Genomic DNA, 70,479 nt, shown 5'->3' with positions numbered 1-70,479 from the left:
GGCGTCCAGACAGAGCCCTGGTGAGGCTATTTCAGCAGGGAGAAAAAGATTCATGTTGATACGCTGTGTTGGAACGTGAATGTCTGAAGCTATAACCACGAAGAACAAAAGCCAACAAATTGATCTGAAACATCTCCAAATGCCATCAGCTGGAGATGGCTCATGCAGAAAGAATCTTCGATCCCTGACTCATGGTTTGCATGTGGGAGGTCATAAGAAACCAAATGTTCAGTCTTTATTTGCCTGTGTCATAATGTCTTACAAAGCTTGACAAATATGCATCTGTTTACATTTATCCTTCCCCCAAGCATACCCCAGGAATGGGTCTGAAAAGGGGATTAGCTTCCTTATTTCATCGTCAGGCAAGTGCTTAAAACCAGATTAATCACAAGGCAAACTTTTTAAACAAGGCATTGTTAATGCCCATGGCAGTCAGACAATTAAATAGAGGGGCAGTGCCTTGTTCGTCATTGCAGGGAAAGGGTGCGTTCAGCATGAGCTTAGCTGATACGCTGTATTGTTCCATGAAATGTTGAGGTCAGGAAAAAAGCATCCGACGTTTTTAGGCCATGCTACTGGATTACCATCCAAAGCACTCTGCTTCAGCAGTGACCTACCACCAACTGAGCGCTGTGCAGACTCCAACTCCCAGCCCGCAACTGGAGGAAGAGCAGGCTTCAGTGCGCAGACCTGGATGGGGCTGGCGTGTCTAGAAGCCAGAGGTTTATCATTAAGCTATGAGGAGCCTGCAGGGCCAGAGATAAAAGTTTAAAGGGCCAGTATGGTGTCATTGGAAACGTGTATAACATGGGATGCAACTTGATTGGAATCAGGGGTAGGGAACATGCAGCTGAGAGGCCAGATGTGGCCTCTGGTTTAACTTGATCTGGTCCCAGAGGCTCCTGCACCCTCCCTCCCACCCATCCAGACCCCACACCCAAGCTCGCTTCTTGGCAGCCCCTCCCACACACTGACCCTCTCATTTAGACCCCACACCAGAGCCTCGGCGAGGAGAACGTGGGAAGTATCTTTTTGTTTCTCAGTCGGGGGCCATATCAATGACTTTTTTTTTCCTTCTCACTTTTGTGTGGCCCCCGACTGATTTTTCTGTGGGTCAGCTGGCCCCTGGCCCAAAAAAGTCCCCCCCCCCGGTATAAACCCTGAGAGTAGCAGCTCCAGTTGTTTGCAGTTTCTCAGGACTCTATTCTCTCTCAGAGTCATACGCCGAAAAGAAAAAACCCAAACCCCACACGCTACAGACATCGACATTTTAAAGACAAGCCCGAATTCTAAAAGTAGCTGGAAGTTGAGTGCACGCCGCGCGTTGGAGCCAATTAGCAATGCTGGCAAAGCAGCAGGAGCGCCTCGTATTTTGACAGTGTGAAAAAAGGCATCGGAATGAAAGAGTCAGCACGGAACGCTGCCAGCTATCACTCAGAGACGGATTGTCGATCCGATGTGGGCTCCTTTGCACTTTGACAGCTCAACGGAATACAGCACCGAGTCTGGATAAGAGCTGAGCAAATGCAAAAATCCAACATCCCTTAAAAAAAAAGGCATCGTTTCCCAGGACCAGTTGTGGCTGTCGATTCCTGTGATGTCGATTCCTTTGTGCCTACTGGAATGGGGGGGGGGGGGAAAGAGGGTCACGGACCCACAGAAAAAACAGTCGGGGGCCGCACACAAGTGAGAAGAAAAAGCCCCTCACAACCTCAAACCCTCACTGATGTGGCCTCCGATTGCAACTGAGAAGTAGAAAGACACTCCCCACACACCAGAGCCATGGGGGGCCCAGGTCTGCGGGGGAGTGGCAGGAGGGCTTGAGCGCCAGCGCAGGCTTCCCAATGCTTATCAGGGAGCCCCAAACCTTGGGGGTGGGATCCAGGCCCTACCCCTGTACTAGAAACATGTCTGGCAATTTTGTGAGCAGTGTTTTGTGATTATTTTGTTTTAAGCCTTGGGCCAACCTTTGTCTCCCTGGAAAGGCCAGGCCAGGTGGAACTTGGGCTATGTCTATATTGCACCCTTCTTCCGCAAAAGCTTATGCAAATGAAGCGCAGGGTAGAATATCTTCCTCTTTTTTCAAGAACGGCTCTTGCACAAGAGGGGTTTTTGCACAAAAAGGAGCCATCTACATAGCTCCTGTTTGCACAAAAGCCTTTTGTGCAAAAACGGCCCCTAATTAATTATGCAAATGAAGTGTGGCGATATTCTACTCCGCGCTTCATTTGCATAAGCTTTTGCAGAAGAAGGGTGCAATATAGACGTAGCCTTAGAGAGGAAAAAATGGGTTTGCCTTGTTTGTGAAATTGGGGACTGAGAACTGAGTTTAAGGCTGAGGTCAAGTTCAGAGAGGATGGTGCTGACACGTTTCATGCTGTTCTCCTCTCCTTTTGGCCTCCACTGGAGGATTTGAGTTGTACCTACACTAGAACTGGAAGACAGAACCAAAACCACGGCGGGGTGCAGGTTACATTTCAGGGATGTGAATGTGAAACCCCCTGAAGTTCAAAGAGATTCTGAGCTGAGGCTCTGGTTTGAGCCCATCTCAGTTCGACCCCCAAGACCTTCTTGGCCTGCAGATTCTGGCTGCTTTGTGGTGCGCTGGCTACCCAAAGCAGCCACGAAACAGCAAGTTGCGTTAGGTATAAGCTGGCTGGCTTTTCCCAAGGTCAGCACCCTGGCATACTGGCCTCGTTTCACTTAAAGAACCTGTTCATTTCCAGGTGCCACCTTCGGCTGCCCAGGCAGGCAAGGCACATAGCGTTGCTCCACAAGGGCTCCAGCCAAAGACAGGCCTGCCTGGTCATGCTGGGGGGATGGCTGAGGCGAGGGAATCCCACCATGAGGAGATGTAAAGTGGGGTCAAACCGGGAGAGTCCTTTAGGAGACAGCAGAACAAAAGTGCTCTCATTGCCGACACCCAGCCCAGGAGAGAGGGTTCCCCATTTCACCGTTTGATAACTTCTCAGAGGACACCGACAAACAGACCATTAGAACCCTGGACTATACTAGCAGAGCCCTTCTCTAGGGAAAGCGGAGGGTCTCCAGTGAGACGCATTTTGTCCTTTCTCCCTTGCTGAGCTGTGGCGAAGGCAAGACGTGGGGGCTGACCTCAGTGACGAAAACGGGCTGGGCGACCGGACTTTCAGGCCAGAGGAGTCTCTGAGGATTCCTTCCAAAGCCAGTGGGACATGCCTCGGAGGTGCTGGCGACAGGTCCCAGGTTGACCCAGCCAATAATGGAAGCCTGCGCCGTTCACGCAGCTCACACCCGGCAGCCCTGCAGGCGGCTGTGTGCCAGCATGGAGGGGCGCTTTGTAAGGGGCAGGTGGCGTGCTGATTTCCATGATTGCTGGTTCTCTGGCCTTTTGGTGCCTGTCGCCCTGCTGCATTTCATTATCTGGATTCTTGTCCACAATCACCTGCCCTGGAGCCACCAATTCACTTCCCTGTGTGGCCTAAATTCAGAACCAAATGCTCCTTCGGGCCAGGGTAGAAGCATGGACAGGGCCCAGCCAAGTGCGCACCAGCAATGGGAGAGCAGTGTTTGGAGTCTACTGACTGTGCTTGCAACCACACATGGCCCTGTGCTCACACCAATGCAGGTGGTGGTGCCTGCCATGCCTTCTCCAAAGACTGCTGCTGGGGGGAGCGGGCGTGTGGCAGTGGGGCGCTGGGATTGGGTGACGGGTGAAGGAGGGGGAAGAGAATCTATCTGACCAGGCTCCAGAGTGGGGGAAGTGCAGATGGGTGGGAGGTGGGACCAGAACAAGGAGCCGAAGGAGAGGTGCAGAGAGAATACAAACGACGGAGCAGGAGGGCAGGGTAGCTGCAGTCGGGTGAGGGGGAGGCTTGTCCGGAGCAGGGAAGAGGAGAACCAGGAGTAGGAGGGCTGCCAGGCATTGACTCCAGGTTCCACACATGAAAGAGCGATCGTCTCACGGCCCCGTCCTTTTCCCTAGCTGCGACCCTCACGTCCGCCACAGCGAACAGCAAGGCCTGGTCTGCAGAGGGGGAGCATTGTGGGGCTGGGAGAAGCTGCAGCACATGGCCCCCCTTCAGTGTTTTTCAGCTGGTTAGCCCCCGGCCACACAGCAGAGGGGTCAGGAGTTTTGTGGTCTGTCGCCTCTGCAGGCCCGGGGGCTGAGACGGATGATCTCCTTTTCCAATCGCTGATGCAAGCCACTCTCAGCCTTTTCCACCCTGGAACCTGGCCAGGAGCCCAACACCCCTTTGCAACCCCCGGACTGAGACCCCATCCCTGACGCTGGCAGCTTCGCTTTTCCCATTCTCAGGAGGATGAGGTTTCCCCTAACGCTGCCAGTGAGTGCTTTGGGACAGGCAAAGGGCTTCAGCGTGGCCAAGATGCTAGATGAAAGTAGCTTAGGAAATGGACTAAAAATGCAATCGGGGCTCCTTGAACGTGAACGCCGCAGCAGGACGCTGTTCCGAGCCAGGCAGGACCCTGTCTTCACAGATGCACGTGGACGCCTGCGTGTACTCAGGGCTGATGCCTTCAGAACCACGAGCGAACGCTTACAAAAGGAAACCGCGAGCAGAATGGCTCCTCAGATCATTTCAGTCCCTCGAATCCCATCTCTGATCCAGGCTGTGATCAACGGAAGGAGAAGAAGCATGCAGACAAAGCCCCTCTGTGCTGCCAAAAGAGCTCTCAGACCCAACAAAAGCAGCAAGGGGAAAAAAGCAATAAGTGCGCACAGCTCCCCAATGATTCACTGTCTGTGTTGCCTGTGCGAGAGTTCTTCCTTTGATGGAGGAATGCTGGGGGGCGGGGAAAAACAACCCCCCCCCCAGTGAGTTGACTTAGCGCCTTATAATGAGCTGGTTGTGGGGAGGATGTGTACCGTGGGAGGCTGCGCCCAGCACGTTGTTTGGTTTAATTGATCAAATATTATTATTCCTTGTTTATTCTTTTAAGGCCGTGGTGTCCAACCAGTTCTGAAGCAGTAGCCACTCTAGTGGCTACCGCGATAGCGAACTAGCCATGTTCTTCTGAAAATGTGAATAATATAGTGGTAACTGCTATATCTGACTAGCCACACCCAACGGCCAAATAGCCACATGTGGCTAGTGGCTAGCATGTTGGACGCCACGAGTACGGCTAGACTACAGGCTTTTGTCAACAGAGGCTTTGTCGACAGATCCTGTCGACAAAGCCTCTGTCGAAAAAGAGTGTCTAGACTACAGCCAGTTCTGTCGACAAAGCAAGCTGTTTTTTCGACAGAAAGTCTAGACGCTCTCTTTTGAAAAAGCAGTGTGGATGCAGTAGAGCCTTTTTTCAACATATCTCTGTCCTTGTAGAATGAGTTTACCGCCCTAGACAAAACTGCCATGTTCTGTTGACTACTGGCGGTAATGTAGACGCAGGTATAGTTTTGTTGACAAAAGTCCACTTTTGTCGACAAAACCCTGTAATCTAGACACACCCCTAGGCTTTAAGGTGATCGTAAGCTTAGGCCATGCTGCCTCTGCTACCATGACAAACTCTAACAGGGTCCAAAAAAGAGCTAGATAGATTCATGGAGGTTCAGTCCATCAATGGCTATTAGCTAGGCTGGGTAGGAATGGTGTCCCCAGCCTCTGCTTGTCTGGAGATGGATGACAGGATAGGGATCACATGAGGATTACCTGTTGTGTTCTCTTTCTCTGGGGCATCTGGCATTGGTCACTGTCCAGACAGGACACTGGGCTGGATGGACCTTTGGTCCGACCCACTATGGTCGTTCTGATGTTCTTATGACACCGATATGGTTTAACCTCCTTGCTGAGGAGCTAGGTCAACAGAAGTATCCATCCTTCCGCTGACCTAGCCGTGTCCATGCCTGAGCACAGTAGCTAGGTGTAGTCCAGGCCTTACTCTTCATCAGTGGCAAAAAGAGAAGAGCAGAACTGGAATTCACCCAGGCTGAGACCTGGTGCTGTCAATGAGGGAAAGTCCGGCTAAATGAAACCGCCTCGTCAGCTTAAGAAGTAGCCACAGAGCAGGGAGGAAAGGAGCAAAAGAAGGAGGACTTGGGTAGCTGCCCCCCAGGTCCTTCGTCAAGAGGAGCTTTGGAAGCAGATGGTCCAGCCTCCAGTCCCCTAAGCCCCAGCCGGGGTTGGCTGGCAGCTGTGGTGTCTCAGGCCCGAATAAAAGGAGAACGGCAGCCCGTGGCACCTGAATTAGACACATCATCACAAGGAAGTGTTTGCCCCGGCCATCAAGTTACTCTCCTCACCAATCTCCTCAGGCAAAGTCACATCCGTTCATCTGCAGAAAGAGAATGGCAACTAGAACCTTCTCTTACTTGCTGCCCCCCCTTGCAGGAACCTCTATTGTGATGACTAGGCTCTTTGGAGCCAGTTGGCACAGAGATCTGGCCACACCGCTCTGTGGTTTGGGGAGGACAGGCTTCAAGCAGGCGGGGGAGCTGGATGGTTGGCGGGGGGTGCGTGTGTGTGCATGAGTGCGTGCGCCATTACATTAACCGCGGCTCCAGTTTCAGTACAAATGCCCCGAGGAGAAAGCAGCCGCAGAGTTAATTTCATGCTCTGAGGCCATCAGTCCTTGTCCACTCAGCGATGACGCCGCTTCGCTCGGAGCGGTCCCGTGCATGCCGAACGGGGTGAGCCAGGAGCAGCTGGAGCTGTTTGGAAAGATCCCATGAGGGATGGGGTGGGAGGTTTGCAATATTTAGCAAGAAAATAATGCATTGACTGTTGAGCAGCTCTCTGGGTAGTGTCCTGGGTGGCTTCCCCTGCGTGAGCCCTGACTCAGCCCCCCTGGGTGTGATGCTGAGGGATACCAGGTGGGAAGGAGGGGGAACCCAATGGACGTCGGTGGCCTGCTGGGACAGAGAGAAAGCAGGTGGCATTAGAGGAAAGTGCTGTCCCCCTCCCCGCCCCTTCCTTTTGCATCAGCCAGCATTGCAAATGCAAGGAATGGAGAACAGCCTGCGTCACCTCCTTGGGACAGGGCTGCTCGTACAGACAGTCTGCGTAAACATGCTCAACTCCCACTTGGGGCTCCTGGGACTGCTTGGGAGCCGGTTTCTGTTCAGGCCCATCTGTAAGGTATGGAAAAGGCAAAGCATTGCTCGCGTTGTATGGTCACACGTGGCTAGCTCGGGAAGCCAGAGTGCCTGGCAGCATGCACACACTCAATCCAGGGCCCCACACGGAATCCGCTGCTCAGCCTTGCCTCCACTTGCAAACGGCACGGCTGAAACTTGCGTGCGTGCGACCGAACCGTCGGAAGTTGCAAGGCTGCCGGGTGTTCACACTAGCCCTCCGGCCGCCTTCCATGTCCAGCCCCGCCTGCAAACCTTTCCACGACCCCACGCGGTGGGCACTGGGTACCCTGCTTCCTGGAGCGGAGGAGCCACTGGCTGCACAGTAACGAATCCCTTCAGACACTGCAATAAGTGCAGTGATAACACACACTGGAGAGGATCCTGTTTCGTCCTGGGAACTGGGATGCACTGCCAGGGGATGCACTGGGATGGGGATGCACTGCACTGGGATGCACTGCCAGGCTTGCAGGCAGGCAGGGGTGGCAGGATCAACATGCGCTGCCTCTCCCCTCTCACCACCAGGAACAGTTAGCTCCTGGGAGGCATGCCCAGAATCCCAGCCAGCATGGGTGTCCAGAAGATGCTTCTCCAACCGCTGCCCGGAGAGGCCCCAGCAAGGTAAGGGCACTCTTACTGCAGAGGTTGGTTAAGCTGGGGCTTCCAACACCAAGTGCAGAAGAGTTTCTACTGATCCCAGCCTTCCTCCTAGCCAGGGCCGCTGGGAAGAGAGGTTCAACTCCACTTAGTTTGGGCCTGGAGCAGCAACTCTCCTGCCCCTGGATTTTCAGTGCTCCAGGTCGGGACCTATCATTTCCCCACTCTTTCCTTCCTCAGCGAATTGCTGAGCAGCCAGCTGCCTGGACTGTGCGCTGAAAAGGCCCCCTGGCATGAAAGCAATTCCCCCTTAGGAATGAGCCCCCGCCAGAATGCCAGAAAAACACTTTCTGGGCCCAGGGGGATGTTGTGGTGTTTGCTCTTCCTCTCAGTCCACTCCCAAAACAGCAGACTTAATCTCTCCCCGGGTATGTTTATTTTTTTCCAGAAAAACAGACTTTTTTTTGGAAAAAACTACACATACATCCACACTGCAATTGTGTTATTTCGAGAGAAAGTAGAAAGAACAGAGGGGGTTTTCCAATAGCGATAAACCTCTTTCTACGAGGAAGAAGCCTTTTTCCGAAAGAGCTCGTTTGGAAAAAGGAGTGTGTGGATGGGGTAGAGGGGGTTTTCCTGAAAGAAGAGGCCTCCAGGAAAAAGCACGGGTGCCCTGCTGGCCACTCCGTCCACAGCAATCAGAATTTAAATGTGAGAGAGAGACCAATGAACGTGGATGCTATCTTTTGAAAAAGCACATCACTTTTGCCTTGAGCTTTTGCTGTGTAGACACTCTCTTTCAAAAGAAGTTTTACCGGAAGATCTTTTCCAGAAAAGCTTCTTCTGAAAGAAGCCTGCAGTCTAGACATAGCCAGAGAAAGCTCACACCTTAATGGGAGCACTGGGGTTCTGGCTCATCTCTGTGCTCTCTTCTGTTCTGCATTTTCTCTTTTGCCTCTTCTTCTTGTTATACAGTCTGGATTCCCGGGTTTCTCCACTCCAGCTCATCTGAAGAAGCAGGGTTTGCCCACAAGAGCTCATATTATATATATTTTTGTTAGTCTCTAAGGTGCCACAGGACTGATCGTTGCTTTCTGCATTTAATGTAAAACTCATGGAAGGTTGGCTGCAGCTGCTTCCTTGAGCCAGTCCAGTTTTGTTTCGGGACGCGCCTGTGCTACCTTCTCCCCAAGGAGCCCTTCCCACTTCTCTGCTGGTATAGCCCACAGAGATTATGACACCAGCAGTTCCTTCGCTGAGCCCTGAAATGATCAGCCTGCACTAACTCTTCGCTGTGAATTGCAATTCCCTTTGTGTCTCTTCCTTGCTCAAAGCAAGAGCTGCCTCTAGCGTCCACTGGACAGAACAACAGGTTCAAATCTCGGCACTTACACGGGGGCTCAGGAAATTGCTTCCAAGGTGCGTTGGTTGGTCTGGGTAACATCGATACAGACACATTAGACTGCAGCCTCTTTACTACACCTGCCTGGAGGAAGGTGCACTTAGGAGACGGCTTGGCTTCCATCGGCTCATACAGCCCCATAGGCTACTGTGCTGTCCATGTAGGCAAGCATCTCCCTCACCCTTCCCCTAATAGCTCTTGGCTGACTGCAGTACCTTTGCAGGTTTACTCACTGGTTTGCCAACGTTAAGCACAGCTTGAGCCTGGCTAAAACCTGCGCTCCAACCCACTCGGCACCTCAGTGACGTTTGGATCCAGGTTTTAGCATTTAAATCCCAGCTTGGGGTCGTAGACTAGAAAACAGACACCAGGCCAGCTCCGTGCTTGCCCAGTTCCAGGGTGTTTGGATTGGACGCAAAGCTCTGGGGCGGCAATGCGGTAACTCAGGTGAGATCAGCCGGGGTTCACGGGCAATGAACTGGCTACTGCAGAAGCACGGTGCCTCTCTCTGGGTCTGCACTGTCTGTCCATCATCTGTAGGGACGTAACACACTAACCATCTAAACGGTTAACCAATAAGCATGAGCTTATCGGTTCCCATAACAGTTACATGCCAGCTCCTGGCCCCACTCCTGGGGAGCCGGCTGCCACCCTGCGCTGCTGGCTCTATAGCAGAACCCGCAGGGTGGGGCAGCAGCCAGCTCCATGGGAGGAGGCCTAAGATCTGGTTTTCAGGCAGTAGTGCGGGGCGGCAGCTAGTTCCCCCGGGAATGGAGCTACAGGCAGGACCTGGTACATGCTGGGGAGCCGGCTGCTGCCCCGTACTGAAGGCTCTACAGCCGTGGTGTCCAACACACTAGCCTCTAGCCTCATGTGGCTATTTGGCCGGTTGAGCGTGGCTATTTGGCCAGCTGAGTGTGGCTTGTTCGCTCTAGCAGTATTCCCCATAGTGGCTACTGCTTCAGAACCAGACAGACACCATGGCTGTGTCTAGACTGGCCAGTTTTTCCGGAAAATCAGCCGCTTTTCCGGAAAAACTTGCCAGCTGTCTACACTGGCCTCTTGAATTTCCACAAAAGCACTGATGATCTCATGTAAGATTGTCAGTGTTCTTGCGGAAATACTACGCTGCTCCCATTTGGGCAAAAGTCCTTTTGCACAAAAGGGCCAGTGTAGACAGCTCAGATTTGTTTTCCGCAAAAAAGCCCCGATCGCAAAAATGGCGATCGGGGCTTTTTTGTGCAAAAGCGCATCTAGATTGGCATGGATGCTTTTCCGCAAAAAGTGCTTTTGCGGAAAAGCGTCCGTGCCAATCTAGACGCTCTGTTCCGAAAATGCTTTTAACGGAAAACTTTTCCGTTAAAAGCATTTCCGGAAAATCATGCCAGTCTAGACGTAGCCCATGGCTCTACAATATAAGCTTTATACTGCAGAGCCTGCAGCAGGTAACCATTAAGATTTGCAGTGGCTACAGGGTTATTTAATTAACCACTTTTTAACATCCCTAGTCCCCTTTATATCAGCGTCTGAGGATAAAGACAATCCTCTAATGATCGCGAGTCTCTAAAGGCCTGCTGAAAGCAGGGAAAGCGATTGTTCACCTCCGTTCTGGAGCACAATATAATGCCAGCTGTAGCATAGCCACAGAACCCTGCCTGCAGTTAGGATCCAAGCTTCACTGAAAATGTGACGGTGTCATATTCCCTCCCGCTGAGCTCAGGGCATGGTTTGTGCCAGACTCCTGCAAACCGCGAGGCACTTGCTTAACTTGAAGCTAGTGAGTAGATCCATCAACTGCAATGGGACTAACTGATGTGCTTGAAGCGAGGCAGACATGCACCTGTCTGAGGGATGGCTACGGGGGGGGGAGCCCCCTTTCAAGAGACAGAAAGGCTTCTGAAAAGGGCAACAGACAGGGAGGTCTAGCGAGCGCCAGCGACAAAACGCTGTGACAATCCAGTCTGGAAATGAGATTTGATTGAAGCCCAGTGAAAACATTTACCGCGGCTCAAGTACAAGCGCACAATGGAATGAAAAGGCAGAGAAGAAACTCGATTTATCGCTAACCTCTCATTTGAGATTACAGCCAGATTGTTGGGGCCTTTTTTTTCCTAGAAGGAATTGATCTTTTTATGCTCACTAACGACATTTGCAGCTCTGCACTTTAGGGCAGGGATAAGGGTAATCAAGCTGTCATACCTTAACACAGACGAGAAGCCTGCAGGAGGCAGGCAGTAATCCCTCTTTCCCTTGTGCTGCATGTTACTAATATTTCTTTTAGTGCCGCAACACCTAAGCCCCACAATCAGGAAGAGGGGCTGTACAGAGAAGGAACACACGGGACAGTCCTTGCCCAAGGGAATGGATTCCCAGGGTTGTATAACTGGCTGGGTGCATCCCATTGACTAGTTTGATTTGCCTACCTTCCTCTCCCGCGCCAGGTTTTGGACACTGCAGAAGACAGGATCCTGGGCAAGCTGGAGCCAGCGTGGCAACCCCTGTGCTATATCCCCCTAAGCCTAAGGCCGCTTCGTTAGTCATGAAGAGACAACAAAATAGGGATGCTAGATATGGTGCGTGTTAGTAATCGTGAAGCTGCAACAATTGTTAGCAGTTACACGGTTTCTACAATGCACTCCAGTGTGCTCCTGGCTCCGGCCTCACTCCCAAGCAGCCCCCTGCCAGCCTGTGCTGCTGCCTATCACAAGGGCGCCAGCATCCTACTCTTCCCCCCACTTGTGCTGCTGCCTCTGATACAGAGGCAGCAGCATGGGGAGGAGGGGGAAATGGCTCTGCGGGAACCTGTATGTGCAGCATGGCAGTTTAAAAGCCACCTCCCCCTGCTGCCTCTGATACAGAGGAAGAAGGGGAGGGGGGGTGTTGCAGGCAGTTGTTTGGATTAACCGATAAATCCAGGTTTATCGGTTAATTGTTTAAATGACTATACGGTATCATCCCTACTACAAAATATGAAAGATTTAAAAACCAGCCCACCAAAGGGGACAGACTGCAGCTGGCACAGGAGGAGGGAGGGAGGTTTAGGGAGATTTCTTAACAGGGCAGGGGGATGGTGAAATCTAGCCCTCTTCCTTGCTACACCAAGCCAAGCTGTCAGGCTCTGTGCAGAGAGCTGAGCGGAAGCATTGTACAAGTCATTGCATAGCTCGATGGGGGGTGGGAGGGGCTACAGCTCAGCCCCTTTCTGGCTGCCCACCCCAGAGCTGGTATGGCGGGTGCTGTCTAAATATAGGCTGGATCCAGTTCATAGGGTTCCAGATCTCTGGGGTTTGTGTCTCTGGCCTCCCTCGGGGCGTTGACTCGCTCCAGGCTAAGGATGTTCATTACCATTAAAAAAGTGAACCGGCTAAATGCTGCGTGAAACTGGTTAACCCTGGAGATCCCCTCACCTGCGGCTGCTGTGGGCAGGAGCTGCTCCAGCCCAGTGGAGCCCACTGCATTGCTCTGCAGGAGGGGGTGCTCCAGCCAGGCTGGGCCTCCGGTTAATGGTAAGCATGCCGGTAAAGCTCATGCTGACTAGGTAACCGGTTAACCCTTGACATCCCTACTGGAGGCAGGTTGCTCTCCCTGTTGGGACACAGCATGCAGGCTGCTTATGGGGTGCTCTTTGCCACGGGTGCACACGCATCCCCGGTGGGATGGACTGGCTAGAGCAGACTGCCAAAGGCGGCCACTGTGAACTGATTTTTAACCGAGTTAGCCAAGTGTTTTGAGGGACTAATCACAGGCTACAAACGCGGGACAGATGGGTGGCTAGAGCCAGCTGGCCTCTTTCCTTTTCTGAAGGGCAGAGGCAATGCAAGGAGAATGCTTCCAAGCCGAAGAGCCACACTCTTATTCCTTTTAAATTAAGGACAAAAATAACCACCGAGAAGGAACATGGACTCAGTACCTACTCAGGGGGCTAGCCTGAGCCACGGCAGAAACAGCTATTTTGAGCATCCTAGCGTCTGTTCTCCCAGGCTGGGAAGCACCCGACATGCTGCCATGTAGCAACCCCTTTGTGCCTGTTCAGGGGGGTAACAGCACGGCTCTGCCTCCCAGGTGGTGGCTCGCTGTGCTGAAGGCGGTGAGATGTTCAGGTACTGTGGCAATGAGACGCGCACTGGAAGCTTTTAGAACACGGATATTTGGTTCAGTCGCAATGCAGAGGATGAAAGGGACCTTTCAAGCCCTCCATTTCTATGACACTGGTCATGATGTTCTTCTGACCCACAGTTCATGGATTATTCTCCCCGCCTCCTGGTGCTAGCCACTGTCCATGCACACAACAAAAAAGAAAGTCTCTGCCCCAAAGAACTCCCAGTCTAAGAATACCAGCTCTCCTCTGGCCCATTCATGTCTCTCCCCCCGCTCCTCTCTTTAGACATCTTTGACTAGCTTCCTTTCCCCTGCTATCTGCTCCCCAGATAGCACTAGTGAGGCGCACAACCATGCCAACCTGCTGTGTCTTCTTCCATCCTTGTTTTCTTGGTGGTGCAAGGTCACCTTAATTAACCCAACCCAGTCTTTGTCCACAGCCATAACCTTTATTGCCCAGTGATGCTTTCTTAAGCTTCGAATGACAATAAAATCCCACCCATAAAAAAGCTCTAAGGGATCTGGCAGTTAATTAGGTTTATGATCAAAGAGCCACTGTCCAGTAGCAAAAGACAATCCTGCGCAAATAGTTAAACTTGGCTAGCCAAGAAATCCTAGCAGCAAAACGACCTCTTTGACCGGCAGGACCATATTTCCACCTTCCCCCAAGCCCATTAAATGACTTTTGCAGCATGCCTGAAAGGTCACCAAATAATAAAGCACTTCAGATCTTGTAAGGGAGCTGCACTGGCACCTGCTGTGAAAGACTGGCTGTCAAAACCAACTATCAGTCAAGGGGAGGTGATGCATGCAGTTCCTGTAAGAAACCGAGGTTCTAACCTCAGATGGCTGAATGAAGTATTTCCATCTGTTCCTGCAAACCCCCTTCCCGCATTTCTCATCCTTGAAAGTTAAGAAGACAAAAATAGGACACAATGGCCATGAGGAACATCCAAAATGCAGCTAATTGATGCAGCGATGTGCACTGCAGATGGCAAAGATGTGGTGACATATTGAATAGTAAGAGAACATGGTAGAACCCGGTTCTTTGGACACCCAGGTGGACGTTTTCCACCCCACAGAGAGGATTTTCAGACAAACAGAAGACATCTTTGCAGGGGAAATGCTGTGACCCATGGAGCTGCAGGACATGTTATGTTATTATTGGAGGAGACATTTTCTGAAGGCGAGACACACTGTAGATTCTAAACTAAAAGAAGCTGAGTGTCCAACAAGTTAGGTGGACAAATGCATGCCCAGTTTGCAGTCACCCAATTTACCTGTATAATCACCAGAGGTGGCACTAGGCATAAGCAGGCTTAGCAACCGTGTAGGGCCTGAGTAGCTCAAATGGGTCCCCTATTAATTAGTAATATGTTGTATACAGGGCAATATCCCGCAATGGGCTCTCTCTCTCTGATGATCACAGTTGCTCCAATTTTGTGCTTGGACATAGCTGCTAGTTTCAGCTAACTTACTCTCTGGTCAGTTCAAGTAGCAGAAAGCCTATTTTGACTTTCCTTGCCGGTATAAAGTCCATAACAGAGCTTACATAAGAGGAGGATCAGACACAGCAGAACAAGGAGAGCTTCCCCCCAGCTATTTCTGGCTGTTCTAAGGCCAGATCATGTGTCATGAAGCATCCTTGTAGAACCAGAGAGTCTGGCCTGATATACATGAGGCTAACTTGTTTAAACATCAGGCCCAAAGTGTGAAAATGGTTTCAAAAGTGAGACTAAATCGCCCCCATTTGATCCCACTTTAACGGCTGTCTGACAGGCTGGATTTCACAGGCATGGCTGATGTGTGTATATTAAGAACCTAAGAATAGCCATACTGGGTCAGACCAAAGGTCCATCCAGCCCAGTACCTTCTCTGCTGACAGTGGCCAATGCCAGGTGCTCCAGAGGGAGTGAACTGAACAGGTAATGATCAAGTGATCTCTCTCCTGCCATCCATCTTCACCCTCTGACAAACAGAGGCTAGGGACACCATTCCTTACCCATACTGGCTAATAGCCATTTATGAACTTAACCTCCATGAATTTATCTAGTTCTCATTTAAACCCTGTTATAGTCCTAGCTTTCACAACCTCCTTAGACAAGGAGTTCCACAGATTGACTATGCGCTGTGTGAAGAGGAACTTCCTTTTATTTGTTTTAAACCTGCTGTCCATTAGTTTCATTTGGTGGCCCCTAGTTCTTATATTATGGAAACAAGTAAATAACTTTTCCTTATTCACTTTCTCCACACCATTCATGATTTTATAGACCTCTATCATATCCCCCCTTAGTCTCCTCTTTTCCAAGCTGAAAAGTCCCAGTCTCATAATATTTAATTAATACTTAATTTAATTATTTAACATTATGGTAGCTATTGTGCAGACCAGGCTCTAGCATATAAAAAATCAAATTGGTAGACAGAGGCCCACTATGAAGAGCAGAAATGTTGGCTTTGATGGACACATCTATCCTTGGATTCCAGTTTAATGCTGTACTTGATTTGTGACGTGTGAGAGCTGCCTCACACAATGCTGTCCCGGCCTCTAAGTGCTACTACAATACAGTATACCAGTTGCTGTGAACATCTGCTGCTGAAGCAAACTGATCTCCCGGAGAAAGTATCCATTCTGCTTCCAGATCCTTGACAGCAGATAATACCCATACCAACACGAGTGAAAAATTCATTCCTACCCCTTGAAAAGGCAGCCAGCCGCCAGCTCGGATCCCGTCTGGAACCTGTAGGCAGATGGACGGACACACATATAATCTACATCTCTATCTGCTGACGTAAGTGTCCCAGGGCAAGCATTCGTGCTCAAGTACGTGGCTGGAATTTGGAACACCAGAGAATTTTTAGTCCATAAAATAAATAAATGTTAGTATCTTGAGATAAACATAAGCCTACGCATTTTCATGAAACTAATTAGTTGTTTGCACAGGGTTTTGAAAAGGGAAGCATCATTGCTCAGTGTTATGATAATCATCGTCAGACTAGACTCCGCAAAGCGCGGGCATCTCCTGACATTAATCCACTTTGATAGAGCAGACTTTTTCTTGACATTGCAAATATCTGGCACGAACCAAACAGTGATATTGTTTTTGAGCATAAATGAAGACTTTGTTGTGATGTGTGGGAGCAAGGGGCCATGTCACAGCAGCGAATCAAGGGCAGATTCTCGGTGGTGTCTCCTACCATAGTTTAATGGAAGTAAATGGACTACTGTGAAACGCTCTTTCATTTTCAATTCCCTCTTGTTACCGTGTTCAAGGAATTTGTTTCTAATAGATAGACACATACAGGGCTAGAAGTAAGTTATTGACTGAACACTGACCTAAGACCTAATTTGTGTGGATTTGATATACATTCAGATGCCAGATCCACCCAGTAAAATCCACACTGCAGGTGGGAAAGGATTACGATTGAATTCCACTGTTCTACATACATAGATATTGACAACTGGAACCTCACTTTTAGAACACTGATCAAAACAGACGGTCAAATACTGCTTTAATAAAGCTGCTCCAGTGTCCAGCAGTGACAGATGCTCTACAGATTGCATAAAACGTTGAGGATAGATCTGACCGCGCTTCTCAGTGCTGGACAGTTCCATTCACGCTACACTAGCCTACAGGCAACACCCAAAACTTCAGGCCCTGCAGAAATTGTGTGCGCGCTGCTACACCACTTTATGGATGCAGACAACTTCCCACGTGCCACAATGGCCTGCAAATAGGGAGGGCGGAGTCACGGTCCCGTTTTTGCTGTGTCTCAAATGTAGGGAGGAAGCAGCCCATGCACTTCTCTGAGTGCAAGAGCTGGGAGTATGCCAGGCCCTGTGTGAGCTTTTTATGCCTCCCTACTCCTCACTGGCGTAGCGAGGCAGAATCTGTCCCTTGAAGTTTTAATTACTCCAGCTGTAGATTTGTGTTGTATTAGTTACGTGTCTCCTTCTGTGGCAGGGAAGCTGTGTCAAACCCCAGGAAAAAGCCTCCCAAAATCTAAGAAGATTAGAATAAATACAGAACAGAACAATTGTCTCTATGGGTGTGGAACAGCAAATATAGGTTTGAGGAGGCAACGACTGTAATTTGTAACCACTGTTTTAGCTTGCTGTAAGAAGCAATAAAGAAACCAAAGACCTTATTGAAATAATTTCAGGGCGGCTGTTCTGTAGCCATCTGTTTACGCAGCTGGTAAGAATTGTTACAGATGGTCATGGGGACTCTAGGACATTATCAAATGACAAATCAAAGATGTTATGTCACAAATTGTCTTGCATATAATCAGATAGACAGGCAACCTTTATCAGTTTGCCTAACAGCTTTGCTGGCATTAGCTGAAGACAGCTGTTTATTAACTCTTTATAAAGAGCCACGGTTCCCCCCTTCCGATGCAAGAGAATTTAAATAGATCATAAAATGCATAAAATTTTGCTAAATTTATTCTGCCAATCTACCAAGTAATTTTATGAAAGTGTGAACCATATGTTGTTACATAACACAGTCACATTACAATAGAATACAAATAACCAGGACGTTACTTTTAGATACGATCTTGCCTAACAAGTACAATTTACAGTACAAAAAAATGAGGTTAGGAAGATAAAACAGCCTTGTGATTGTCAGAGATGTTAGTTTAAGACATGAAAAAACCTGTATGGTTTACAAGGAGTTTAACACTCCCCCCCTCCTCCAACTTGTTTGAGTAATCTTCAAAATAAACATTAGATGTATAAAAAATTTTTTTTTCAAGCAACAGCAGATACTCCCCATGTTTGCAATAAGTCACCAGCCTGTTTGGAAACTACCATGTCAGGGGGTTGTTATTTGGAAATTATGGGTTCTACACATCAGTGTTATCCTGCTTCCAGTGTCACAGCACTCATGAATATCATATTAGGGTTCCAACCCTGCTCTGATTAAGTTCAGTGGAAATAAGCGTGGGACATGCATGTCATAAATGCTACTTATGTACAGAAAAAACTACAAAGCAGCCTCCTTCCAGAAGTGAAATGACTTGTCACTATTACAAATTGACCACTTCATTTTGTATTTTTTTTTGGTCATCATTTCTGCATTTTCTGGCCTTGTGGAACAAGTCCTTTCTCTCTGCTACTCAGACACCAAATGAAACAGACACACACAGACGTGATTCAGCAAGAACACTGTGTTACCTACATGAACTATACAAATGAAAGAACAGATTCGGTTAACGAGGGAGCTGTTCTCTTACATTGATCTCACATGGCTTCAGTGTCATTTTGTTGCATGCAAGCTGCCATTTTTGAGGAGACATCTGTCAATCATTATTGCACATCTGCTGGTTTGGAAGTATTTAAAAGGAGCCCTGATTTTACGGTTGTGTCTCCAAACTGCATTTACAACACGGGGACAAAAACAGCAAGGATGCTGCCACCGTCTGGAGGGTGACAGTTTGACAGAAGGGCACATCTAGCTTCTCTGAAAGACAGGCAGGGTGATGTGGAAACCTATAGCTTGGGGGATGCTTAAAGAAAGATCACACGGCCATTCCTTCCGGCCTGAACATCTTTGAGCTATGACATTCAAACTTGACCCAAGGAAATTGTCTCCCTCAGGATGCAGACTTAGCCAGAGGCCAGCAGCTTCGCAGGATTCCAAAGGATTGGCCATTTAGCTGAATAACAGGAACAACCAGAGTTACAACCAGGACTGTTAAAAAATAAATAAAGGGCTGAGGAAGGAATATAAACCTGTAAAACGAAGAGGGGCATAAACCAACCTCTAGTTATAGAAGGGTGAGGAAGAATCTATCACTAAGTGCAGCTTATTCTAGAAATACCTATTGCAGGACCTATTCTTCTGAAGCACAGCCCAGTGTCAGAAACAGGAGACTGGAGCAGATGGATGACCGGGCTGATCCAGTCAGAAACTCCTACGGTCCCAATAAACAAAGGCCTCTCAGCCAAGACAAGGTCTGCTAGACCTGCACTGCTTGTGATTGGCTTCTAAAGCTACTAAGCAAAGAACTTAAAAATGTTTCAGCTTCTAGTTGCCTAATACTGTCACATAAATATGATTCAGTCACTCTATTTGATACAAGGACGTCTTACCGTAGATGACCCTGCTTTGTAGAATGGCTCTTCTATGCCCGTGTGTCATCCACTTCCACTCCTGTAAACATAACCTTAAAACCTCTTAAGAATCTTAAATGTTCCTTCCAGAAACCACTCGTTCAAGTCACCTTTCAAAATGAGGAAGCAAAGAAAGAGATGCGGGAAGCTAAACAGTGCTGTTGTGGCCAAGCTGTTACTATTCTGTGGCACTATGCTTCCAGCAGGTGTAAGAAATTAATTTGTGGAGTGCTTACAAGCCTTACATAGATTTAAATCTCACCTCGAAATAAAATACTATTTAAGTGATACGCTATAAATGTAAAATAGAAAACAAACAAAAAAAGGAAAAGATCAGCACCAAAGAGTGAAAGTAGGGGTCAGAGTCTCTTCTATATTCCAGTTCCTAGAACTGGGTCTCTTCCGCTGAGGCATCTTCTCGCATGGGAGAGTCCCTAACTAGCGCAGGGCAAGTATAGTCAGCTCTCGTACTATACCTCCTTGCAGCTCTCACCATGGGTCTTGCTGGAAATGGAAGGAGGCATGGCCAGAGAATTACCGCATTCCAGTAATCTCTGGCAAACAGCACAACCTGGGAGCCATAACTAGTTCCTTTGTGGCTTCCTTCCCTTGCTGCACACTAGCCACAGCTGAGAATCTGGCCTGAAGCCCCCATCTCTTTTCTTGTTAATATTGTTTAGAAACAATGGCCTGAGACATTTGACCTGTAGATTTATTTTAGGAAAAACAACTACCAACTAGTCATCTCTTGCTAATGGCAATGTAAAATAATTGTTTGGATTTTCTGCAGTGAGTAAAGTCAATCAAGTCCAGGAACAAATAAGACCAGCTGTGCTGCTTTCCTGTCTAGCCATGTAAACCAAACAGGGTAAGGCAACTGGCAATATCGGTCATTTAACTATGGTGTTGATTACGTCAAAATCAAGATGTAATTTTCCATATTTTACAACAGCATTTTGGTAAGTTTTTGCAAAATTTGAGAGCTCTGATTAGTCCATAAACTGCTTTGAAATGCTGGGAATTAACGTAATCTAGATGCACGGTCTGGCACTATTCCTTACTCTAACTAAAGTATGTTTTGAGGGCAACACAGAGCAAAATACACAAAGCAGACAAAGCCTACAGGTCTGATGGGCTGCACACATCAAGAAGCAATTCAAAAAGCGCACGTCTCAAATCGTCATCATCATAATAATGCAAGCACACTTGAATAAGAAATAATTTAGATTTCTGAGTGTATATGAAGAAACAGTTCACAAAGGAAAGAATTCTATGGCAGGTGTTTAGCTTAATTTAGCCACCTCTGAAACAGTCACTGAGGCAACCAAGAAGTTGAGTGTGAATCATCCCCTTTGTGAAATGTTTCCAGTTGAGTATGTTTGCTTAACAAAACTATTGCAAAAGAGTATTCCAAATGGCCTCATCTAAGCAGGCTTTAAATCTGCAGATCAACACCGAAAAACACAAATGAGGAAATACACTGATCACAGAGAATAGTTTTGACACCTCATATTCTGGAAAAAAAGCATTATTTCTTGTGCACATTTGATTATCGCTCAAGGGCCTAGTTCCTTTTCTCTTGATGGCCTACAGAAATCAGATGCAGCTGCAATAATTCCACCTAGCAGGATTCAGCAAACCTCTTCTTCGGAAGGTACAGAATTGCAGCTGTCATGGGAAACAGTGCCAATGCTTTGTATTTCTGACTGAAGGTGGACTGATACTTGGACTGCTATTTCTTGACCCTGCTCATTCACAGAGCCATCATCCGAGTCTCCTGCTGGTGAATTACTGCGCTTGAGCTCTGGATTGATGGGGTAGATTGCATCTTGGGTAGTAAGAGCTTGGGTCTGTTTGGTTTCCTCGCCAACTTCATCTGGATCATCAACTCGCACTGCTTCAAAGATCTCCTCCATGAATGCCCTACAGTTAAGGATTAGAGGTGGGAGGGGAATGCTTCTAGCAAGTTCTTCAATGTATCGAGCAAATTCCATGGTTTTAAACTGGGTGACTTTGGCCAGCTCCAAGGTTTTGGCAGAGGTGATGATAGGGATGCGCTTGGCGATCTCAAAGGCCTTCTGAAGCTTCTCAGCACCTTCTGTCCTGAAGAACTCATTGATGGCCTTCTCTGTCTTGCGGAGGTGACTACTCATCATACACAGACGGGTTATGTTTAAAATGAGGATGATCGTAAAAGCAACCAGACACACAATCATGTAGTAGATGCTCATATCCCCCGATGTGAAGATAACCCTCAGGGTGACTGTGTAGTAGGAGGTGCCATTATGATTAGTGGCTGCACAGGTGTACCGTCCACGGTCACCAAACCTTACATCGGTAATGTTAAGGATATGGTCAGTGATCAACCATCTTCCACCTAAAGATCCAACAGAAACAAGTACAGTAATGAAACATAGGCTGTGTCTTTAAACAGCTAGTTCCTTGGGGCATGGATCCCAGGATAAGTTCAGCACTTTTTACCCACTGTACAGTGCTGTGTTTGTTTGCTGCTCTATATAACTACAAGGTCCAATTTTCCATGCGGGTTGACTAAGACAAAAGTTAAGTGACCCATGGAAAGAGTCACGGGACTCTGTTTCCAAGCCCAGGCTTGAGCGTTCACACTGCATTATAATCCTGGATTAACGACTACTGACCCGTGTCTCAAGACATACTAACGTCTCCATACCACACTGCACAGACCTTCTGACTTGATCTGCATTCACACTGCAAAATGACAGGCCTGGAATCTAAGTCACAGTGGCACTTATACTTGGCTCTGATTCCTCTCCCCTCCCCACATCTCCAGCAAGGTTGTAGCACCTGACAGCTTGCTGACCAGAGTCAGACTGAATCGCATCTGGACGGGAGAGGGGGTTGGACTCGAAACCCGAATCACAGTCCAGGTGGAGTGTGTAGAGTAGACACATCTAAGTGATTCAGCTGGCATTAAAACCCAGGATATCCCTGGAGACAGAGTCTTTTGCTTTAAGCACTACACAACTGTGCCTCTTCTACTGAGTGACAGAACTCTTGTAAAACAAACAAACAAATAAGAAGAAGAATGCTGGCTTCATAGGCTATTTTCTACATTTACTATATTAGGGAAGAAACATTTGCTTTCATAATTCATTCTCTTCATATACTCTGCTTTCAATTAATTTCCAGATGACATCCAAAGATTATTTTAGTTGCACATAAGCTGGATAATACCCCAAATTAATATGCACCGCATTAACAGGATACTGTCAGGTAGCTCAGTTTACAATTTGACCTAACTTAAAACTTGTTCTCTATTGAATAATGTTCTCCAGATTCTGTAAAGAGTATTATTTAAAAAAATTAAACACTTAATGGCTAAGAAAGTGCATCTTCCTCTGTAGCGATGGTTAATTTGTAAAACCATTCCCTGAGCAGATAAAAGTTATAATTAATTAATGTATTTATTTATTTAAAATATTTTATCCCGCCTCTCTATTTAAAATATTCAAGGCGGTAAACTTCCTGTTGATTTCCATGAAGTTGCTGGTACCTAAACCAGGAAATAAATGTAATCAAATCACCTCTCCTTTAGAAAGGCCAAAAAGAAAGATTACTGTTTGCCAGCTAGAAAAGGTCACAATTTGAGAGAAATTATTTTTTAATTCATGCCCCTAACATGTAAAGAGCAAGACAAAAATGAAAAATCAGTTATGTAGCTGATACGATATTTATTATGTACCTATGAAGCAAAACAGGTCAGCTGTATGAAATTATGCAGCACAGCAGAAAGAATGGGCCAGCAGTTAAGGCATTAGAATAATAGAATCCTAGGGCTGGAAGAGACCTCAGGAGGTTATCAAGTCCAGCTCCCTGTCCAAAGCAGGACCAATCCCAACTAAATCATCCCAGCCAGGGCTTTGTCATGCCCAAACTTAAAAACCTCTAGGGATGGAGATTCCACCCCTTCCCTAGGTAACCCATTCCAATACTTCACCACCCTCCTAGGAAAATAGTTTTTCCTAGTTAGCCTGGGATGTAGATTCAATTCCCTGCTCTGCTGCAGATTTCCTGGGTGACCTTGGGCAAATCACTTTGCCTCTTTGCTCAGGTCCCCATGTGTAAAATAGGGATAAACATCTCATGAGAGTTATGAAGAAAAATATGTGAAAACTGGTGAGGTGTTCAGACACTGCCTAAGACAGCAGCAGAGCTTACCTTCATCTCTTTGCTTGAGCAGCTGTGCTTTTGAATTGTACCAAAGGATAAATTCATACCGGCTGAGGTTCAGTTTACATTCAATTAACACACTGCTCCCTTCCTTTGCTATGATATCATGATGTGCTGGAGAATTTGCCATGACTCGGAAGACTGGATGAAGTGAAGCATTTGGAGAAACGGATCTTGACCCAGGTGTAATGGTCCTGTTAGAAGCTACATTTTCCAGTGCAAAAGCAGCAGGCAGAACAGCAGTAATAATCAAAGTTAACAGGCAACAACTGAGCTTCATGGAAGACTAGAGAAAATGTTTTTTTCATTTAAACATGGAGTAAGGAACAGGATGTGTAGTATCCAGGTATTTGCATTAAACTGAGATCAGCGAGGGTCTTGATTTGTTCAATGATCAAGTTTTTCTTGGAAATATTGGAATCAAGATCATTGACGTCAACAGCAGAAATGGAAAATCCAACTAGAAAAAGAAGAAGAGAGAATTAGGTTTGTTATAATACCAAGCTTATGTGGTTTTCAAATCTCATTTCCAGTAAACAGATTTCAGACTAAACTAATTTATATCGTTAGCTGAGAGGTTTGACATCAGAGATGAGCTCAGGGCATGCCAGCGGGGTAAGGGCAAGAAGGTTTTAGCATGATCACTACTCCCGTCACTTAAAGTTTAGATGTATGCTTGTCCTCCCATCCAAAACAACACATCTCAGCAAGGCGAGACATGGGCAAAAAGAATGTAAGAAAAGGGCCAAAATAGTCAACCTACTGGAAATGTGTAGCTCCCACTGGGACCAAAATGTGGATTGGGAATATGGCAGACAAAGAAAAACAGTTTTCACAACAGGGGGAAAGGAAGGATGAAAATGTAATTTTTTTAAAAATAGTAATTTCACATCCTGATTTTCCAAAGTATCCACTCAGCCTCTTGCTCTGTAGCTACAGATAACTGTGGGTGCATTTTACAGCACTCAGACAACTAATTACCTGATTTTCAGGTACAATTGGTAGTTAGCTCCCTAAGTACTATAAAACAAACCCTCAAACTGTATCTGCAATTATTTGTAGGCACAAAATGGAAGAGCACTTCTGAAATCTGGTCCTTAATGTCCAGATAGTCTTCCTCATGACAACTTTTCTTGCTGCCACATTATCAGACTCCACATTTTTACTGAAATCTGTTGCTGAAAATACTGCTAACCACTACTACTATTCAGCACTTACAGTATGTTTTTCATCTCTGAAGTGCTTTAAAAGCCACGAGTGCCAAATTCTGCTCTGCATCTCTTACTAATGTCAGGGGGTATTTTGACTAAGGACAAGACCCACAATTTTTAAAATGAAGATGTGTGCAAAATAATGGATGGCATTAGAATAAGAAACCAATAGCAATGCTTCTGGTATATATCAGTTATTTTCCCTACAACCAAGAAGCAAAACATTTCAGTAAATACACTGAACTTGAAGAATGAGTTGGCATGAGGAAGGTTCACATTTGTATATAATTTTCATGAAACCTGACATGATCGAGTACGTGCTTCTTGGACTCATACTTCCTTCCAGACTGTTCCACGGCAATGAAAACAAATTTCTGAAGGGAAGAGCACAAACTAAGACAAATTAGGGATGTTAAACGAATGTTTGTGTCTCAGAGGGGTAGCTGTGTTAATCTGTAACTGAAATTTTTTAAAAAACCACAAATAGTTCTGCAGCACCTTAGAGACTAACAAAAAACATAGATGCTTTCATGGGCACAACCCGCTTCTTGTGTAAATGTGTAACCGCTGGATTTTTTAGTGGTTACACATTTACACACAAGGGGGCAGGCAGGAGCCGGTTCTTGCGGTGAGGCAGCAGCAAGGGGGGCAGGTGGTTCCATGGGAGCTGGCTCCCCGCGTGTACCAGCTCCCGTCTGCTGCCCCCACCCCGGGCACTGCTGCCTCTCTATCAGAGGCAGCAGCATGGGGGCGGGAGGACAGGCAGCTCAATGGGAGCCAATGCTCATGGGGAGCCGGATCCTGCCGGCCTCCCCACGCTGCTGCTTCTGTGGGAGACAGCAGGCGAGAGAGTGAGGGGGAAGCTCCGTGGGAGCTGGCACACACGAGGAACAAGCTTAAAAGCCAGCTCCTCTCAGGCACTGGCTCCCACTCTCCCCTGCTAACTCTGATACAGGCAGGGGTGCGTGTAACTGTTAGGATTAACCAATGAGCCCAGGTATACGCTATCATCCCTAGGACGAATATCTTACTTCACTCTGTTGAATATCTGACATCAGACTTTATCTTTATCATCTGATCTTCTACCAATAACAAATGCCAATAGAGTTGTCCTTCATAACTAGGACAGCACAAAGGATTAAGTGATTCACAAATATATATTTTTATAAATAATGTAGCAGGCACTTGATACATTTCTCTCATTATCCCGACATTACTAAATAACACTGTTTATAAGACTTTAACACAGCAGTTCTCAACAAGGAAATTGAGGGTCCCCTGGGAGGGGAGGGGGGCTGTGAGGAGGTTTCACAGGGTCCATCAAGCAGGATCACATTAGATCCACTGGGATCCATGGCAGAAAACCAAAGCCGCACCAACCCACATGTTGAGTTAGGAACAAAAGATTTCCATTTGTTTTCTACATAGGTATAATTAAAAAATAGCCACACTCTACGCGTGCTATGCCCTCCTTCCAGAGAAATAGTAACTAGGGCCCTGGTCTTGCACTAACTTACATGTGTTTATCTTTACACACTGTAGGCCAGATTCTGCATCACTAATGTCAGTGACAATTTTGAAATTGACTTAACTAGAGATAGGACAGGACCTTGTGAGCAACCCCAATGACTTCAACAGGATTACTCCCAGGCTGCGTCTACACTGGCAGCTTCTTGAGCAAGATCTCTTTTGTGGAAGAGTTCTTGTGCAAAAAATCTTCCACAAAAGTGTGCCCACACTGCCATGTGCTTTTGCGCAAGAGTATCCATGGCAGTATACAGGGGGAGTATATGGAGGGAGGGATAACTCAGTGGTTTGTGCATTGGTCTGCTAAACCCAGGGTTGTGAGTTCAATCCTTGCAGAGGCCATTTAGGGATTTGGGGCAAAAATTTGTCAGGGGTGGTACTTGGTCCTGCTGTGAAGGCAGGGGACTGGACCTGATGACCTTTCAAGGTCCCTTCCAGTTCTAGGAGATAGGCAATCTGCATTAATTTAGTGTAGACACTTTCTTGCACAAGAAAGCTCTGATGGCCATTTTAACCATAGGGGCTTCTTGCGCAAGAAATTCATGTTGCCTGTCTACACTGCCCTCTTGTGGAAGAGCTCTTGTGCAAGAGGGCTTATTCCTCGTGGGGAGAGGAATAACTCTTCCAGAAGAAACCCTACACGCTCGTGCAGTGTAGACAGCCGGCAAGTTTTTGCGCAAGAACAACTGTTCTTGCACAAGAAGCTGCCTGTATAGACATAGCCTCAGTGTACGAAGTTAAACATGTGCTGAATAAACTTCTGTATGACTGAAGCCCAGAAAGAAAAGTATAGGATAAGAAATGAAGAACAAATGTAGAGAACAGGATGAGGGGATGGACTACACCCTCACCAAGTTTGCAGATGACACTAAGCTAGGGGGAGAGGTAGATACACTGGAGGGCAGGGGTAGGGTCCAGAGTGACCTAGACAGATTAGAGGACTGGGCCAAAATAAATCTGATGAGATTCAACAAGGACAAGTGTAGAGTCCTGCACTTGGGATGGAAGAATCTCAAGCATTGTTACAGGCTGGGGACCAAATGGCTAAGTAGCAGTTCTGCAGAAAAGGACCTGGGGATTACAGAGGATGAGAAGCTGGACATGAGTCAACAGTGTGCCCTTGTAGCCAAGAAGGCAAATGGCATAGTAGGGTGCATTAGGAGGAACACTGCCAGCAGATCCAAAGAAGTGATTATTCTCCTTTATTCGGCTCTGGTGAGGCCACATTTGGAGTATTGTGTCCAGTTCTGGGCCCCCCACTATAGAAAGGATGTGGATGCATTGGAGAGGGTCCAGCAGAGGGCGACCAAAATGATTAGGGGGCTGGAGCGCATGACCTATGAGGAGAGACTGAGGGAGTTGGGTTTGTTTAATCTGCAGAAGAGAAGAGTGAAGGGGGATTTGATAGCAGCCTTCAACTTCCTGAAGGGAGGTTCCAAAGAAGATGGAGAAAGGCTGGTCACAGTGGTGAAGGATGACAGAACAAGGAGCAATGGTCTCAAGTTACAGTTGGAGAGGTCTAGGTTGGATATTAGGAAAAACTATTTCACTAGGAGGGTGGTGAAGCACTGGGATGAGTTACCTAGGGAGGTGGTGGAATCTCCATCCCTAGAGGTTTTTAAGACTCGACTTGACAGGGCCCTGACTGGGTTGATTTAGTTGGGATTGGTCCTGCCTTAGGCAGGGGGTGGACATGATGACCTCCTGAGGTCTCTACCAGCTCTATGATTCTAGGTGTATGATGGAACAAGAATAGTATAAAATATTCCCATTAAGTTTTCAGTGCATATTATGTGACTATAGAATCACAAAATAAACACAAATGCAAATACAATTTGAACTCCTTATGTGTGGTTTTGGTTTTGGAGCTGCTATTTCTATGTTTCATTACAAAACTGACTAAGTGCTTGACTATGACACTGGAAATACACAGCAGAAGCTGTGGAGTGATTAATGTTTCACTGCTGAGTGAGGGGCAATGGGAACATGTTGCAATTATACTAAATGACTACCAAGTTCTACATTTCCTCATATTCTGAGGGTTTTAGGTCCCAACCATACAGATGCATGTGCAGGTCGACACCCTAATACCTGACAGATCAAAGCCTGAAATGATAATCCTAATGCAACATTAAAATGCATTTCTGCAATCTGTACGATATGTTCAGATAACAGATTTAGGCCATATCTTCACTCCAGAGTTACCTCCTCTTAAGTTAGCCTAGCTCGCGTGAGACCTGTCACTCTGAAATGACATTGGAGCTGCAGAGAGAGGTTGTGTCAGCAGCTGATGAGTTGTGCTAACTTGAGCTTTACCCTTGCTACAAGCACTAGCACCCTTGGATTAGTGGTTTTATGTGGCTGAGATTTGAGTGAAGGACAACACATAGGTTATAACTCAGGTTAACTCAGCAGTGAACACAAATCTTTATCTTCCTTACTAAATCAGACACAAAAAGTAGTTTATTATATTGAATCACTGTAATCTCCTGACTAATGATGTTTTAGATTCAGTGGAAATAATTCCAGTATCTTCAATGGTTTTCTTGTGATATTTTTCCCCATTTTGAATGATTAAGTGTAAGTTATTAGATTTTCAAGCTTTTTCCACTCTATTTCTAAACTGACGTTAGGAACCTAACTCAATTATTTCAACTCCGGAAATATCTAGCAATATTTTTCCTCAGAAGAGTGAGATAATTATCTTCAGTAATTGCATATGCTCACCCCTATACATGCAACAAATCTGCATAATGTATAAAACATCAGGAGTGATGGATCATTGAATTTCACTATAAAATTCTTCAAAGTCTGATTTATTATAAATTGTTTGTCACATTTCCTTTTTTGTAAGCCCATTATTGTTAAGCAGACAATGATCTTTTATTGTCAACTGCTGGAAGAGAATGATTTACTAAATCCATATTATTCAACCATCACATTTATGAAAAACAGCTGCTAAAGCTGATAAAATAATCAAAAAGAGGATAAAACATGGAAAGTGCAATCATCCCAAATTCTTCAAGAATATATTAAACCCAAGGCAAGAGAAAGCATGCACAGTAGTAAGTGGAATTGTTTATGTCTGAACCTGAACTGAAGCGCAACATCTTTAACTATTACTGAGCCACACTTAATAACAAAGAGTTGTGGAAGGACAAATATTTAGGAGGATGCATACAGTTATGACTCAAGGCTTTGGCTATCATCCTGTGAAAGTCACATGTGTTTAGCTTTAATTGTCAATGAGACTACTCTTAGAACTTAGTTACATACATGCATAAGTCACTATAAGAATGGGACTGGAGATATAATAAGTTACACAGCTCTACATCATTGGATGTAACAATTTCATATGCTTAGATAAAATGGAATAAAAAAACCAAGATAAACTTCCCAAACATGCGGCCCACGGACTGGATGCAGTTCGCCAGGATTAGCCACTGTCGAGCCACCGCATGCTTTATTTACCTGCGTATCTGCAGGTACGGCTGCTTGCAGCTCCCGTTGGCCATGGATCATTGTTCCCAGACAACAGGAGCCGTGGGAAACGATGTCCCGGTCTGTGATACTTGCCACAGCTCCCATTGTCCGTGATGGCAATCTGTGGCTAACAGGAGGTGCAAGCGGCCATAACTGTGAATAAAATAAAGGTAAATAAAGAGTCTGGTGACCCACCAGGGGCTAATCCTGGCGAAATGGGTCCACTCTGTGGACCGCTTATTGCCCATCCCTGCCTTATAGTGTCCTTATTAATTGGTGATTCTGGCAAATGATTGGTGTGTGGATCAGTTTTAAAACATGTGAACTCCATAACAACCAGCATTAAAAGTATCAGACTGTAGCCCTGAATTCTGAATTTTCCTATCTTCAAAGAACCTTCTAGAATCATCTACAACAATAAATAATTCATCCTCACTTAAATTATAAAACTATTTTTCATGACTAGATATATTCAGAAAGAATATTTTCATCTTTGTGTAGCCTGTCAATTCATTATAATACACATTTGAAAAAAAATAAAGTTGGAATTACTGTATGACAATAGAATTTTTTCCCACATGATAAATGTGATAATATATTAGACTCTATAGCCATGGTGTCCAACCCGCTAGTTACCAGCCACATGTGGCTATTTGGCCAGTTGCATGTGGCTAGTTGGCTTGAACAATGTGGCTATTTGGCTGGTTGAGTATGGCTAGTTTGCTGGTTGGACCCCATAGCTCTGCAGTACATGGAATTTTAAACAGACTTTAAGTAAACTCTAAAGCCCCAGACCTGCATATATTTATAAATTTGTTTAATTCTACTCATGTGAGTAGTCCTACTGAAATCAATGTGACTTCTCATATGAATGCAGCACAGATGCATTATTACGCACAATTTGAAGTCTAAAATGCTGATCAGTGACCTGCTGATTTCGATGTGCTTTGAATTAGACCTGCGGTAGTAAAGCCCTGTTTCAGAAAAACCCTTCAATACATACTTAAATTCATCTCAATACAGGGAAACAATTACAGCTATGCTCAACTTTAAGCATGAGTTTAGTTGCTTTCCTGAATCAAAGATTAAGACTTCAGTTCAACATGCAGATTTATGCGGGTAGACCCTTACATCCCCATGAAGCACTCCTGATGGGGATAATATATTGAGATATACCTATCTCATAGAACTAGAAGGGACCTTGAAAGGTCATCGAATCCAGTCCCCTACCCAGATGAAAGGCCCAAGTACCATCCCTGACAGATTTGTCCCAGTTCCCTACATGGCCTCCTCAAGGGATTGAACTCACAACACTGGACTTAGCAGGCCAATGCTCAAACCACTGAACTATTCCTCCCTATTATACAGGATGACATGAGCCTGTTTGTACAGATACATTTACAGGCATGACGCCTACAACTTAACCATTATAGTTCTCCCCTTGCAGGTGTAAGAGAAACTACTCTAGAGACTGTACGCTAACTTGGTACCGATGTCACTCGTCACAACTATATAAAACATATATTTCACAATTTTTTAAAAATGATCACAATTTAAAACAAATGTTGTAGCTGCCACAACTTTCCCTCTGTTTTAAAAGCACGTCAATGGCTACAATGACATTTTAAAACATGATAAGAATGAAAAAAAAAAATCCTCAAATCAAAACATCATGGCCAGGGCATCCCAAAGTGCCAAGGGTACCCTCACAGAACAGACACGGCCAGGCTATTTACAGCCCGCTGTGACGCCACGATGCTGAAGCGCCATCCTTATGGCGGACCGTGGAGTCTCCGGATCCAGAGCCTGAGGGGAACGGGTCGGGCTGGGATCCCCATTCTAGACCTACCCCCTGCAGGGCCCCCGCCAGAGGGCGCCCCTCGACCGACTCCTGCCTGCCCGCCGCAGACCTCGAGGGCGGCGGTTCCCGAACTGAGGCTCACGACCCCTTCCGCGGGCTGCACTGAGCGCGGCTGGGTCTGGGCCGAGGCCTCAGGCTTCGGGTTCAGCCCCGGGCAGAAGGGCTCAGGCTGGAGCCGCCCCCCCTGCAATGAAGCTCAGTGGCTTTGGGCCCGGTGGGGCTGGGATGGGCTCAGGCCCCACCCCCACGGTCTGTGCTCAACCCCTGCCCCAAGGCAACCCCCACGTCACAGCAGACCCCGCGTCAGGGCAGTGACGTCACTGGAGGCGTGACGTCATGCCGGCAGCCCCTCCCCCCCCACCGCGGGAGCGCCCAGCCGCGGCGCCGCAGCCGCCCCTCTGACATCATGCCGCCGCTCTGCGGCGTCACCAGGGCGACACGCGGCGCGGCAACATACCCCTCGGCGGGAGGCGGGTCCGGCCGCAGCCCCGGGTCGCTCGCACCCCAACGCGCCTTCCCTGCCCGCCGCCGCCAACCCGGAAGTGCTTCTGAGGCAGGGCGCGGCGGCTTCCGGGTCAGCGAGCGCTTCCGGGGTCAGCGGGAGGGCTCCTGTGTGCGCCCTCGTCTCTATGGCGCGGGTCCTCCAGCGGAGTGTGTCACTGGCGGGCGTGGGGGGGCCCGGCTGAGACGTGGCGGGGCCGCCCGCAGGTGAGGGGCGGGGCGAGGCGACGGGCGCTCCTGGGGGGGCGCCAGGGAAACTCCTGGGGGGGCAGAGATGGGGGGGCGCCAGGGAAACTCCTGGGGGGGCAGAGATGGGGGGGCGCTAGGGAAGCTCCTGGGGGGGCAGAGATGGGGGGGCGCCAGGGAAACTCCTGGGGGGGCAGAGAAGGGGGGGCGCCAGGGAAACTCCTGGGGGGGCAGAGAAGGGGGGGCGCCAGGGAAACTCCTGGGGGGGCAGAGATGGGGGGGCGCTAGGGAAACTCCTGGGGGGGCAGAGATGGGGGGGCGCCAGGGAAACTCCTGGGGGGGCAGAGATGGGGGGGCGCTAGGGAAACTCCTGGGGGGGCAGAGAAGGGGGGGCGCCAGGGAAACTCCTGGGGGGGCAGAGATGGGGGGGCGCCAGGGAAACTCCTGTGGGGGCAGAGATGGGGGGGCGCTAGGGAAACTCCTGGGGGGGCAGAGAAGGGGGGGCGCCAGGGAAACTCCTGGGGGGGCAGAGATGGGGGGGCGCTAGGGAAACTCCTGGGGGGGCAGAGATGGGGGGGCGCCAGGGAAACTCCTGGGGGGGCAGAGATGGGGGGGCGCCAGGGAAACTCCTGGGGGGGCAGAGATGGGGGGGCGCTAGGGAAACTCCTGGGGGGGCAGAGATGGGGGGGCGCCAGGGAAACTCCTGGGGGGGCAGAGATGGGGGGGCGCTAGGGAAACTCCTGGGGGGGCAGAGATGGGGGGGCGCTAGGGAAACTCCTGGGGGGGCAGAGAAGGGGGAGCGCTAGGGAAGCTCCTGGGGGGGCAGAGATGGGGGAGCGCTAGGGAAGCTCCTGGGGGGGCAGAGAAGGGGGAGCGCTAGGGAAGCTCCTGGGGGGGCAGAGATGGGAGGGCGCTAGGGAAGCTCCTGGGGGGGCAGAGATGGGGGAGCGCTAGGGAAACTCCTGGGGGGGCAGAGATGGAGGGGCGCTAGGGAAGCTCCTGGGGGGACAGAGATGGGGGGGGCGCTAGGGAAACTCCTGGGGGGGGCAGAGATGGGGGGCTGCTAGGGAAACTCCTGGGGGGGCAGAGATGGGGGGCTGCTAGGGAAACTCCTGGGGGGGCAGCGATGGGGGGCTGCTAGGGAAACTCCTGGGGGAGGCAGCGATGGGGGGTGCAAGGGAGGGCAGACACAGGGAAGGCGGCTAGGTATGATCCTGGGGGGCCCTGGTGGAGATGATAGGGGAGATCCTGGAGGAATGGGAACTGTGGGGGGGGAGGGTCAGTGTTTCCTCTAATCGTTTCCATCCATGTGTGGAATAAATTCGTATGTGCTCCATCATTTGGAACACAAGACCTGGCTACAGGTGCTCTGCTAATCAATTGGGTGGCATTTTAATCTCTCCCTAGTGGCCACTCAAGTGCACAACTTCCAGGGAACAATACTGGGGGAGCAAGGGAAGATCCTGGGGGAACAGAGGTCGAGGTGCTAGGGAAGACAGTAGAAAGGGGTCAGGACAGATGCCCGGGGAGGGCTTTGAAGGAGGGGATAGCAGAGCCAGAGCGGGGGGTGTGAGGGAGGGCTTGGAGGGGTAGATATCTAGATAGCTAACACTAGTGAATATGATCTCTTGAACTAGTTCATGATCTCTCCACTAGTCACTTTGGGGTCATGCACCTTCACCTGGGCAGGGCAGATGACTGAGAGCATGAACTTTGAGTCTTGAGAGTGAGTTGGAGCCTCACTGCACTAGTCAGGTGTTTTATAACCTGTGCGTGATGGAGAACATGGGTCTAAATCCCATGAGTTAAGGGCTTGAGGCTGTATGTGTGTTTGTAAAATATCAGGGGCATAAAAATGTCTCGGGGACATGTAGGTGGGGGATGAGACAAAGGGGGAAACAAGGCACATGTACCAAGGATTGTGGGAATTTCATGTTAAATAGACAGAGTTAGTGATTTATCTCTTGGTTTTTACTCAGAGAAAGATGACCAGTGCTTTACAGATTGATCTGATTGCATCACCAGCAGCCTTTTGGGGACTTATAGATAAATGTAAAATGCAATGTTAATTTCCTGGTTTATTGGAGATATTTTAGTACACCAGAGTCAGCTATTTAAAGTCTGATTCCCACAGCAGCCATAAGTTGGCATCTTTGTATAATAAGGTTCATTACAGTGTCTGGTGGTGTATTGATATCTAACTTTTGATTCTAAACTGACTTGGAGTTAAGGAAATTGTGACTGTTTGGACCATGTATGGCGCTCCTGGGGGGGTAGAGATGGGGGAGCGCTAGGGAAACTCCTGGGGGGCAGAGATGGGAGGCTGCTAGGGAAGCTCTTGGGGGGGCAGAGATGGTGGGGCGCTAGGGAAGCTCTTGGGGGGGCAGAGATGGTGGGGCTGCTAGGGAAGCTCTTGGGGGGGGCAGAGATGGTGGGGCGCTAGGGAAACTCCTGGGGGGGCAGAGATGGGAGGGTGCTAGGGAAACTCCTGGGGGGGCAGAGATGGGAGGGTGCTAGGGAAACTCCTGGGGGGCAGAGATGGGAGGGCGCTAGGGAAACTCCTGGGGGGGCAGAGATGGGGGGGCGCTAGGGAAACTTCTGGGGGGGGCAGCGATGGGGGGGGGGGAGATCTCACTTCCAAGCAGTGGTCCTTAACAAGCAGTTGAATTTGCATGGCAACCTGGGTCTTCAAATGCAAATTGTCAGTTATGGTTGCCATGGCTTTGAACCCCCAGTTTGTTTGTACACTTTTAAAAAGCTTTGCCATAAATGCACAACACTCCAATGAACATGCTGCAACTTATTCAACTGCCCAAGTTTGACTCGTGCTATTCTTTCACATTTGGCAAATGCTTTTTGAAAACAGGCCACCAAAGCTGTCTGCATTAGTGAGACAAGCCATAGACTATCCACACACCCTTTGTACTTGTGTGCAGCACTTAGCGATATTGCCCGATTCCTTTCCTATTGGGAGGGTGTCGCTGTTAGATAGTGAGCTATTGCATTTGGAAGTTTAAAGTCCTGTCGTCCAGTTTCCTGTCAGTCATGTATAGCTCAGACTGACTGAGGGAATTCTGCTTCCTTCTCCAGGCCAGAAGAAGTGCTTGGCGTAGCTTAAAAGCTTGTCCCGTCCGCTAACAGAAGCAGGTCTAATAAAAGATATTCCCTCACCCACCTTGTTTCCCAAAAAATTCATTGACATATGGAAAGTGATTGGGAGCATATATCTGTAGAGAGGAAGAGAATAACAACTCCTTCTCACTGAGTCAGGCAGGAGAGGACTGTAGCATTTTAAAGGAATATCAAAAATATCCATGGGGGGGATTGTTATTCTTGGAATCACTTGACTTTCTAGGAGATGTTCTAGCGATGTCTGACAAAGATGGCAGGGAAAGTCCGAAAGCAGGTGCCTCCCAGAGTGATGAGAATGGACAGAGCGTGGAAGGAGCTGGATCCGTGGAGAGCAGCCGTAGGGAAGAGGGTGAACCTGTGACTTTGACTCGGAAAAGACCTGAAGCCAAACCCTCCAGCGAGCCTCTTCCTGCAGAAGAGCCGGGGGATCACGTCCACAAAGTATGTCTCTGTACTGGTGCTTTGAACATGCAGATTGGCAAATTGCCCAAACTTTGAACACAGCAGAATCCTGGCTGTGTTGGAAACAATGATTGAAGTGCTTTCCCATTAGTTCGTAGCTAGCGTAGTGGTAGAATACCGTGTCAGACTGAGCGATGCTGAACATGCATGGTTTTAAATAGCATTCGGTTGAATTGGTTTTGCATGAAACTTGGCAGTTGGGTCTCTGAATGTACCCCCCATATATACACCCCATGGCATTATAGTAGAACTCCAGAGATAGGCTAGCTAAGAACAGGCTTCTTCCCATAGGGGCTTAGATGAGGGTGGAAACACGAAATTAGAACACTGACTGTACTAGAAAGGTACGGCGTAGCTTGGGGAATGAGTTTTTTTATAGCCGTGAGCAGGAGCTACTGCTATAACAAACTAGACACACTCAACTGGCCAAATAACCACATGTGGTTAGTAGCTAGCATGTTGGGCACCACGGTTTTAAAAGTTCAGAGATCAATTTCCTTTTTCCTGCCTTCCTTCCTGCTTCCATTCCTTAACCCCCTCGTATTTTGCAAACCCATTTCTTTTTTCCTTAAAGTAGAGTGAAGTTTAAAACAAACAAAAGGCAGTTTTTCTTCACGCAGTGCACAGTCAACCTGTGGAACTCCTTGCCAGAGGATGTGCTGAAGACCAGGACTTTAACAGGGTTCAAAAAAGAATTAGATAAATTCATGGAGGTTAGGACCATCGATACTTATTAGCCAGAATGGGTAGGAATGGTGTCCCTAGCCTCTGTCAGAAGCTGGGAATGAGCGATGGGAGAGGGATCGCTTGATGATTCTCTGTTCTGTTCACTCCCTCTGGGGCATCTGGCATTGGCCACTGTCGAGTGACCAGATACTGGGCTAGATGGAGCTTTGGTCTGACCCAGTATGGCCGTTCTTATGTACTGTAAGGACAGATACACGTTGGATAGCTCGCTATTAAATGTGGGTATTGCACATACTTTCTGAGGGTGGTCTGCAGAAGAGGAAGATAACAGGGTACCAGCATTAATGCTTCCTGCTCTCCCTCTTTCTTTCTTCCTTCCTTTTTAACACTAGTACAGTAGTGTCCAAATTCCTGCCCTCCCAAATCTGAATTAATGCTCCACCTAGTGTTTAGGAAGAACCATTCATTGGAAAGGATTTTGCACTTTCCTCTGAAACATCTAATACTGGTCACTGTCTGAGACAGGATTCTGAATAAGATAGACCACGGGTCTGATAGTGTTGCAATTGCTGTGTTTACTTGTTATGGTCTTCTTGCAGGAGGGTGAGTTTAACCCTGCATAATTACATGATACATAAAGATCCAGGAGGTTGTCCTAGAGAGAGATGCTTTGTGTGTCCATGTTGGCTGACGTTCAGTGTGGTTATGGCTGCTGTTAAAGAAGAGGCTCACAAGAGCTGCAGTTCAGAGCACAATCAGTCACTTTGCCATCTTTCATCTCTGTTTCTCTAATTGAAGGGCTCTGACTCCACTGGCGCGTATCAGACAGGATGGAGATACTGGGGGAGCTGGGGGAAGACGTTTCTTTCCACGGCCTCTGCCACAGTAGCTACCGTAGGTAAGGGCTGCTGGCATTTGGCCAGTTGGATATAATTGTATCATTTGATGATTCCCTGTTCTGTTCGTTCCCTCTGGAGCACTAGGAATTGGCCACTGTCGGTGGACAGGATACTGGGCTAGATGGACCTTTGGGCTGACCCGGTATGGCCGTTCTTATGTTAAAGTTTCACAAATGTCTCCAGCTCATGCTGTCTGGCTTGTCTCTAAAGAACAGAGATTTCAAATTTAGAAGCGAGAGTTGACGAAAGTCAAACACTCTGTTCAAAATATCGGGGGAGGGCGGGAACCAAAAGGGGTAGGGAGCATAGGCGCCGACTCCATGGGTGCTTTAGGGTTGGAGCACCGATGGGGGGTAAATTAGTGAGTGCAGAATAGGGATGTAAGTGACTAATTGACTACCCAATAATCCTAGGTTTATCCGATAGTTGTGTCACTACTTGACTAGTTGCTTCCCCCCTTGCTTGCCTCTATATCAATTTGTGGAATTCCTTGCCAGAGGATGTTGTATCAGAGGCAGCAAGTGGGGAGGGAGGAGCTGGTTTAAAAGCCAAAGACGCAGCGGGGGAAATGGCATGAGCCCAGACTCAGCTGTCCCACCTTGTGCCAGGTCCCAGATGCTGCACCTCTGCTTTTTCAATGTAGTAAGAGCCTCCGGGTTCTTACTATATTGAAAAAGCAGAGGCGCAGTGAACCCCCTTATTGATCAATCGAGTAGTCGATGGAAATTCCATCGACTACTCGATTCGCTTCCTAACTGCTATTTAACATCCCACTGGCAGCTAAGCTCCCCCTCTGCTTCCTTTCCCCCTGCACCTCTTTCCCGTTGATCGGCCCACTGACCAACTCCTCCCCTGCCCTCCCAGTGCTTCCAGAACACCATGAACAACTGGTTTGCGGCATTCTGGAAGCTTCAGGAGTGCAGGGGAGGAGTGGGGATGGGGTGCACTTGGGGGAGAAGGAGTGGGAGGGGACAGGAAGAAGTAGGATCATGCTGGGAGGGAGGGAGGAGCAGGGACAGGACTTGGGGGGGGCAAAGGGGTGGAATGAAAGCAGGGCTTGAGATGAAAGAGGGGTCCGATACTCCCTGGTTAGAGGGGGAGTTGGCGCCTATGCTAGGGAGACATGTACAACAGAATAACTTTCTGGCCTTTAACACGCTGGTGCAAACTGTGATCAGCTGAGGTATTAAAAGGTGGGACAAATTTCTGATACTTTCCCAGAAAATACCAGGAAGCTGCAATGTGGCATGAATTCTTCACGCTGGTCTGTAAGCACGCCAGACCGCGATGGCTTTTAGTATGGCCTGGCTAACGCGTTTTGTGTGTGTGTGGTTGGGGCTGCTAGCACTGTCTCCCCCCGGGTCCAGCCCCTGTGGTTAATCTTCCTTCTGATTCAATCACATCTTGCTCGCTGGCACAAGTGAATGCAGTTCTGTCTTAGGTCCGCAGTAATAGCATTGTTTTCCCTAGGACACGGCATTTCGAATGTCCTCGAAAAAGCAGAGACGTCCCTTGGGATCCCCAGCCCTAGTGAAATCACATCAGAGGGCAGAGTTGTGGCAGGAGGTCAGTTGCTATTATTGAAAATAAGAAATGTAATGTTTGCGTTTCTCCAAGCCTGGTATAAACAGAGCACCATCTCACACTCCCCAGATCTGCTCAGGGCGCAGTGAGACGGACATCTGCTTAGTAAAAGAATGTTTCAGGGCATACGTCTCTTAGCTCAGCAGAGTCTTAGAGTGATCTTCACTCTTTGTCTCACATGAGGCAGCCCCCTCCTTTGTCGGAGATTTGTGCTTTTGCCTGCCTGAAACTGACGATAGCTGTTTACAGTCAGAACTTTTGTTGTTGTTGCTTTGAAAAAAAAATACCCCCCCCCCCCTTTTCTCTCTCTCCAATTCAGGGAGCCAGAGTTCTGAAGCAAGCAGTTCAGCCACAGTCGATGACGGCAGTTCCTCGCCCATCAGTGGAACTTTTGGAGTTTTATCCACTCTCTCTACAGCTGTTCAAAGCACAGTGAGTGGGCGGGTGCAGAGGCAGGGTTAAAATAATTTATTTTTCTTGTATCAACACGCCTTGAGCCCACTCTTTATTGTCCCTGGCTTTTCTTCACAAAAATCTGAAGAGGTGATCTTGGCCTTCCGATCTGAAATTACAGATGTTTGCAAACACCCTTCTGCGCAATGGCGAATCCTTGTTTTCTCTAGCACTTACAGCCGAGCAGTGATCTGGAAGCGGTCTCAACTTTTATTAAATTTTGATGCTGCGATGGCTCCGAACAAAGCCGCCTACGGCAGCATCGCATGTGTCACCCTGCTGCTCTGCTGTCTCTTCTGGTTCCCTGCAGAATAACAGGCGAAATTCAAGGGGAGCTTCATTCCTGAAGTTACTCCACTAATTTTAGTGGCGTTTCTCAGCATGGCTCCTGTCCTTCTTTTCATACAACTCTGTGGGATTGGTTCAAATTACTTGACTGGTCAGCTCATCCTACTGACTACAAAAGCTAGCTCTAGTGGGACGCTTTATATGCAAATTTAAAACTCCTGAGTGTGGGAAGCAGAGCTTTCTTGGCGACTAGTCCATAGATCTGGAAGAGAAGCTTCCATACCTACAGAGCAAAATGCAAACCCGCTTCCTTTTCTTTGTTTTCAGTAACCATCTAACAATATACTTTAAAAACGGATAAACGATCATAATCTAGCTTCTTCTGGCGGAAGGAAGTGAGAGGCGAATTTTAATGTGTGCACTTTATAAATGCAGGATGGTGTGAATGTTAAGGTTGTGAAATGGTAAACTGGTAATCATACCAGTCAGTACAAAGCTTACCGGTATGCTAACTGGTTTAAACAGCCTTTGCTGGTGAACTCCAGCTGTGCCACATGGGAGCAACCTCGGCTGTGGAGGGGTTGGTGAGCCAGGTGGTGGGACCCAATACTGCAGCAGGGCCAGGTGGTGGGCCAGGCAACAGGCCCTAAGCTAAATGGTTAACCTGTTAAGTGCTAGCATTTAATCAGTTAACCATTTGAACAGCCCTAGTGTATGTGTTGAGGGGGTTGTCATATGCACCGGCTGAGCATTCCCATTAAGACATTGTGTGTTCGTGTTTTTTCTTATTTCTCATGTTCTTTCCTGTACATACTTACTGGGGATGGTGGCGTCCGGTATGGGCTTGAAACACAAGCACTTGGCCCATATGTCTTCCTCTGGTATAAATCCTGTTGAAACCATAAAATTAACCAACAGTAGCTAGACAAATAAAGTTTTCTTTACCTGCATTCTCTCGATTTGCAAATCTGCTCTCTAGGGGAAGAGTGTTATTAGTGGAGGTTTGGATGCCTTGGAATTCATTGGGAAGAAGACAATGGATGTGATAGCTGAAGGGGACCCTGGATTCAAGAAAACAAAGGGTTTCATGAGCAGGAATTCCACACTATCACAGGTATTTGTTCCTCTCAAACCCCTATAGGGCGACTCTCATCAGTTTCTCTCATTTTTTTTCTTCCCTATGCTTTTCTTCCAAGAAACCTTCAGTAGGAGCATCAAGTGAATGCTTCCTACATTGTTCTCTGGGGCCTTTGTCTGCCTAATCCAGGCTCGGTTATTCTCTGTGTGCTGGTTTGACGCCTCTGCTTTTCCTTTTCAGGTCCTGCGAGAGGCAAAGGAGAAAGAAGAGCAGCGGACAGCTACCGAGGTTACCATGGCTACTGAGAAGAAAGCCCATTATGGGTTACTCTTTGATGAGTTTCAGGGTCTTTCACATCTGGAAGCTTTGGAGATGCTTTCCAGAGAGAGTGATTCAAAGGTAATGGCTTTGAGCAGTTTTCTATTTCTTGTGTGCAGCTGAGGAGGAAAGAGATGATATCTGGGCACTAAAACCTGTTGAAACAACATTCTTATGGTTGCAATGTCAAGCTTTCAAACCTTAGGACATGCCAGAATTAAGGTTGCCGGTGCAACCTAACTTGTCCCCCTTGTGTGGGTACACATTATGATATTGTCTGATTGCATGCGTAGATGTAATTAACTCCTCAGATCCATCTCCTCTCCCTCTCCCCCCATCTCCTAGGCTCAATGGGCTTGCCCAGCCAGTACCATTTTCAGCACCCTTCAAATTCCTTTCTCCAAACTGCTCTGTCTCCCCTTACACCGAGAGCACAGAGGAGAGAGGCTTCCTCCTTTCAGTACACATGCCCAGGTCCAGCCCAGCCTTGCAATTGCAAGGCAAGTCCTGCTTAGCCGTGGGGCTACATCATGCTTCGGGAGACATAATCTTCAGCTAGAACTGAGCTGCTAATATCCAAGAAGTCTCCAGTGAGCATTTACAAACTGCAGTAACAGCCAAAGGCTTATAATTGTCCAAATTGGGGTGGATTTTCACAGGGGGTGGGGCCAGGGTTACACTCTGAATACTCCTGCCCCTGGCCAAATTTCAAGTCTCTGCTCTATATAGAATTGATGTGCTAGAGCATTTAAAAAAAAAAAAGAGTCACCAGAAATTAGTGAACGTGGGCTGCATGTATTTTTCCCTAGAATGGCTGATCCTTTCTAGCTGAAATCTTCCCAGAAAATTCTTTTTGAGGCACATACGTTGGCATGGAAAACTTGAGGCCAAGTGGCGAAGCAGCTGAAAACAGGGCCTCCTTTCGGGGGAGCCTTGGGCAATCTGTATAATAGTGCCACTGGCCTGTTACTGCATAAATAAGTCTGAGGCCTGGTGCCTGTGGGCCGAGCAGAAAGTATGGGCGGGAAATGGGAAATAGGAAGTAAGCACAAAAGCACATACAGGCCAAATTCTAACCATATTGTACCAAAGTGTGTTGTTTTCTTTACATATGAATTTTCCCCAGCTGTCATTTTTCCTCTGGCCAGCAAGCCGACTCTGCTTCATTCGCAGCAAATGCCTGTGCTCAAGTGGTTAGCAGTAGGCACAGCTCTTGATGTTCACTTCCACGCCAATTCCGTAAACCTGACGCTTGATTGGCTAGTGGGTCACATGATCACTTGCCTGCATGCGCAGTTCTGTTCTTCCTTGCTCTCCCCACATAGGACTAGGGTAATATTTTCAACCTTGGTGATCCTATCAGGTTAACACACATTGTATTCTAGCTATTCAGTTTTTGACACTATCAACTGAAACATGAAATATCAGGAAGTAAAGAATCAATTTTCTCCTTAGTGGGGCCTGGCTGAGAATTTTCTGTCCTGAGGGGACAGCTACCTTTGGTATCAGTATATCATGAATCCTGCTGCACTGTACCCTTTCCATCTTGTTTCTTGTTCCTTTTTGCATGTATGACACTTTTTAATGGTTGTCTCACTCTTAACTAGGTGAAGTCGGTTATAAACGCTCTCTCCGGAGAAGAGTTAGAGGTGTTAAAAGGGGAGCTGGAGCAGCTCAAAGAAGCATTTTCACTAGCTGAATTTTATGATGATGAAGAGGAAGAAAAGAAGGGTAATTAAGAGGCTCGGTGTTTACAGGCGGGGAAGCTGTTTTTTAAATACCAATTTAGGGATATAATAGTGTCGTTGATTAACTGGTAAGCAAAAGCTTGTAAGTTAATGCTATAGATGCCATGCATTTCCCCCGCTCCCATCAGTACACTTTTTAGCAGGCTGGCCCACAGCACAGCTCAGTCCTGGCTTGCGCCGTGTCTGGAACCTCCCCCTGCTGTGGCTCTGCATTTAAAGTGTGTTAGGAGCTGGGTGGACTGGCAGACCAGTTCAGTCCTGACTTGCACCGAGTCTGGGAGCTCGGATTCCTCCCTGGGGCTGTGCCAGAGGTAGCAGCGCGGGGTGACAGGCAGCCAGTCTGCAAAGGGAGCTGGTTTTTAAACTGGCTCCCCTCGTGGACCAGCTCCCACCTGGAGCCCCATGCTGCTGCCTCTGATCTAGAGGCAGCAGCGCAGAGTGGCAAGGGGTTCCTTGAGAGTGGGGCTGGATTGCACTGGCTGCTGGCCCCGCCCCCGGGGACTATAGAATAGTCAATTAACCGATAAGTTAACATTCATGAAGTTAATCGACTATTCAATTAACTGATATTTAATATCCATATTTCAATGTTAAAGCAGGGAGCCTTTCGTGGCTATGTGCGAAAAACTTTGGCTCAGTTATTATTCAGCTGGTCCCTTGATCCTCAAACTGTCAGTAGTTGAGAGGCAGTGCCCTTAATCTCGCAGAGGATGGGGAGAACTCCTATTCAGGGACCCATTGAGTGTGCAAGAGTGGAACTGATTAGTACCCTGGGCATAAGAAAAGATGCCCCTTTAATGCAGGATCTTCTGAAAGAGAAGAGCAATGAATGGAGGGACTGCGAGGGGAAGTGAAGGGAGAGACTAGGAAATCCTGAGTAACTTCTTCCCAACGCCCTCCTTTCCCGGAGCTAAGGGAAACCTCTAGGAAACTTCTCTGACTTTGAACAAGGACCTTTCTTTAAAGATGGTTTCTACTAGTGTCAGGCACAATTTGGAGGGACACCGTAAAACTCTGAAACCACTTGCACAGCAGGGAGCCTCCAGCTGTTGACGCTCATGCTAATTTGAACACCAGTGACTTTCTTGTTCCAAATTTACCCGAATGGCCGAGCAGAGAGGGCAGGTGTGCTCTCGCTTGTCTTCAGATCTGGGCCCTCGAGAGTCGTCTTTGTCATTTTGATCTTTGTACCAGATGGCTCCAGCAGCTTTTGGAGTGTTTTGTCCACATCTGGCCCTGCATACTTAACAGGAAAGCCATTGGGTTTAAAAGGCCTTAACGCTTCTCTAAGGTGCTGTGAAAGCAAATGTCTTCTGAAATGCAGGAGTTGTGTTGTCTGTGGCTGGATGCTAGCTGTCAACATGGAATTATCTTGGCCAAAGGCTAGTCAGTCCTATAAACATAGCAGTAGGTTCTCAAAAGCAAATAACGTCTAATACATTGCATGCAGAACAAGTTTGAGGGGTTAGACGCCTTTGTTGACTATGTGATTTAAAAATGAATTATAAGCAGCCATTGGCTGTCAGCAGTCGCTGCCCCCTTGAAGCACGTGTGTGGAAACAAGTTGTATGGTTGATCTACACTGTATGTTTCCTGATTATTGTGTATTTGGGTAGTAAAGACTCAAACTTTGCGGCAGCGAGTCTTGCAAACGGGCTTTGTTTCCTTCAGGAGATGAAGATTTCACAAAGGAAATAACTTCACTGTTCTCCGAGCTGCACGTCTCCACAAAGCCGGACAAACTAGCCACGGTGAGTTAGCTTTATGGCCTCTGATGGGTCCTGAACTCCTGCTGAAAGTGTTAAAAGTCTGAAGCATGCTTCTCCCTTCTCCTCCCCCGTTTTCCCCTCCCTGTGGATTACAAAGCAATAAGGAGCATTTAACTAATGGAGTGCTTGATAAGATGAATTTTCTTGGTCTCATAAGAACAGTCACCTGGGTCAGGCCGATGGCCCATCTCGTCCGGTCTTCGGACAGTGGCCAGTGAACAAAACTTGTAATCATCAAATGATCCGTCTCCTGTTGCCCATTCCCAAGCTTTAGCTTTAAAACCATCTCCTAGCTTTAAAAATGTACCGTCCTAGGATGATTATATCTGTTACACTGCCCTATTCTAGGAGCAAGGGCTGTCTTTATATAAATAAAATATATACAAACATTACCACTGTACTGTTCTCAAGTAGTTCTCAGTGCTGGAATTATCAAGTATCTTCCATAAGCTTCACACCCAGGTTTATTGCTGATCTGTTTCATGATCCCAGAACCCAGTGTCCAAACTCCTCATTAGGCAACTTCCTTCATTAATAAATGTAGAGGAAATGTCTCCTTTTCTTACCCTCTTGCAATACCATTGTGATCCACTGAGTGGCACTAACATCTACTGGAAGCACTAAAGAACCCCACAGTCATGCTGGTAAGGCAGTATGTTCACGGTACAGCTCATAAGAAAGAAAAACAAAGTGCCAACATATGTATGCAGTAGCCAGGGTACGTATATTTCACTCAACTCAAAGTTCAGCAGGTAATTGGCTTGCTTGCCCAATTTCTTTCTACCAGTGCAGGGGTAGTAACTCTTTCTTACAAAGAGATCCAGTCTTCCACCTTCTGCAGAGCGCAGGAGGGTCTCATTCCAGTCATTAAGTGCCTTTCTGATGTGTCCATGCCTCTGTTACCCAGGCAAGGAAATCTGCCTATGAATGGATTGAAAAACTCAACAGCAGAGCTCCAAGAGAGGAGGAAAAGAGTGAAGAAAACCCACCGTTGGATTCCGGGGATGCTGAGCAGGACGTTAAAATATCAGTAGAGGTAACTGGGCAAAGGAAAGAGAGAACATTAATCTACTTGGGGAGAGGCTGGTGCATTATCCTATATTGAACTCTAGTTGCTGATGGGTTTCAACCTACAGTTACAAAAGCGGCAAGGAGTCCTATGGCACCCTATAGACTAACCGACGTGTTGGAGCATAAAATGCATGCATCTGACGAAGTGGGTCTTTGCCCACGAAAGCTTATGCTCCAACACGTCGGTTAGTCTATAAGGTGCCACAGGACTCCTCGCCGCTTTTGCAGATTCAGACTAACACGGCTACCTCTCTGAAACTCAACCTACAGTTACAGGCTTTCCATTAACTCCTAGATATTGGGGGGAGGGGAGAAAGCAGAGTGGAGAGGGTTTTATTTTAAAAGAATAGAACACCTATTGAAATGAGCACTCTACCTCCTGCAGGATATTCATGCGTTTGCCATTAGAAGTCTGGCTGAACTGACCGCCTACGCCATTGAAATGTTCCACAAAACTGCAGCCTTGGTCCTCCATGGTCAGCAGCAAGAGGTGTCAGCCCCTGGCCGAGCCAAAGCCCTTTCCCAGTAAGTCCTTTTAATTCCTCTGCTACCTGGCTAGGTTTGCATGCTACTGTTGGGGTAGGCAGGACTGCGAGGCTTTTCTCCTCAGTTCTCAGCCAGCCGTTTGTGTCTGATTGCATTTATGTCAGAAATTGCTCCGGGCAGTCTTGCCTTCACGCAACAGAACTTGCCTGTCTTTCATGCATCCAGACACTTCTCAACGTCAACACATGGAGAAAGGAAAATGTTATCCGACAGCTACTGTGCACCTCCGAAAAGGGAATTGTGCCTGACACCCGTGCTAGTCTAGTAAACAGGCATTTTAAAAGAAAAACATGGTTTAAAATAGCGTAAAGAGAGCCCTCCTCTTAGGTAAAATGATTATTTAGAACTGTTTTGCTAACCTGTTGGCACATTAAATGCCTAATATTAAAATCACCCGAAGCAGGCTTATTTCACCAATAGTGCTTAAGACAAGCAGCGACTTGTTTTATTACGAGACGATTGGTGTGCATATAAAATAACTATTTATCTCTTACAAGCAGGAAGTATCGTCTTGTTTGTAACTAAAACAAGCAAGTTAGTAGCACTGCTTTTGGAGCAGGCATTCCTGTTCTCTGAAATCTGCTTCCAGCTGTCAGCTTTGTTCTCTTTTCCGATATAACTTGGAACGTCTCCTGCTTCTCACACTGTGACCCTGAAGCATTTATATAAATCTTTGTTTTCAAAGAAAAAATGTACCTATGAAAGCGGGGGATGTGTGTTAGTGTTGATAATAGCGAAGTAAAAGAGAACTTTTTTTTGTGAAGTGCTTTACTGCATCATTTTTCCTGTTTCCTTTCCCAGAATGACTATTGTGCTGTGTAAGGAATTGTCTTGTCTAGCTAAGGAGTTCACTACGTGCTTAACGACGGCTGGGGTAAGACCTACTTCCAATGAGATCGGTTGGTCCCACTTAACCTCATGCTGCACTCAGACCATCCTGTAGTGTCCTTGAAATGCATCTTGTGCCCTTTTGTCCAGCCACACAGCTTCTCATGGGGTCTCCTCTGTGTTGTCAAAGTGCACGGGTGTGTAATCAGCGACCTTCACTGCACCCTAGTTCCTAGCAACCTTCAGATGGGTCACAGTGTCAGGCTGGAAAGCGAGTAGCGAGAAAAAGGGGCAGTTGCTGTGTGGCCCAGCGATTCAGAAGAGCCTGAGCTTCTGGCCAACACCCCTACCTCAGGAATAGCAGTGGCCAGAGCCCCGGGCCCTTTAAATCGCTGCTGGAGTGGCATGCTCTGGGTGGCTCTGAGGGCTGGCTAAGGGGGAGGAGCCATGGGGGTGGTGAGGGCTGGCTGTCCTCAGCCCCGCCCCTTCTGCCCAAGGCCCCGCCCCTTCCAGGAGCCTGGAGCTGACCCCTCCGCCCACCTAGCCGAGAAGCCCAGCAAGTCTGTCGGCTCCCCGCCCGCCCCCCCTCCCCATGTCCATCTCTCAGGGTTAACTTCATGATGTTCACTGCAGAGACTTAGGGCTGTCTCGGAGAGGAACCCGCTGCTTGCCTACATACTGCCCTTTGCACAGGCAGTGCTTCTGCACAAGACCCCTTCTTCCTCTAGACCCTGCCATTGTCTTAGACCTAGCTCACGCCAGCCGGCTGTTGATTTTGCGGTAAAGTCATATGAGCTTGCTTTAATGCTGGAAGCTCTCCCCACTTCTGCTGGAAGGTGGGTACCCGTGAGTGTACAGAACCTGTTTTGGTCTATGCTGGGAGGTGTGCAAGTCCATGTTTTCATCCCATGGCCCCTACCCCCAGCTGGTGTAAATCAGTACAGCAAGAGGGCTGTGCCGTTTTCTAATACGACTGAGGGTCTGGCCCTGTGCTTTGCTTCAAGGAAACGCAATCAGATTGTCAAGCAGCATGATCTCTCTCTCTCTCTCCTCTTTTCAGGTCAAAGAGAAGGCTGATGTGCTTAACCCCTTAATCACCGGAGTGTTTTTGGAGGTCAGTTACATGACACTTATGACTACAAATCCAAACTACTGGTGGAATGTGGACATGCCTGTCAATCCCCACTTCATTATCCCCCCTCTGGTCCAATTTTCTAAACCACCAGGACTCTGTTTCCTCAACTTGTAATTTACAAGGCTTAATAGACAGCGGAGGGCACATTGCTACTATCTTCTGGGCCAGATGGGCGAGGTATTCAGTAAAGTATAAATCGATCCCTTCTGAAGCATGTAGAGAAAATGCAGCAGAGGGGATGTCCTTGTGTAAAAGGTCTGCCTCTCCTGTCAGCTAATTGGCTCTTCTCCTTCGAACAGCTCCCGACTGTCGGCTGTTCCATGCAAGACGTTCTGCAGATTGAGACAAAACAAATTAGCGTTTCTTTCTAACCATTGTAATTTGATAAGAGTTGCAGTGTTCATCAAGCCAGCAAAACTTGATTTCTGTGGATTTCCCCCTGCCCCCCGACATGTTTTCCTCTAGGTAAATAAACAGTAACAATGCCTCAGCTAGACGCAAGGTAGAATTACAGACGACCAACAAACAAACAAATGTGCAAAAATATTCTACCCTGTCCTTACTTGTTAACCATGGTCTGCTAATGAGACTGTCTTGAAAATTTTCATAAGAATCTGTGACGCGGTTGGGGAAGATCACGCCTAGTGCAGGGCGGGTGAGCCTGTCTCCCTTCTGGCGTGCCCGTATCATTCTCTCCAACCTGTGTCTGTAGGTCCACCCCACGGGTCTGCGGCTGGGTGGCCTGCTCACCAAAGTCAGCAAATCTACCCTGATCCATAGGGCAGTGTGACCCACTGGCCCAAGTCAGTAACTCGCCCCTATTCACTGGGCAGTGTGGCCCACGGGCCTGAGTCAATAAGTTCACCCCAGCTCACAGGGTTATGTAGCACCTTGGTAAGGGACAGGTGATAGGGGAGGGGTTTACATTCCCTAGAAAGGGGCCCGGCCCCCCCCCTCTCCACTGGACCCCAACCCAGAGGCCTATTAGTGGTTGTAGCTCCAACCACTGAGTCAGTGGGGAAAAGCCCCTACCACACATGCTGACACCTGGCATTGGCTCACTCACCAGTTAGCTGTTGCCTTCCCTTGGGCTACGTCCTCCTGCAGCCACCTCACTCAGGTGCAGATCTCTGTCTTCCCCTCCCTGATCTGGGGTTTGTCTGCCCTGGGTTGCCTCCAGGCCCTTTGAAACCTCTGGCCGTCAGCCTGGGTTTGCACTGTGGCTTGCCTGGAGCAAGCATGGCACATCCTCTCCCTCCAGCCATCAGCCCCAACTGAGCTGAGCGGCTCTCTTTTATATCTGTGCAGCTGGAGCATGCCCAGTAAGACAGAAGGGGTGGGGCTCTCTTAGCCCTCAGAACAAGGTTAACCCTCTCCTGCCCAGTGCAGGGCAAATGCACCCCATCACAGGATCATATTGTGTTTAAATTCTTTTGAGCGAGAACTCCTTCCTAATTGATGTGAAAAATCCACATCCATTGTGTGGCTGGGGAAGGGGCTGCATCTTTCCGATCACATGTGGGGTGAAATGTTGCAGCAGAAATTTCAAACTTCCCCATGGAAAGTCTAGCTCTGAATAGCCATTCTCCATTTATCTCGAGGAGATAAGTGGGGGTCTTACACTTGAAAGCAAAGGATTTTATTAGAAGTAGAAACTGCTGGTGTCTGTTTCTGCAGCTCGCTTTTCCCTCAGGATCTGAAGATGTCCACATGTCCAGAGGTATCACCTGAATGCACCTCAGATTTCAGGCTGGGAGGTGGGGGAGTCCCTTGGAACCACTAGAGCTGTGCAGACCTGCCTATAGGAAACGCATCCTGTGTTTTATTAGAAACTCAGCCAGAGTGCATTGAAAGCCTGTTAAGCTGCAAACTGGACCACAGCTGACTTGTGTGATTTGCCGTGGAACTTTGTTTCACTGGATGGTTGATAACTTAGAGAGCGTCCAACCTGAGATGCTGTGTGAAGCCCTGCAGTGCAAAATGTTAGACTTTGCCACAGCTGTAGTGGTTACCTAAAAACTGCTGTGTAGGAACCTAAAAACTGCTGTGTTCCTACCATGGACAAGCCAGGCCCTTCAGTGTGTGGCAATCCGTACGCTTCGCTACTGAACTGAGTCCCAAGTGAGTAACTTCTGATTGAGAGAGTTGGGAAGCCGTGTTCTCTGTTGGTGCATTCTTCCTTTCTGCAGCAGGGTTTCTTATGGCTTCCCCTGGTACAGCTGGTATTGAGTATTCTCAGAGACAGGATACGTACCAGATGGGTTAGTTCTGAAATGGCCTGGCCAGTCTTACAAGTCAATTGGCCACCTTTTGCCCAGTAGGATAAACTGGAGTTTAGTAGACAAAACTGAAAGCAAGCGCTGCTTCTGAGACTAGTATCCTGATACTGCATTTGTGTATTATGATCAGTAACCATCTAGTATACACCTGTCACACAGTAAGGAAGACTGGTAGCGTGAATGTCTCCCGTGTAATTTTGTTTTGTTTTGTAGGCTTCGAACAGCGCGTCATATATCCAAGATGCTTTTCAACTACTCCTGCCGGTGCTACAGATCTCTCTTATCCAGGCTCGAACTGAATTATCACAGCAGTAACTGAATCCCGCTAATCGAGCAGAAACCAGATCTGCCCGCTCAGTCGTTCTCTTGCCTGGGAATGGGGTTGGGACAGAAAATAAACAAAGCTTTGGTCACTGTCACTACACGGTTGGGATGATAAAATACTGACTGGCCAGGTCTTAGCTGTACAATTTGTCAAAAGACGTGAGGATGCTGTTCTCGTAGTCTGGGCAATCTGTCAGGTTAAAAGTGCAGGTGGTTTCTTAGGGTATGTCTGCATTTAAACCGCTACAGCAGTGTATCTCCAGCTTTGTAATACATGAGCATAGCTACTTCCTACGCTGATAGTAGGGCTTTTCCCATCAGTCTCCTCCCCAAGAGGCACTAGCTAGGTCGATGAAGAATTCTTCCATCAACCTAGCTACGTTTCTAGGGGTGTGAAAAATCCACACTCCCAAGAGCCATAGCTGTGCTGATGTAAATTCCCAGTAGAGACCAACCCTTAGTTTGGCTGACTAACCAGTCACTTTTCTCTCTACTCTGAGTATGTTAATGAGCTCTTTCAGGAAGGGCTATTTTGAAGAAAAGTGAAGCTAAATCACTCCAGAGGAAAGATTAGGGTAGCTGCTTAAGGGATAACTCCAGGAGAGTTTGAATTTCGAGACACATGCTTATATTCCTGCTAAGTGTGTGCTGGATATGGGATACAACAAGGATCAGGGTCTCAAGAATGATTTTGGCTTTGAAAAAACAGAATCTAAGGCCTTGAAGCTCTGTATATATAAAAGCAGCTGGTTGGTGAAGGGTGCTAATCTCTTACTTACACCTCCTGTGCCTTGTACTGAGTGCTTGGATGGGACCTGGAAATATTGTCTAAGACTATCTTGCAAGATGTTTGCTTGGGGAAAAGAGTTGCAGAAAGGGGGTTACAGGTAGGCCTATGAGTGAGAAGAGAGCTGTAACGGAGCTGGTTTGTCCAGAAAAACAGGGTGCATGGCCCTGTAGAAATACGTGAAAAGCAATCAGATGGGATGGGTTCCTTTTCAAATGATTAAGTGAGCAGAGCATTTCGTGTTCCCTGTCAGTGCAACGCGACACGTTTGTCACTGTGTGTGTGAATTGTCATTTGTCACGTACCACTGAAGGGCTTGCTCAGGCAATTGTGTAAAATGACACACTGCCCTGTTTCCTGTCACAGTCAGAGGCTATTAGACCACGCCAGAGAAAACAGTTTGGCATTGGCCCTGGGACGCCTTGTCTGCCCCAGTAGTGGCTATTCTACACAAAGTGTCGTTTTTGTTGTGCTTTCATAGACCTTTCTTATTCTGTTAGTTTTTTGCACTCCTTGCTGGATGGAAACTGCCTCTTCTGCACCAAGCGGGAAAGAGAGAGGTGGCTTAAATGGAATAAGAAAGGAGGCTAAGGAGAGGAGATTGTCAGACCTGCCTTCCTCAACGTTGGCTTCTCACGAACGATGCATCTCTAGTCCCAGCCGTAGATTTCTCCAGGTTTTAGCAGGTCTTGCAAATCTCTGCTTGTGGGGTTTGTGCTTCCCTGGTCTCTGTTCCTCTGATGGTTGGAGATGGTTGGTTGGTGTGTTAACTCTGGAATCAGCCGTTTGCTACGAGCTTCTCCTATTTTGTATAGTTGGACAAGCCCTTGCTTCAGCTTTGATTGAACGATCAAATCTGAGGATGGATTGACTTGTCTAATAATAAAGCCCTCTATAGAATAAGTGTTCAATCTTTGCCTTGTCTCCTGCATCATCTTTGGGGAAAAGAGGGGATGGGTCAGAGGGATGGGAAGGAAAGAATGCCTCCCCTTCCCGACAATCACACGTTCCATATGATCTTATCTTGTACTGTGCTCATCACCAGATTGGTCTGAACACCTGAGGGTCATTTGTTTTGTGGCCAGTGCTGTTTCCTGTGTCATGAACTCATCTGGCGGGCTTGCTCTATCTTCCTTCTCCTCTGTCCTGTGGCTGGGCAGCGTTTATCTATGTAGACTAGAGGATTTATTCAGTGTTGCTCTGGTCCTTAACTGAAATAAGTTTTGCTTTTCTTCATTTCAATCGTTGCTCAGGGGTGGGGCTGGGGATGAGGGGTTCAGTAGTAGGCTGCACCGGGGAGAAAGAACAGACCCAGCCCACTCTCACTGCAGCAGCTTGGGGACAAGTGAGAAGTGTTCCTTCATGGCTGCTGCCGCTACAGCTGGGGGATGGGTGCATGACCCCCAGCTGGGGCAGGTCCAGGTTCATCTGCCCCCTGTGCTCCCCAGCCAGAGTGAGGAATTAGGCAAACTGTGCACTTTGCCCTCCCTGATGAAGGGGAACAGCCAGCAATGTTCCTGTACAAATCAGGAGGAGGGGGAGAATTTCAGCCTCTCTGCCCTCTCTAAGGGGTGCCTGGGGAGGGGGAGGCTTGGGGCTGGAGCATCCTCTATGGGGGGTGGTAAGGGCCCTCAGCCAGCCCTTTTCAGCTACCTGGTGCTTCTGTCCCTTTTCTGTCTGGTTTTCTGAGAAGCAGTCCCATTCCAGGCACATCCCATTGTCCTGGCACAACCAAATCCTGACCTTGCTTTACGTGATGAAACGAGGAAGCTGTATCCCGAAGTGGACGGTTGTAGCTCTTACCGTTTAGGAGGAGTTCTTGAACAGACAGACGGATACACAGACAAACTCTCAAATAGCAGCTAGGCGAGGCCGGAGCTCCATTTGCAATCTGAGGCTACACCTGCGATCAAGGAAAGTATGGATGCTGAAAGTATGCAGTTTGACATTTTGCTCCCTTTGGCACCCTTGGCTGTGGTTTTCAACCCCATATTTACCAGGTCTTACGTCGTATCCCCCATAGTTACCCAGAGAGATTGGCTTCTTGGCGGATGTTGTAAATTCTCTGTGATGTGATCCTCTCAATGATTCAGACTTGATAAGCTTCTGATTAAAAGGAGGTTTCTGTGCTCACTGACTGAACACTGTTTTTGTTCTCATGTCACTGTTTGAAAACCACCGAACACTGACCCGGGATTCGGTCCTGGCTTAGTACCATGAAACTGAGTAGCTCCTACTAGGGATGTGAACGGTTAACCAGTTAATTGGTATGTATCACCCTTAATGGGTGATGCTTACCAGTTCCGCTTAACTGGTGTTTTTCTGGAGCAGCTCCCTGCCTGCCATGGGTAGGGGCTGCTCCAGCCCCCCGGGGCCCACTGCAGACAGGTGCTCCAGCCTGGCCAGAGCAGCCCCTGTCCACGGCAGGTTCAGGTGTGCCGCAACGGGTTGTTCTGTCTGGGCTAATCGACTAACTGCTTAAACATCACATGTAACTGATTAATCAATTAAACAGGATTTTTCATCCCTAGTTCCTACCGCAGTAAGAGAAATGCAAGACGACAGAATTATATTGCTGTCCCTGCTCGGGGTTAACTGCCCCAGTTCCCAGGGTGTAAGGTGTTAGAAGTCATCTGATTTCAATGGGAACGCCTATGGAGAAAGGCACTTGACGTGCACACGGGTGGCAGAATCAATCTCTGGATTAGCTGGACTCAGGTTGCTAGTGCTAGTGAAATGGCACGTGATCATTTCTGTCGAGTGGGAAATAAGCAATGATAGCAAACCAGGTATTAAGGAGCAGTCCTTGAGCCTCTGCAAAATCCCAGCCTCCTGGATCAAGCCGAAAGGTTGAGAAATACAGGAAATGAGAGGCAAGCAGAAAGAATGAAGGAGAATAGGCTTTGAGGCATCAGCAGCTTTTAAAACCCAGACAACGTTCTAGTGAGAAACACCCCAAACAGCTAAACGTCTTTAAGGATTAAGGTGGCAAGACCGTCTGGCTAGATACTCTACAGGAACAAAGAGCCAACGGTCCAATAACGTGTTACTAGCTCATAAAAGTGGTCGATCGAGTTTCCCAAAGAAAACAGCTATAGACTGAATGTCAGGGCGTACTCGAAGGTTTTGTCAGACTGTCCTCTGTTGCAATGAATCGTGATCCTATTACTCAGCCTTGGCTAGTGCCTGAACTTGATGAGAGCCGGAAGTAAGGTGAGAGCGCTTGGTGCTTGTTCTCTGGGGAGGCGAGAGGCTTGCTAGACGAGATAACGGTTGGATAAGATGCAGGCAACGAGCATGCAGTGGGGAAAATGTAATTATTTTCTTTCATTCAATGAGATTCTGCTACTCTGGGGGCATGGGAAACGGCTTTCTGCCAGCTGCTGTGCTAATATTAAAAAAAAAATCTATATTTTGCACTGGCTGGGATTCTGGATTGTTCCTCCCGACACTTGCCCAGCTGTATCCTGCGCGTGGATGGTTTTCTGATTTAAGATACAAATGTGGCTCATGGGCGCATAAAATATTTTTCCAGAGAAGCGCAGTCAACTTCCAGCTGGTTTGCAAAGGAAGAAACAAAGCGCTGCCACCAGCAAGTGGAGGCAGGGTTGCCAACCATGTACCAAATGCTCCAGTGACGAGCTGGGCTGTCTTGAGTGTCTGAGATAAACAATTAAATGCCATGACTCAGGACTAAGGAGAGAAGATCAACCAGCAGCCACAGGGGACAGTGATGTTGAAAGCTTTCTCGGAGGTACCCAGGTGCTACATAAACCAGATTGTATACACAGCATGGCTGTGTCTTGGGTTTGGCTGTAGCGTTGGTCTTTTCCATGGAAGGATGCGCTCCCCAAGCATGAGCAACAGTATCCTGTTTGTGGGCATTACTCAAAATGGAGACTCAGATCTTGTCCACGTGGGAACAATTTTTGTCTGGAATAAATTTAGGGCAGGGATGGGTATTGGAGAGGGTGTGTGGGAGTGGGGGACTCTATCTTGAATCCACACACTGGAAGTTCTGTTTTTGAATTATTTGGCATCTTACTCTGCATTAATGACCCCCATTTGGAAATGTTAGTGGCCTGCTTAAATCGAAACCTCCATGCTCCATCTTCTGCTGGTAGAGGTTCAAGGCAACAGATTGTATTAAGGTGCACCTGGCATTTGGGAGATGGCCAGTGGCTTGTACACATCACCTATGCATGACGTTGCTTCAAGTCACCAATCACAGTTTCCCAGAAGGAGGGTTATGTCTATAATAACTCCTGTTATTCCAAAATAACATAGTACAGCCTCTCTCTGAGTTACGAACAAGTTACGGACCAAACACTTGGCCGTAACTCGGACCCCATTGAGTTGCACACGACTGCGCTGTTCGTAAGCGCAGGTTGCGTTCGTAACTCGGGGACTGCCTTTACGACCGCTCCATGGGAGCTTTGGTCGTAAGTGCAAATGGTTGTAACTCGACCATTTGCAACTTGGGGAGTGGCTGTACACATCTACCTACAAGCAGTTATTTCAACATAATGTCAAAATAATGTTGAGCTGGAGGACTGCTTACTCCGACTCCTGTGAATCTCACTGTACAGGGAGTAAAGGCAATTGGGGGAAGAGTGCTCTGTCTCGAAATCAGTGCTGTGTAGACAGAGCCAAAAGTCAAAATAAGCTATTTTGATTTATGCTACACAATTAGCATAGTTCAAGTTGCCTAGCTTATTTCGAGTTTGTGTAGACATGCCCTGGCTGAGCCAAACTAGACATTCCACCTGGTTGAAATGTCTCTTTAGAGGCGATATGTGACTCCCACTAGGAATAAATACGTTGGCTGTGTGACTACCTTCCCCTCTTGGGTCTTCTGTGCTTTGTGGAGTTCAGCACATGCTACAGTGATGAGTATCACGCTGAGCAAAGTCAAGCATAGCTCAACCGTAGGAGCAAACTAGCAAGAAAGTCTTGCAGCCAATTGGACTGCTACAGTCTGGCCTAGATAGACCATCTCTGATGCAGTCTGCTCACAGGCCTTCTACGGCTTCCTGAGCAACCGCTGTCACATTGAATTATCCCCAAAAGATGTGAGAAATGTCTTGTGCTCATGACGACCAATGCGGCAGCGGCAGGGACTGATTTTCTGCACTGGCTGAGGCTTCTGAGTGGACCTCACGGGTAAGCCCAAATTGAACAGTTTTAGCCCCCAGCCTGGAGCTGGCAAAGGCTTGGATCACCATGAGGAGGTCATCAGCAGAAAGGCAAAGTCGCAATCTGTGTGTCCCTGGAAGATGACAGAGTGCAGACTAAGCCACTTTTGACACCTGGGAATTGCAATGTAAAAGGTTGGATCCCATGGGAAGCTGAGACTGCAGACGGGGTCCCCAGCTTCTCGTCTTCCAGCTGAGAAATGTTAGTGCACCTCTGGGACCCACCAGCTCCTTGTCCTAAATACTCACGCTGGGTTGCTTCATTTTTCTGTGGCTGCCTTAGTCCCCTTCTAAAGACTCAGTTGGGCTTGCAACACTCCAAGTTCCCTCAAGCCCAGGTCTTGGGTCCCCGCTTGGTCTGGAGCATTGACAGTGGGCTTTCTTTACGTGTCATATCTAAACGGTGCTAGTCATCGTAAGAGAGGCTCCGGGTCAATGATCAGGAATAACCAAAAGCAAAGCAGAGTTAATTACGTTCTAAGGATTCATTCTTTACGATACCTTGGAGAGTGATTCCTGCAGAGCAGGGAGTGTTGGAGGGAGTTTGCCTGGAGGGTGGGCATTTCAAATCCAGATGTGTGTCTGGAGTTGCTGGGCTTCGTCGTTAGGAGAATAAACTTTGGAAATTAGAGTGGAGTTCCGCAGGGGCAGCACAGCCAGCCAGCTGGGGGGTATCATCAGAAGAAGAGCAGCACCCCGGAATTGAAAGGCCAGCTGACCGGCTCTACTCTGCAGGGACATGCTGGAGAGGGATTGGACTGGAATGCGGTGTGGTCTGACTAGAGGGGGTGCTGCTGCCTGCAGGCTCCAGGAGGTGCACGCACATGCCATAGCTCCTCACCCCTTCGCTGCCTGCACTTCACTGTGAACTGGGGCTACTACTGGCAATTATTAATCGGGGAATTGAATCATCTGTGCAAATTCCAGGGCAGCAGTAGGGGGAAAGAACCTAACGTGTTTTAAGACTGAGCTTGATAAGGTTACGAAGGGGACAACCTGATGAGATTGCCTGCAATGGCTTATGGTTCATCCGCAAGTGCTATTAGCAGATATCTCCAGCGGCTGGATTTGTGACACTCGAGGGGAGGGCTCTGAGTTACTAGAAAGAATTATTTCCCATGTGTCTAGCTGGTGAGTCTTCCTCAAGTGCTCAGCATCTAACTCGGTGGGCAACCTGCAGCCTATTGGGGTTCTAGGTGTGGCCCAAAACACACTTTGACCTTGTGATGGATAGGAGGAGGGTCAGCCAGCACCCGGTGACTAAAGGATACAACCCAGGTAGCTAAGGGCGTTGTTGGGAGGGAGCCAGAAAAACCAATGGGATACCGTGCTGAAATTTAAATTGTGACTATATACCTGCTGCCATTTCTCTTTGTGTGAGTTTTAAGCCAGGAGTTGGGAGAGAGAGAATGATTTAAACCCAGGCAGGACTACCATGCCTCCAAGGAATTCGGGGCGTGGAAGTGGACTGGACCATGAAGGGATTGTGAGTAAATAAGGGGGAAATGTATATTTAGTCATGGTCAGGGTAATTTTTCGTTGTTTGGTTAAACGTCTCAGTGTGAATCCATGCCTTCCGTCCCCCACTCATCATATTTGAGCTGCTGCCCAGACATATCATTATTCTTTTCACAGTTGCTCTGGAACACCTAGCAACCAAGCGCCTAGCCTGGGAGGTCAGCCATCAGGGAAACAGTTTTCCTGTGGGTTTTTGTTCGTTTGTCTCTTTTTCAAGTTTTCCTGTGGCTAAAGAGCTTGGGGTACCCCTGTGGAAGAATTTCAAGTGTGTCTTCCTGGTTTTTTTAGGGATTAAATCACTTGATGGTGGCAGCTACCCCCTAAAGTCAGTGAATCTGTGACTGGGGAGTTTTTGTAAGCAGAGCCTATAGAGGTGAGGTATTTAAGGTCTTTTGCGGGCTCCCACTTTCTTACTCCTCCACTGTGGGAGATTGACGGGAGACTCATTGACTTCTCTTAGTCTTCGGGACCCTGTGGAGTACTGAGTCGACGGGGGCACCGTCAGCAGGCGATTTAGTAGATCCTTACTGGAGATTGATGTTTTGGAGATCGATCCATTGGGATTCGATTTAGTGGGTCTAGTAAGGACTCGCTAAATCGCCTGCTGATGGTGCCCCCATCGACTCAGTACCCCACAGGGTCCCGAAGACTAAGAGAAGTCAATGAGTCTCCCGTCAATCTCCCACAGTGGGGGATGCCGCATAAATTCGACCTAAGGTACATCAACTCCAGTTGCTGCAGTTGCATATCTTAAGTTGACTTTCTCCCCTGGTGTAGACCTGGCCTTACTTTACCTTGCCTGTGTGCGGGGTGGCCAAATTTGTCTGGTTTCCATCCTGGTTTCCTCTGGGCCCCTAACTCACAGAAATATCTGTTGGGGGCCATGCAAAAGTGAGAAATGACCCCCCCAAAAAAACCCCAAACACCTCACTGGGACGTGACCCCCAACTGAGAAGCAGAAAGACACTCCCCACATTCCCCTCACACACCAGAGCCTAGGGGGGCCTGGGTTAGTAGATTTCATGGGCCCCCTTAGGCTCTGGGAAGGTACCAACAATAAGGGGTTCAGTGTGTGCCAGGAAGTGAGCTTTGGGTGTGGAGGGTTGGTGGATCTGGGGGGATGGTAGGGTGCAGGAGCCGGCTGGGAGTCTGGGGGGGTGGTAGGGTGCAGGAGCTGGCTGGGAGTCTGGGGGGGTGGTAGGGTGCAGGAGCTGGCTAGTGGTCTGGGGGGTGGTAGGGTGCAGGAGCTGGCTGAGGGCCTGGGGGGGGTAGTAGGGTGCAGGAGCCAGCTGGGAGCCTGGGGGGGTGGTAGGGTGCAGGAGCCGGCTGGGGGTCTGGGGGAGTGGTAGGGTGCAGGAGCCAGCTGGAAGTGGAAGGACTGGATGGGAAGTGGGGTGCAGGAACTGAGAGGGGGTGCAGCTGCAGGCTGGGAGGGCAGGGCAGGAGTGCTAGTGCCGTCTCCCTGATGCTGGAGGGAGAGCCCTGAGCCACAGGGGCCAGATCCAGGCAAACGTCTGTGTTTAGACTGAGTCTTGGGAGTCTGTTCCCGCTTCCTCTGAAGCCAATGGCACAGAGCGCTCCGGGTGGCAGGATAGAACAGCCCGTGTCCATGTGGCGGCTGTTCTTCGACCTCCAGCGCAGCCCTGACCTGCCGAGGATGGGTCAGAGGTTCTTGACTGAGTCAGTGTTAGGCTGGTTGTGATGCACTTAGGTGGGCCGCTTGTGTTTCCTGGGATTGTGTGATGCTGGAGGTGGAACGTGGAACCAGTTTTTCTGCTCTGGCAGTGGAGCTGGGGAGGAGCCGGTACAAAATGCCAAGACGGGAACTGCAGAATTATCTGCCAAGGAGACGCTTGGGAGGCCGCTGCCTTTGCCCCGGCCAGGTAAGGCCACTTTCGTCTCCGCCTTGGAGTCTTTCTGGGGGACTTGTGCAGGGGAGCTCTGAGCCGTGGGGAACGGAGGCGAGCGATCGAATGCCGAGAATAGACAGTTGTGCTCGGGGATAGCCCTGAGTAGCAGGCCCCCTGCTGTATGAGTCCCAGGCATTTTTGCTAGAATCCTGTTCCGAGGGACTCCCGGAGAGGGGAATTGCAGTAAAACAAGGAGTCCTCCTGGGCGAAGTGATAGCAGGCGTGGCTGGTAAGCTCCTTGTGCCCACGGAAATGAGGTGCACACACATTCCCACTTGCTTAGGCTGGAGAACTTGGGTGTATTTGCTCTACAGAGCTATCCAGTGTGAGGTTACCTTTGGTTCAGTCAACACTGCGATTTGCCAGGGACTCGTCTGTTGTTGCTGTCCGCTCGCCCTCTGTATAATCCAGGGCTGGGGAACCTTTTTTGGGTCGGGGGCTGTTGACCCACGGAAAAATCAGTTGGGGGCTGCACAAATGTGAGAAGCAAAAAAAAAAAAAAAAAAAACCCTGATTCAAAACACTCTACTGTTGTGACCCCCAAGGGAGAAGCAGAAAGACATTTCCCACATTTCCTTCATACTGCAGAGCCTAGGGCCCCCGGCTAGTAGATTTTGTCCCCCCAGGCTCTTGGGTGGGGCCCAAAATGAGGGTTCAGTGTGTGGGAGGGGACGCTGCCAGGAAGCAGACTTGGGGTGCAGGATCTGGGCAGGGGAGAGGGTGCAGGAGTGGGTTGGGGGTTGGTGGGTCTGGAAGGTTGGTAGGGGGCAGGAGCAAAGTGGGGGTGAGGGGGTCTGGATGGGAGAGAGATGCAGGAGCCGTTTCCTCCCCGACCTGCGGGTTGGATCCGGACCTGGCTTGCCTGAGTCTGGCCCGTGAAGCTCAGGGCTTCTCCCCCCAGTAGCAGGGAGCTGGCACTGATTCTCCAGCCCTGTATGGGGAACTGCAGAGGGGCTGCAGGGCTGGGGTGCCAGCTCCAGCTCCCCAGTGCTTGGGGAGGGAGGGAGCCGGGAGCCTTGGGGCTGGATCCAGGCAAGCCAAGGCCCAGATCTGGCCAGGCCTTAGGTTCCCCACCCTTGGTATAATCTGGCCATGTGACTACTGCCTTTTTAAAAGTAATTTTGCAGACCATGGGGTGAGCCCAGGCTAGAGCTGGTCAAGGCTTTGCAAGGGGGTGAGAACGTCTGTTGCTTTCAGCTCAGCCTCCACCCACCCAGGCAAATGCGCGGCAGTTGAGCCTTAAGCTACCCCAAGCATGGCTACATGCACGACACTGAGATTGGCTCACGTTCACCAGGGCGGGAGCCACCCACGCCTCTCTCCTAATGAGAAACCTTCCCCAAGCGAGTCAAGACCCGTGAGACTCCCAATTGCCGTGAGCAGCGTTTGGCCTTTCCTTTTTGCTCCTCAATAGCAATTTCCATTCACTATTGACAGAACGTATGGGAGTTCCGTGACAGAATGTATGGGAGTTCCGTGACAGAACGTATGGGAGTTCCGTGACAGAATGTATGGGAGTTCCGTGACAGAATGTACGGGAGTTCCGTGACAGAATGTACGGGAAGTGCGGGAAAGGGCAGACTGGGACTGATTCCCTCTGCTCCCTGCACCTGCTACCTGGCAACAGACCTGTGGGTAACTCAAACACACAGTGACGTCGTAACGCTGTAACCGTGGGAGACTTCCAAACAGCCTCGCCCCTAACACTCAGAGACTCGTTGACTTTACGGCAGCACTAACGGACCGTTCTGATCTGACGTCCTGCATAACACAGGCCAGACAGCCTCCCCGACTGCTCATTCCTGCCTTAAGTCCATGACTTCTGACTGGGCTAGAGCAGATCTGTTAGAAGGCCCTCCAGGGTTGACGTAAAGACTTTGGGTGACAGAGACCCCACCGCAGCCCGAGGTACGTTGGGTTGAAACAGGAATGGCTTCAGTAACGCTGTAGGCCAGCGGTTTTCAAACTAGGGGTCATGACCCAGGGTTAGGCGGTAGAATGTCAGGCGCTGGGTCTCGTTGCTGCAGGGGGACCAGGTGACCAGTGGGGGCTATGGCAGCTTCTGCCTGGCCTGGCACTGCAGACTGCGCTGCGCCCCAGAAGTGGCCGGCAGCAGGCCTGGCTCCTAGGTGTGAGGGAGAGTGCACAGGGCTCCCCGCACTGCCTCAGCCCTGCTGCCCAGGAGCTACTGGAGGTAAACCCTTCCCACCCAGCCCTGCCCTCCTACACCTGCCCCTCTGGCCCAAGCCTCCTCTTACACCCCAAAGCTCCTCCTCAGCCCCACCCCGGAGCTAGTCAAATTATGATGGGTCGCAGTATCAACAATTTTCTTCAGCGGAGTCATGAGAAAAAAAAGTCTGAAACCCACTGGGGTATGCAGATGGTTTCCATTAACCCCGGAGACTAACCATCCTGGAAGGTGTAAAACCATTCAAGGCTCTTCCTTCGCCGGCAGGTTAAAGGAACGCAGAGCTGAGTGTCTGGGACCCAGACACCGTTGTTTTAATGTTGCAGAGCGCAGCTCCATCCTGAAAATCCCGGAGTATCACAACGTCTCCCTTTACCCCGCCCTGGCTGGGGGAATGTCTCTTTTCTAGGTCCTCTGAATCTCCGTGCGAGAGCCAGGGAACGGCTGCAGGATGTCTTCAATCTTGAAGAGTGAGTGGCCTCGCGCCCGGGCAGGGAAACCGCAGCGGAACAGAGGCCTGAGCACGATGTGGGATGGAGGGGGGCGTGGTGGAAGCTAACTCTCTCTCCGTCCCACCCCATCCCAGCCCCTGTGCCCCATCCCCCCTTGCAAACACATGTCACTCCTCACATTGCTAACTGCACGGAACCCTTTGCTGGAGTCGCGGGTGGGGTCAGCGAGGAGCCGGTCTGGACTGTCCTTTGGGATGTGCTGCTGCCAACTGTGGGGACAGGAAGGAATTTTCCCCTTGGTCAGATTGGCAGTGATGTTGGAGGCTTTCCTCCTTCCTCAGCAGCTTGCGGGTGCGGGGATCGTTTGCCAGGGTTCCCCGGGTTTATCTCGTTTGTTTATTCCCCAGCCATGGTGCGGGCCATCGGCACTGGTGCACCTTGTCTCACCTCCTGTGGCCTGACACACGCTGGCCTCATTCTGGTTGTTGGGGGGGGGGGGGGGGGTGTTCTGTATTGCTCAACTCACTGACATTCTTCAGTACAAACCCTCCTCATGGGAGTAGGCCTAGTTCCTCTCTTGGGCTTTCCTGGGTGGGCATCACAGGGAAGCTATGCCCTGTGCTTTCTCAGTGGCAGAGGACTGGACGGACCCACACGCTCCTTGTCCTTTCACTCCGTTCTGCCTCGTACTTGGGTGCATAATGCTTGGCACACAGACCGTGTGAGATGAGAACTGACCTGTCCTCTTGTTCTCCTCAGTGTTCGGAAGAGAAGACAAGAAGGAGGAGAAGAAGGAGAAAGACAAGAAGGAGGAGAAGGAGAAAGACAAGAAGGAAGAGAAGGAGAAAGACAAGAAAGAGGGAGACAAGAAAGACAAGAAGAAGAAGAAGAAAGAGAAAAGGGTGAGGAAATGGTGGTGAATTTGCTCTTTCCATGTAGTGTCCGGGCACGCTGGGGGTGTAACTGATTTCACCATTTCAGTGTCTCAGCACCACAAAGGAAAAACCAATTCCGACCTCGTTGACCGAATAGGGAAAGTTTTGGCCCTGCCAAAGACAGCCGAGTGTAAGCTCCGCGTGCCATTGGCTTTGGGACCCTTGCAGGTTCCTCCAGCCTGGTGCTCAGCCTGGCTGCCCGTCCCTGGTGTTCGTCGGGCGATTGGATGCTCTGATAGTCCTGGGTAGAATTCTGTGGGGCAAATTGTAGAGTCTCATCGGGCCGTCGCTTCTCCGAGTCTCTGTGTGTGTTTGATTTTGCTCCTCCTGGGATGGTAGCACGGTGTGTGTGACAGCTGGCAAACAGCCCTGGAGCTAGCACTGAGCCTGAAAACCGTTTCCCGGGGAGGGGAAGGCCGGGTCAGACAGGTTGTCTGCTCGCTGCACTGTCTCCTCCCTGCTGATGGGCTAACTGGGAACAGAGGAAGTGAGTTACCACTGGGTCTCTGCTGTGAGAGCAACAAAACAATACACCAGTGATCTCTCTTCCTCCATCCACCCTGTGAGCCAAGAGGTCTCTGGATAGACATTGACACCAGCTGGGCAGCTTTGTTCCTGCTACAGTGATCCTGTCACCAGTAAGTTATGAATATGGGCAGTGGGGGAAGGTAGGGCTGAGGGAGGCAAGCCCCCAGCCCTGCCTCATCTTCCCCATGGGAGTCACGCCCCCCACCCCCAGCACCACAGGGAGGTGGGATGGTGTGCAGCACCAGCCTCCTCAGTCCCGGAGCCCGGGGACGGTGGGCACTCAAGGCAGCCACACTCCGCCTACAGTAGGCATTCTGGAGGCAGAGTCTGGGTGGGGCCAGGCTGGTGGTTTGGGAAGGCAACTGCTGCTGATTATGAACCTTTTCCTCTTTGCCCCTTAGGGGGAAGGAGATGAGAGCAGCAGCAGCAGCAGCTCCTCGGACAGCGAATCTGAAGAGGTGAGTGCGAACGGCGCGGGACCTAACCCATCAATGGGGCCCGTTTGCTTTTCCCTTGCTTTAAAACATCCTTATCCAGCCTGGGTCTGGTCCCTGCTGGGGCAGAATAAACTCTTTCCTTTCTTCCTCACGCCTCCTGGGAGATCAGCATCCATTGGAGTGACACATCACATAGGATCCTGAAACCCTGCTGCTGCCAGTTAGCGCTACAGCAGCAGTTTGCGGGGGGAGTTGTGGGGACTTTTCTTCTCCCCTTTCCTGGATGTGCAGTGTGCAGGGCGTGGCCACTAACAGGCATGAGAAGAGCTCAGAGTGGGGTGTTTTCAAAGTCCCCCCATGGGTAAGTCAGATCTGCTAGGGGAGCTGCTGAAATCAGCTATGAGCTTAGCATGCAAGCCCCATTCTACCTCCTTGGGCCCATGCAGATGCACAAGAACAAAGCACCAAAGGGCCCCCAGGCCCTGCACCTCACCCCAAACTCACACGCTTGCGCCTGATGGATGCTAGCCTGGGTTCCAGGAAGCCAGCAGGTTCCCATTGTGAATGCTCACAACCCATCTGTAAGCTCAGAATTTTGTGAGAGGCCAGGAGAATGAGGAAGAGAGAGAGGCAAGGAAACACACAGCCGCTGCCCAGGCCCTGATATGCCCTCTTGTTTCTCTTTGGCTTATCCCTAGGGTCAACACGGTGACAAGAAGAAAAAGGAGAAGGATAAAGAATAACTTCTTAGGAGCCAGCGGGGGCCACCTTTGTGTTTCCTGCCTTAGCGAAGGAGAAGAGGATCAGTTGTGCAAAAAATGCATCTGGAGTTGAGGTTGTTCCATCCAAATAAAGTAGTTTTGAGCATTACAAAGACTGATTCTGTTTATTGGCTACAGTCAAACTACCTTCACGTGCACTGAATTGTCATGTCTCTCCTGATAATTAGCTGATAACCTTCTCCAAGCTCTTTACTAATAGTGGAGCCAACTTAATGTAGGCCATTGACGTGCCGCCTGGATGATCTGTGTTCTATCCCTGGCTCTGATCTACTGTGTGCCCTTGGTCATGTCACTTCACCTCCACCTTGGTTCCCCCTCCACTCTGCTTGTTATCTCTTCAGAGCTGGGATTGTCTATTGCTATGAGCAAGTACAGCGCCAAGAACTGGGGCCCTGATCTCAGCCGGGCCTCTGCCATCACACAAATAATCATGGAGTAAACTCCATCAGCACCAACGAGGGTATCACCAATTACACCAAGATTGAATTTAGCCTTTGGACTTGTGCAGCACAGGCCTTCCCTGGTTCTTAGGCAGGTGAAGTGACTGTGCCCTGTCCCCCCGAAAAGCTGTGGGATGGCTGAATATTGTGATCCCCAGTTTTTAGCTGGGGGCTGTGAACTACAGAGTGATTAAGTAACATGACTGAGACCATGGAAGGAGCCCGGCACACACCCATGTGATCCTGCAGTGGCTGCCTTTGATGTCTTCCCTTTCTTCCTGCTAACGGTTCCTCCCCGTTCTGTTACTCACACAGCTCCTAAGGAACCAGCCAGCATGGGCAGCCCCTTTGGAAATCTAGACAACATGGCCTGCTACGGATTGGTCATCAGAGACACCAAAGTGCAAGGCAGGTATTTCAAAAGGCTACTGGACATTCTGGGCGACGAGGCTGTGAAAACCGGACCTGGTTTGAAATTTGCTATTTTATTTGAACCAGGAAAAAATGTTTGCACCTTTTGTGCTTTCAGAACTGAGACATGGCTCGGCCCCGGAGTGTTTAGATGATAGAACCATCTTCAGCCCAAAGTGACAGCTGCTCCTGACAGCATAAAGCCATAGTCTTATAACCACCCCCCCAAAGAGGGGGGAGGAATGGAGCTGCCATTAAAAATGAGACATCGGCTCCATCTACTGGTGAAATCGGTTCCTCGCGGCTAATCTAAATGTTCCATAACCATTCCCCAGGGCTGTTTTGTAAGGCGTCTCTGGCAAGCGACATGGCCACACAGAGAGAGAGAGAATATGAAGAAAACATTAAAGAGGCCGAGCAGACTGCTGGCAGTGGAGGAGTTTTTCGGTGCTATAACTATAGTCTTTGGTGCCAAGCAATATATTTTAATATCTCGCCAGGCACACACTGTATGTAGCCAGTTATATAAATGCCATGTGAGGTGATGAATATGCAGTACAAGCTATTGCAAAGATCTTACCCAACACACCACGGACGGTTTCAAATGGGGAACACTGGTCCAGATTTTTGCTGACTTGGCAATTTAGCAGCAGGCACGTTCCATCACATGCAGCAGGAGGAAGGATCCTCAGCAGCAGCCGGACCCTTTGATATTGAAACCTCCCTTCTACAAAATCTTACTCTGCACCTGCTTAACTGACTACAGGCTTGTCTACCTGGTGAAACTGACAAGGAAACTAGAAACTGCTCTGGCTACTGCAGAATAAGAGTCCACATGATCAGTGAACCCACATTTGCAACTGCTCCTTGAGGAGCAAATGCCTCAGATCCCTTTCTTCCCCCTCTCCATTCCCAGTACTGAGGGGATACAGTGTAGCACCATTGTGCCATCACTCTGCTAAGTTGGGATCTTCTCCATGGCCTGGTCTACACTGGAGGGGAATGTTGACCTAAGATACACAACTTCAGCTCCGTTAATTGCGTCGCTGGGGCTGACGTAGCTTAAATCCTTGTCCGTGATCAGGGAAGCTGGCGGGAGCACCCGCTCCTGTTGGCTTCCCTTACTCCTCGCAGATTGGGGGCTGCCCTCAGCGTTCAATTTAGTGGTCTGCTCTAGACCTGCTAAATCAAATGCTTGAATATTAACCTCTGGAGGGTTGATCCTCTCTCTAGTGTAGACATGTCCCGTGAGACTGCCTTTCCAGTCTTATAAAGAGGCCTAACAGAAAGAACTCTAAGCCCTAGATTTTAATACCAGTTGCAGTTTTTAGACTGCAAAGTCTTATGGGAAGAGAGCATCTTTTTGTCATGCCTTTGTACAGCGCTCAGCACAATGTGGATTCCTAACTTATCTGTGTCCATAGGCGCTCCTGTGATATAAAGACCTAGTTCTAATATAATGACTTGAAGACGTACCTTTCTTGGAAAACCAAGCAAGCGCTCTACACGCTTGGAATACTGGTTTGCTTCTTTTACAGGGAGAAGTCTATTTTATGTTTACTTTAGCAACAAATCCATTTTGTGCTGAGCGGATCGGGTTTCAGACAAACAAGTGTGTAAAAGCCAGGCTCACTCAGGTTTTATTTAAACCTGTTGTGTGGTTGATTTATTTTACATCCAAGGGAAATCAGTACGCTCCAGGGCTACTTAACCACTTTCTTATTTAGTGCAAGCTTTAAACAGTTAATACAGTTGTTTAAGTTTTACAAGCCTTAAGAACAATGACTATACAATTTAAACCTTAAATACTATACAGTATAAAGCAATTAATACAGCGCAAAGCAATGCAAAAGCAATTACTAATAGATCTATTATATATAATAATAATAAAGCACAATTCACTTACACTTCACCTGTATGCTACCTACAGTGCCAGGCAGGAGGTTGTGGTTCTTACTAAACCCAATTTATAGCAAAGCGAGATTCGGTCGTTCTAATAATATTTACCAATTGATTATGTGTTGGGTAGGAGACGTAAAACACCCAATGCCCCTATTTAGCGTACATCCTTAACCATGATGTTACCTAAACTATGTGCGTAGTTGACAGTTTCATGGCTGCATCTGTACTTTTTGCTGATCAGAAACAAGTACCCGTACAAGGTTGCTTGTGGTGTGTTCTTGACGTGGTCTTGCGTCCCATGCTTAATCTGCATTGTTATACAAAACAATTCCTGACTCTCGGCCCTGCCTGCGTGCTTTGGCGCACCAGACTTGAGACAGGCCAAAAATCCACACTTTGGACAAGAGGGACATCACCATTTATTGCCAAGGCAGGGTAGTCCAGGCTCCCCTATAAAACCAAAGAACACAGCTTCCAATATTGTTTCCATGCAACCTATACAGCAAGATCTTAAATAGTCCCCACAAAAGCAGGAAGTAAGTTTAAAAAAAAGACTGCACTTTTATAGACTTTGATTAAAAAATCCCAACAATATTATAGGACGAGAAAAAGGATCTAAACGGCTTTCTCAATGCGTTTGCAAGCAACTGTGGTTTACTCGGCAAACACCAATTTTAAACGTTGTGCTTTAGTTCTATTTAGACTGGAAGGGATTCGATTTTTTTTCTTTTTTATTGGTAAACCTCAATTTCGCCGTATGCACAGGAATGGCTAGAAAAATATTTCCATTGATAACGATCAAAGCATACTGAGAGGCAAAGTAAGTAACATGCTGCCTGACAATTTGTGGTTTGCTGGTTATAAAACTTTACTTTTGAACAGCAGCAGCTGTCATTAAATAATGCTTATCCCGCCACTGTCTGGTACCGCCATAATGCTGTGGAACAATGAACATTTCAATTGACATAAATAAAAACACATGCTGAAAAATAGGCAGATGTTATTTGTCGATATGATTACAAAACCACTCGCCTTTGCCTCGTTACATTTTTTTCAGATGAGCAGGAAACCCACAGCAGAGATGTTCCGTGCCATTCCCTGATTCCACGGCAGCATTCACGTCTAGTGTGGAGGACGGGTGGCAGAGGGCTGGCCTGAAGCCAAAGAGCTGATACATCCATCGGGCCCGTATGCAGGAATTTCTGGGGGGGTAGGTGCTTTTTTTGTAAATGCAGACAGCAAGGGTGTGAATGCACCCCCCCCCCCCGAACTCCCAAAGTAAGCGGGAGATCAGCCCCAGCCTTCCCCGGACTGGCCGAAGCATGCTTTCTTGGGGAATTAGGGAGGGTGCTTTTGCACCCCACCCCCCACCTCTGTGTACAGGCCTGTCCATTCATCTTATGCACAGCTAAGCCCATACTCAAGGTCAATGGGATTGTGTGGGAATACTTTTTGTGCAGCCTAAAGAATTAGGGCTTTGGCATGCTTTAAGCAAGCAGGAGTATGCCCATCCCCCCACTCCACCGAGTAAAGCAGGAGTATGCCCATCCTCCCACTCCACTGAGTAAAGCAGGAGTATGCCCATCCCCCCCACTCCACTGAGTAAAGCAGGAGTATGCCCATCCTCCCACTCCACTGAGTAAAGCAGGAGTATGCCCATCCCCCCCACTCCATTGAGTAAAGCAGAAGTATGCCCATCCCCCGCCCCACTGAGTAGATGGTGATGGATTATCCAGAATCCTAGACCCTATACTCAAGAGAGTCCAGGAGCTGTTCTCTCTGGGTGTGAAAGGGGTGGGGCGTGGGCAGCAGGTTGTCCCATGGTTCTGTACCCCCATCTCCTACCCGGCAGCTGCAAACTCTTCTCCCTTGTCCCACAGTGCAATGTGGCTAAGGACAGAGCTTCTCCTTGCCCCTCCTCGCCCTTGGGGCTGTGCTGATTCTCTGCCTCCCCCCCCTTTAATTCTAGCAATGCTTAATTTTTGCCCAAATCCACTGTCACACGTGTACAAACATCACTGCTGTGAGGAAAGTCCTGGCCGCCGGGGCCCTTTGTTGAACTTGGTTTGACAAACCCAGCCCCATTCAATGGCTGCTCATGCTCAGTACGCTATATAATTTTTCATATTAA

At 48.6% G+C, this 70,479-nt stretch overlaps 2 protein-coding genes across 5 annotated transcripts; one reads left to right on the top strand and one right to left on the bottom strand.

The window, feature by feature from the left end:
* Window positions 1-17,591: 17,591 nt before the first annotated feature.
* Window positions 17,592-32,171, bottom strand: MFAP3 (microfibril associated protein 3). 4 transcript variants are annotated; one of them, XM_075900592.1, is made up of 4 exons: window positions 32,033-32,119; window positions 29,703-29,867; window positions 23,482-23,953; window positions 17,592-21,661 (listed from the first exon to the last, which is right to left on the bottom strand). In XM_075900592.1, exons 3-4 carry the CDS (start codon window positions 23,771-23,773, stop codon window positions 20,916-20,918), a joined length of 1,038 nt encoding a protein of 345 aa, XP_075756707.1. In that variant the 5' UTR covers window positions 23,774-23,953; window positions 29,703-29,867; window positions 32,033-32,119; the 3' UTR covers window positions 17,592-20,915. The 4 variants fall into 4 exon arrangements, with proteins under 4 accessions (XP_075756707.1, XP_075756706.1, XP_014436643.1 ...); XM_075900591.1 differs by lacking the exon at window positions 29,703-29,867 and having other exon boundaries at window positions 32,033-32,171; XM_014581157.3 differs by lacking the exons at window positions 29,703-29,867; window positions 32,033-32,119 and adding an exon at window positions 31,564-31,838.
* FAM114A2 (family with sequence similarity 114 member A2) lies at window positions 32,145-52,566 on the top strand. Its single transcript, XM_075900590.1, has 14 exons — window positions 32,145-32,283; window positions 35,618-35,835; window positions 37,342-37,441; window positions 38,913-39,008; window positions 39,346-39,458; window positions 40,747-40,881; window positions 41,086-41,244; window positions 42,771-42,894; window positions 44,583-44,662; window positions 45,588-45,716; window positions 46,137-46,276; window positions 47,099-47,171; window positions 48,186-48,239; window positions 50,753-52,566. The coding sequence occupies exons 2-14, from the start codon at window positions 35,632-35,634 to the stop codon at window positions 50,852-50,854; spliced, it is 1,509 nt and encodes a 502-aa protein (XP_075756705.1). The 5' UTR covers window positions 32,145-32,283; window positions 35,618-35,631; the 3' UTR covers window positions 50,855-52,566.
* The last annotated feature ends 17,913 nt before the right edge of the window (window positions 52,567-70,479 follow it).

The sequence above is a fragment of the Pelodiscus sinensis genome, chromosome 17 (genome assembly GCF_049634645.1).
Source record: "Pelodiscus sinensis isolate JC-2024 chromosome 17, ASM4963464v1, whole genome shotgun sequence".
Classification (NCBI taxonomy): domain Eukaryota; kingdom Metazoa; phylum Chordata; order Testudines; family Trionychidae; genus Pelodiscus; species Pelodiscus sinensis.
Note: the sequence above shows the minus strand (reverse complement) of the source record. Positions and strands in the feature narration are given on the sequence as shown.

Bases quoted from the DNA above. Each gene is read 5' to 3' on its own strand.
- MFAP3 (XM_075900591.1), bottom strand. From the start codon at position 23,773: ATGAAGCTCAGTTGTTGCCTGTTAACTTTGATTATTACTGCTGTTCTG. The intron at 21,662-23,481 runs GTAAGCTCTGCT...TTGGATCTTTAG, and splicing joins GCTCAAGCAAAGAGATGAAG to GTGGAAGATGGTTGATCACT.
- FAM114A2 (XM_075900590.1), top strand. From the start codon at position 35,632: ATGTCTGACAAAGATGGCAGGGAAAGTCCGAAAGCAGGTGCCTCCCAG. The intron at 35,836-37,341 runs GTATGTCTCTGT...CTCTAATTGAAG, and splicing joins CGGGGGATCACGTCCACAAA to GGCTCTGACTCCACTGGCGC. The intron at 47,172-48,185 runs GTAAGACCTACT...TCCTCTTTTCAG, and splicing joins CGTGCTTAACGACGGCTGGG to GTCAAAGAGAAGGCTGATGT.